At 40.1% G+C, this 72089-nt stretch overlaps 1 protein-coding gene, 2 long non-coding RNA genes and 1 pseudogene across 3 annotated transcripts; 2 read left to right on the forward strand and 2 right to left on the reverse strand.

Moving 5' to 3' along the window:
- Window positions 1-6820: 6820 nt before the first annotated feature.
- On the reverse strand, window positions 6821-7232 carry LOC112429526 (large ribosomal subunit protein eL27-like; annotated as a pseudogene).
- A 5711-nt stretch (window positions 7233-12943) lies between these two features.
- LOC105498147 (uncharacterized) lies at window positions 12944-27256 on the forward strand. Its single transcript, XR_011615688.1, has 3 exons — window positions 12944-13082; window positions 13189-13312; window positions 22941-27256. It is a non-coding gene; the product is annotated as an uncharacterized lncRNA (long non-coding RNA).
- LOC139359594 (uncharacterized) lies at window positions 26556-41325 on the reverse strand. The gene is made up of 3 exons (XR_011615689.1): window positions 41194-41325; window positions 39932-40151; window positions 26556-26665 (listed from the first exon to the last, which is right to left on the reverse strand). It is a non-coding gene; the product is annotated as an uncharacterized lncRNA (long non-coding RNA).
- A 10088-nt stretch (window positions 41326-51413) lies between these two features.
- CR (C-reactive protein) lies at window positions 51414-53677 on the forward strand. The gene is made up of 2 exons (XM_011770020.3): window positions 51414-51577; window positions 51838-53677. The coding sequence occupies exons 1-2, from the start codon at window positions 51517-51519 to the stop codon at window positions 52449-52451; spliced, it is 675 nt and encodes a 224-aa protein (XP_011768322.2). The 5' UTR covers window positions 51414-51516; the 3' UTR covers window positions 52452-53677.
- The last annotated feature ends 18412 nt before the right edge of the window (window positions 53678-72089 follow it).

Below are 72089 nucleotides of genomic sequence, written 5' to 3' on the forward strand. Positions count from 1 at the left end.
ACATTTGTACTGGACTCAGCATTGCACTTGCCTTGGCTAATGTGATATAAACAAATGTGGGCTGGGTGCGGTGGCTCACGCCTGTAATCTCAGCACTTTGGGAGGCCAAGGCAGGTGGATCACTTGAGATCAGGAGTTTGAGACCAGCCTGACCAACATGGTGAGACCCCGTCTCTACTAAAAATACAAAATTAGCCGGGCGTGGTGGCACATGCCTGTAATCCCAGCTACTTGGGAGGCTGAGGCAGGAGAATTGCTTGAACCCGGGAGGCAGAGGTTGCAGTGAGCCAAGATGGTACCACTGCACTCCAGCCTGGGTAACAAGAGTGAAACTCTGTCTCAAAAAATAAAATAAAATAAAATAAAACAAAACAAAACAAATCTGATAGAAGCAGAGGTTTGATAAGCATTTGCATGTTGGGTCTTGTCATCTTGGAACCCTAAGACCTTTATGCTATAAAGAAGCCCTGGATTATATACCATATAGTAGGAGAGACCAGTTGAGCCCAGTCCCCAAGCTAGATGCAGCTGCATGAATGATCCTAGGTATGACCAGCAGAAGTGTGACCCAGCTAATTCACAGAATCATGAGAAATAGAAATTGCTGTTAAGCCACTAAATTTTGGGGTCATTTACTTCCTAGGAATGGAAAACTGATATATATATATATATATTTTATTTTTATTTTTATTTTTTGAGATGGAGTCTTGCTCTGCGGCCCAGGCTGGAATACAGTGGCATGATCTCAGATCACTGCAACCTCCACCCTCCAGGTTCATGTGATTATCCTGCCTCAGCCTCCCAAGTAGCTGGGATTACAGGCGTCTGCCACCATGACTGGCTAATTTTTGTATTTTTATTAGAGACGGGGTTTTGCTATGTTGGCCAGGCTGGTCTCGAACTCCTGATCTTAGGTGATCCGCCTGCCTCGGCCTCCCAAAGTTCTGGGATTATGGTCTTGAGCCACCACGCCTGGCCCAATATAAAAATTTATACCCAGAAATGGTATGTTGCTGTAACAAAAAGCTAAACTATGCGGCATTGGCTTTGGGGTTGAGTGGTTAGCAGAGGCAATAGGTACAGCAAGTAGATTATTAGTGGAGCCTGAGGACCTGAGAGGAAACCACTACTGGAGGCTGATAAAGGGCAAATCACGTTATATAGTAGTAGGATAACTGGCAACACTGTCATCTCCAGAAACTTGGAAGATAAAAAAATGTACTTAATGAACTTGTAGATTTGGCTTAAGGAAGTTTCCATTTAGAATGCTGAAGGGGCCAATTAGCTTTTTAAAAGTGATACATACTAGGATATAGGAAGAGAGAGATGAACCAAAAAAAAAAAAAAAAAAAAAAAAAAAAAAGATTTGCTCCATTTGCAATCAGACTTTAAAGCAAATATGGAGTGCCCAGGATATGCTAGGTGGGAAATAAAACTGTCTGACATTTCCAGTCTCTCCTACTGACAAAAGATTCTCAAAGTTAGAAATGGTCTCAGGGTACAAATCAAATCAAGGGTGTGGCTACAAGACTTTCTTAAGACCACAGAATGATTTAAAATAGTGACTACTAGATTCTCTCAGCTAGGCAAAATGGCTTTTAAGAATTTTAAGGGCATTTTTTCCACAGCACCTTGACATACTGAACCAAAGTAGAGTCCTATCTCAAAAATAGTTGTGGGTACCGCTTTTGTCTAATCAAGTGGACTATCACCTGGCATATAGAAAGCCCACATAGAAAGGTATTGGATTAGTTTAGACTAACTGATGTATAGGGAGTTCAAAATAAATAGAAACAGGAGGTAAGCTGAGAAAATTACTCAGCTGCACACACAGGCTATTTTTATTGAAAACATAGGTCATCTTGGAGAAAGCAGAGGCAACCACTTCCAGAGAATAGAAGTAGGTAAACCAGGCTGTATTCAAGTAGCATTTTCTATACCTAGAATAGAAGGTCCTGCAATATACTCATGACTGGATCTCAGAATTGCTATGGACCAGATGGCTTTGTGGCTTTCTGTTCCTCCCTCTTTTAAATGGGAGTATCTATTGAGTGTACCAGTCTCACAATTGTGTGATGAGTATGCATGGAGGCAATAACTTTTTTTTTTTTTATTTAAATTCATGGGTTCCTGAATGATGAGAAGCCACACCTGTGGAGCTGCATGAGGAACTGCACCCAAGTAGCCTCAGCTGCACCTGGACCTGAGACAGATAAGGAGTCTAGACTTGTAGTTCGATGCCATGATTGGATGAGATCTTTGGTGGTTTTGGGATGAGTGATGCATTTTGCAGATGGGAGGGATGTCAGTCATTGGGATCAGAGGGCCAGCTGTGGTACATTGTTACAATAATGATCCTCAGTGAATTGTGCCTCATGGTATTCATGCCCCTAGCTCCCTCCCATAATGATTTGGGGTTTGGCCAAAGGCTTGGGACATAAGCTTGTAAAATGCGTGCACTTTGAGGCTTGTTATCTTGGAAGCTGCCCTGAGATCACCATGTTGTAAAAAAACTTGTTATGAAAGACCATGTGTAGAGACCCTGTTGCCTCAAGCTCTACCTATCCCCAGGTGACCTACCAGCTAAATGCAGCTTTGTGAGTAGGCTTATGTAAGACCAGTGGAAGAATGGCCCAAATGACTGACAGAATCATGATATATAATAAATTGTTGTTGTAAGCAACTAGCTTTGTATTGGTTTATTATGCAATGACAGACAACTGATACAGGTGTTCATTGTCAAGCACCCAGTTACATGTAGAAAATAGTAGAGTGGGGGATACTGTACATTTGGGTTATCTGGATTTCTAGAAGTCATTGACACTTTTGGCAACTTTGTGTAAAAGATGAAGAGCCTATGCCAGAATAAACAGAATGTGTTACAGGGTTTCATAGCTACATGTAAAGATGCTGAGCAATGGATGACGTCCTTGATGAATGTGTGGCAGAATGAAATGAGAATGGGCTACGAAACAGGAAGATCTGGTGCAAATTATTGTTCTACAAGTTAATTTTAAGTAAGTTACCTAACTTCTCAGAGTCTTTTCATTTTTACCTGTGAAATGGGGATTACACTGTCTATTTGATGGGGTTACTGTCAGGATTGACTGAGATAACATGTAAAAAGTGCTGTGCAATGCCTGGCACATAGTAGGAGTTTGCTACATGTTGATCCCTTTTATTTGAGTTCCTTCTGTTCACCATGGCATATTTTATTGAGGAGTCTACTAGGAAGTTCGTCGTGAGGATCCACGGAACACCAATCCCAGAATCAGGAAAACTCGGGGAACTGGGCCTACGTTTGCAAGGTCTGTAAACCAACTCCAGGGAGGGGATGGAATTTCTGAATTGATTTGTCTTCAAGGTTCTCTCACATGTGCTTTCATGGGACTTTCCAACACACTGTGAAGTGTCTTAGTTTTTGGAACACTCTTCCTCTCTCCTATGTCTAAATACTTTGTTCTCACTCCCACTTCCTTAAGGTCCTGCTGAAGAATCTTTATATCTTAGAGATTGCTGTTAAAATATGAATTCTAGGGTCAGTCATGAGTCTCTGGCATAACACAAAGAATAGAATGGAAGGAAAAAGCATTCCCTTTTGTGAGGAAATGACGATCTTACTTCTGGGTCCTGGGTGTGGCCCACCCACCCAAAGGCAATGTTTAGTCACTCAGATGGGATGATCTCAAAGGACTGAGCAGAGGACCTGGCTGGGCACTGTACTCAGGGCACTTCTGGAACAAAGTGCCGGAAAACTTTCCAGTCAGCTGGAAGGGCAACCACTTGCCAACGGTGTGCCTACTTCAGTCCAGTACCCATTTGAACCGTGCCGGCCTCTAGGATAGTTTGTGATAGCAAGAAATGATCAGTATGTACATTGGGGAAAGTGTTAATTAACCTGAAACATAAAGTGCAAGAAAAAGAAGGAAAGCTGGAGATCTTCCAGGACAGAGAATGAGAAAATTCTCTTGGGTGATTATTTCTTACAGAAGGGAATTTGAGAAAGGATTTCATCCACTATAGAGGTCCTCGAAATGTACATGACCCACAGAAGCCTGGCTGAGACACTTTGTCAACTATTCCTTCATATATGTTTCTAATCTACTTGCTGATCTTCAGGCTGGTCTCACAATGTAAGTCTTTGGTTTCCTTCTGTTGGATTTCCTTTTGAATTTCCATTTCTTAATGACTTGAACAAATCAGGCCCTGTGCTAGGTATTTCATATGTATTTTTCTATTTAATCCTTACAACTATTCTACATTGGAAATATTATTTCCTTCACTTTCACTTTATAAGTGGTTTTTTTTTTTTTTAGACAGAATCTCGCTCTGTCGCCCAGGCTGGAGTGCAGTGGCCGGATCTCAGCTCACTGCAAGCTCCGCCTGCTGGGTTTACACCATCCTCCTGCCTCAGCTTCCCGAGTAGCTGCGACTACAGGCGCCCGCCACCTCGCCTGGCTAGTGTTTTGTATTTTTTAGTAGAGACGGGGTTTCACCGTGTTAGCCAGGATGGTCTCGATCTCCTGACCTCGTGATCCACCCGCCTCGGCCTCCCACAGTGCTGGGCCTACTTTGAAAGCAGATTTGCCTGAGTTGAAGAATTTTGTTCATTCACTGCACCGTAGAGGTAGCGGGCAGGGTAGCTTCAGGGACTTAACTCCAGGACAACTTCACCTATCTTTGGGATAACAAGTCTATTTGTTGATTGCGTCCTGATATTACTTCCTCATACAGTGCTGTTGATTACAAAGACTTCTTACCACCCGAACTGCTCAAGTTCTGCTCTAATTGAGGGCTAATTTGCTTACTCTTATTAATTTTTTCTGGTTAAACTTTCCTGCCCCCTGTTTTTTTTAAAAGGACAATATTGCTGTGTGAAATCATAGAGTCATTATTTTGGCAGACTTTTCATTTAAATGTTTTTCATAAATTATAGTTCTCATTTTTTTCCGTTGATATTTCCTGAGGAACAGGTTGGATTTAGGTACAATATTCCATTATTAATCATGTTATACTCTTTTTGATGTGCTGGAAAAACCTTTCAGGAATAACTTTAAGATTGCTTATATATTTAATTGATCTTTCTTTGATCTCTGGGCATTAAAAACTAGTAATGAATTCGTGTATCATCAGGGCTTATAAGGAAACAGTGCACACGATTCGAGTAACTAAGGAGACTTTAATGAAAGGAACTGTATACAGGCCAGGTGCAGTGGCTCATGCTTATAATCCCAGCACTTTGGGATGCTGAGACAGGCGGATCACTTGAGGTCAGGGGTTCGAGACCCACCTGGTCAACACGGTGAAATTCCATCCCCACTAAAAATATTAACACAAAAATTAGCCACGTATGGTGGTGCATGCCTGTAATCCCAGCTCCTCGGGAGGCTGAGGCATGAGAATCAGTTGAACCTGGGAGGTGGAGGTTGCAGTGAGTCAATATTGTGCCACTGCACTCCAGCCTGGGTGACAGAGCAAGACTCCTTCTCAAAAAAAAAAAAAAAAAAAAAAAAGGAAAGAAAAGAAAAAGGAACTAGATACAAAGGTGCAGGCAGAGTTGAGGAAAACCTACGAGAGGTGGGTATAGTTCCTTAGGCCAACAATAATAGCAGGGAGCCACTGCAACTCATAGGTGAAAAATCAAAGGAAGTGAGGGGTTACGGGGGTTTGGAGAGTGGAGCCATATGAAGAGGACTGCTTGACATCAGCATTTGGGTGAGGAATGCAGCCAACCTACGGTGGCCCAGTAGGGAGGAAGCTGGGGGATTAAATTCTCTAACTTCCTATTCTCCCAGTCTCTAATCTCTTGTGGGTACCTCCCATTGACCGAACTCCTTTAGAAGGGGTATGGAGAGGGAGCCCATTGATGCAGCCCATACAAGTCAGCCTCCTGAGACACAGAGCAGGGTAAAGGGTGGAGAGAGGGTGGGGAGGGTGAAGGAGAAGATATGTAATGCAGCTGGGCTGTAAGATCTGATAACTGATGCTTATATGCAGTCTGAGCTTTATACCACAATAAGTGTTCCTGAGAATGGTTTCCTAACAGATCAGATAATTCTGGTCTTTAAAAAATGAAACTGTGTTCTGCCTCTGCTTCCTCCAACTCTTCTTTTTAATTTGTATCTTAATGATTTGAAACAATTTGTGTGTGATCTAACTGCATGTACCCTTATTATAAAAAGTACAAAAATAACTACTGTCTATGCTAGTGATGTAATTTTATTGTCACTAACAAGAAATGGCCTCTTTATCTTACTGGAAAATAGAGTGGCTTGAATTCAACTTTTCTATATTCAAAATCATCGTTTTTGGCAGATAGTATTTGCAATTTAATTGGCTTATATCTAATGATTATATATAGCTGGCCGACTCTTTCAGCTATTTAGGGGTACGTTTTGCAACCATTTTTCTCTGGTGGTTTCAGTAGAAAATGATGCTACTTAAAAGTGGATATTGCTTGGGCATGTTATTGACATTTGTTTGTTTATTTCTGAGACTTGGGAGATTAGTAAAATCTATTTCAATCTTTTTTTTCAGATGCAAATCATAGCATCCTTGCCTACTCAGTAAATGTTGAATTAAAGAGTGAGGGAATGAACTTTGTAGCTTTGATTTTATTTTTCTTTCCTCCAAATGTTTTGAGAAAACAGCGTGTGAAAGTCTGGAGGAAAATCTTGCCCTTACTGACAGGTCCTTCACTGAAAACCTCCACATGGAGGCAAGGTGGCCAGCGATTTGGGTCTTGGTTAGGAGCCTTCATTTTTTTTTCTTCCTTTTTTTATTTTTATTTTAAAAATTTTTAATGACCCCCCCAAAAAATCTAAAACCACAGCTTTTGGAAGAGCCACTTGTTCTTTTACCTCTCTTTGAATTTGACTTTGGCTTCCCTTTGGGCCTTGTATTTAAGAGGAGGGTCTCTGAAGACATCCTTGTTGATGACAGTTTTGTCCAAGGGTGTATCCACAGAGTGCCTTGTGGGCATGAGGTGACCGTAGTTATAAACTTTCACAAAAGACTTGATCTTTGACCTCTGGGTGCTCTTCTTGCCCATGGCAGCTGTCACGTTTCAAGGATAACAGTCAATTCCAGCCACCAGAGAACAGCTGTAGGGGCATTCTAAGGTGCCATCATCAATGTTCTTCACGATGATGGTTTTTGCATCCAGAGTAGCATCCGGTGTAGTGTCTGGCCCAGACCAACACTACTTTCCCAGGTTTTATGAACTTGCCCATTTTGACAGCAATCACCCAGGCCTACCTTCATTTTCTTTAAAGGAAGTGAATCTACCTTCTACTTGGTTGATTTTAAAGGCATATGGACTGTCTTATTTTAGCAACACAGATTTCATGCGGTTCATAGTCTTGTCAAATGTTACAATTTGGACATCTCTTTTGCCCAATGCCTACCAAAAGCTTAATTAGAAGACTTAGCAGCTCTAATTGACAGCTGGATATATAGTTTGTTTTTTTTTTCCTTTTAGAGACAAGGTCTTGCTCCGTCACCAGGCTGGAGTGCAGTGACATGATCGTAGCTCACTGGAACCCTGAATTTGTGGGCTCAAGTAATGCTCCCTACACCTCAGCCTCCATTAAGGATATATTGTTCTTTCATCATCCTAGATAAGTGTTTCTCGATAGAACTTTCTGCAGTGATGGAAATGTTCTGTAACTGTGTATCCATCATTAATAGTCACTAGCCATGTGTAGCTATTGAGCATTTGGAATGTGGCTATTAAAACAAAATAATGGTACTGAAAATGTTTAATTTTATTTTAGTGAAGTTTAAATAGCCACTCATGCCAGTGGCTTCCATATTGAACAGCACAACTCCGTAATTCTAAATTTTATCCCTGAATCAAGCTGAAGTATTTCTTCTTTGGCTTTCCAAAGAATAGTGTTTATTGAATAGCAAATTTCTATGTTTTCCTTAATCATGGTTTTAAGACATATTCTCACATTCTTGGACACTCCCCCATCAAAAGATGGAGACTAAAATACCCTTCCCTTGAATACAGGTTGGTCTTAGTGATTTGATTCTAGCAAATGGGTGTGTTAGAAGTGATACTATGTGATTTTTGAGGCTAACCCATAAAAAGTGCGAAAGTTGGCTTGGCTGTCTTCCTCTCAGCACTTGAGCTTCTATGTAAGAGTTCTAGCTGCTCTAACACTGCCATGCTGGAGTCACATGGAGAGACCACCGAGAGATATCTGACGAGGACCAACTGTTCTAGCCTCCAGTTGTTTGAATCTTCCTAGCTTAGGCTCTAGGTTACTTCAGACCCAGTCACTTTGTGACTACAGTTCTGTAAGAGACTCTAAGTGAGAATTGCTTAGCTTAACCCCTTATCTTAGAGATAATAATACACAATGTTGTCACTTTAAGCCACTATTTTGGTGTTGTACAGTGATAGATATCTGGAACACTCTTGTAAAAGGATGCTGCAGGAAATAGTTCTATGAAACTTTTTGGCATATTCATTGTTGGGATTTTTGAGTACAAAGTTTACTACATCAATTTCTCTTGAATTTTAACAACAGGAAAATCTGTATTTTCTTGAGCAAACAATAGACTCTTACTTTAATACATTTTTCCTTTGGTTGGTAGGAATCTAAAAGCTAAATTTATGTCCCACTTTGTAAGTAAATAGGACCATCAATAATTTATTTCTGTGTGTTTGCTTTTTGTTTAGCCTTATCTTACTGTTTTTTACATTTACCTTTTTTCTTTTTAAAGACCTTAATACAGTATATATTTTGTCAAGCTATTTCCAAAAGTGAATGCAAATAATGTTGGGCTTTTGCTGAACCAGTATGAACTGTAAGATCATCCAGTAGATTAGCAATGATGGCTGAGAGGGCTCTGGAATTTGTAACTCTTCAGTGACCTTATTTTATAGTAAGAAAATAAGGCTCTGAAGTGACTGCTGAAGTATACAGAGTTAGTGAGCAGCAAAATCTCAGCCCAGGAAAAGCTGTGTCTTACTCCTCATTCAGCCATATAGCACCCATTGGTCAGATACTGATTCTTTATTAAGTGTCAGCTCTGGGCCTGGTTGCTTGAGGATGGGATGGTGATACAAAGATAAATAAGACTCAGCTGAGGAATTGAAACTCCAGATTATACCTGGTGGGATATAGTACATGTGTTTAAATATAAAGTAATATATCACATAAAAGAGGCACAAGTGAAGCTTTTTGAATGTTCAGAGGAATGAGAGATCACTTCCAACTGGGCGATCATGAAAGCTTCAGGAAAAAGTGTTATTGAGCTAGGCCTGGAAGGATGGACATGCTTCACACATGCAGGTGTTAGGAGAGATGATGGGGTGAAGGAAGAGAAGACTAGTTGCCATGAGTTGAATACTGGGAATTTTAGGCCCTGTGGCATTTGGTGGGGAAGACATTTTGAGCAGGGGGATTGTGATACATCTCAAATTACACCAGGCAAGTAGTTGCTTACTATTCTGTTTACAGGTTCAACCCTGCCAAGGGCATGCGACCTGCAAATGAAATGTGGATGGGAAGGATGAGAGAGAGAGAGAGAGAGAGAAAAAGAGAGAGAGAAAGAGAGAGAGAGAGGATATTAACTAAAGTTTCTACATAGCTGACTGCTCAGAAAACCCAACACATGGGACTATGTCCTGAAGTAACTGCCTAAAACCTTTATCAACAAATAGTTTTTAGGCTTTGGTATGGAGGAAAAAATTCTGGAAGAGACTCTACAACATTTCACAACACTGCAAACAGGGGGCATTTCAGGACGTCCCTGAGGAACACAGCAGCATGCTCAGCTTCCTCTTAGACGGCCTTGAATTTCTTACAGCCTCCTTATGACCACAGGAGCCTGGTCATCCATGGAACAGTAAGCCCAGCAAAGCCCAAGAGTGGGGCTCTGGAGGGAAAGGTCTGTTGTTCTTTGTAGAGATTGATGGATTTGTTACAATTAGTAATAGGTGGCTTTCCTGGAATTCTGCAATTACCTCTTGAAATAGGGAAAACTCGGATCACATGGATAGGATATTGCTAAAGAGGTGAAAACTTACTTGGGCCATTTAAACAGGTTCCTACCAGTTTCCTGTAAGTGAAAGTTTAAATAATCCTCCTTTCTCAGTTAGGAAGAGAATCAATATCTGATTACAGCAGAATTCAATGCCATTCTGCCTGATTCTTCTAGGCTCACAAAAACCACAGAAGGCAAGAGCTCAGGTGGATGAACCATGGTGTCCTGACACAGAATGCAACTTCTATTCTGTTTTCCATAGAGTGTTTCCAGCAGTGTAAATCAACAATAATCATAGTTGCTATGTTAGTGTTGTACAATGCTATACAGGTGATAACTCACTTTCACAAGCATGTCTTATCTAATCTTCATAAAAACTCAATGAGGTGAATATTGCTCTCCTACTTTTACAGAGGAGAAAACTAAGGCACAAGTAACTAAAGCAAATTATCCTAAATCTTTGGATGACCATGTATTAGTGATTAGGGTTTAGGTCTGGTCTTAGGAGTAGAAATTCATTTGTGCTCTTGAGCAAGGTCCAAATATGAGAGGCAGGATTGGGAGCTGTAGGTTTAAGGGTGAGTTCAGAGCTGCATTGGGCAAACATCTGATCACCTAGGGATAGGCTGTCCCCAGACAGGGACAATCTTTTACCAGTCTTCTCTCTGCTTGGGAAGGTAATCAGTGGCAGAGACCCTCACATCTGGGAGTAACCAAAGTTATATGTTCAAATCTTTCATTTTTTCAAATGAGGAAGCTGAGGTTCAGTGAAGTTAGGTGGCTTTCAAAGACTCACACAACTAACTGATGATGAAAATGGGATCATTACCTAGTTTTCTAGTCTTTACTGGAATTTCTGCCACTGCACCTCGATGCTCTTCCTGCTTTTCTCTCTCTTCTTTCCATTAGATAGAAGTGTGTTTACAGTGTAAAGTGATTGGACATTTGTTAGGTAAGTAGAATAAAAGTAGCAATTGCTACTATTCATTGAACACCTATGGTGTGCTACAATGTGCGCTATATACTTCTCATGCATAATTTTTCATCTTCACAAGAACTCTGCAAAGTCTCTCTTCTCTCTCTCTCTCTCTCTCTCTCTGTGTGTGTGTGTGTGTGTATATATATATATATATATATATATATTCGAGATGGAGTCTCACTGGAGTGCAGTGGCATGATCTTAGCTCACTGTAACCTCCACCTCCTGGGTTCAAGCTATTCTCCTGCTTCTGCCTCCTGAGTAGCTGAGATTACAGGTGCCTGCCACCATGCCCAGCTAATATTTTTTTTTGTACTTTTAATAGAGATGGGATTTCACCATGTTGGTCAGGCTGGTTTTGCACTCCTGACCTCAAGTGATCTGCCCACCTTGGCTTCCCAAAGTGTTGGGATTATAGGCGTGAGCCACCTTGCCTGGCCCTGCAAAGTCTATACTTTTATCTCTGTGAGAATACGGGACCAGCGATGGGGAGGGACTTGCCAAGACAATTTCAAGCCCCTGCTTTTTTTTTTGTGCAGCATGGCCTCTGCAATAATTTATCTTTTGTCCTAGAAAACAGAAATATTTGAATTTTTTATGTGGTCAAATATCACTTGTTGGAAATCATTAAAATTCAAATTGTCTGTGTTTATTCCTAGAACTATACCTGATTAAAAAGGGAGATAAGGGAGATGAATCAGTTATCGCCTTTAAACAGAGTCTTTAGAAGTCTTGATTAATAAGTATTTTTCAACGTGAAGGAAAACCAACATTTTTTTTACAACTATAATTCAAGTTGTATGTTTAAGTAATTTTTTTAAAATAGAGATGTTTTGTTTTTAACCCTTATTCCTCTAGCATGCTGGTGCAGAGTTCTAGAGGCACTTTTGTATTAATTATTTCTTTCCTTCAAATTGAAATACCTTCAGGAGAGCTAAGGATATTTATCATTTAAACTCACAGTTTGATACACTTGCTTCCTCTTAGCATCTGTGATATGCCTTCCAAATTGAAAAAAAAAAGAAGCATTTTTTTTTCTTTCACTTGGAAGACTTTAGGAAATGGGAAAGTCTGAGCACTGTGCCTCCCAGGAAGAATTTGGATCACTGATGGGCAGTATGAAATTTCCTGGGCCTGGGAATCAGAAGGGAAAGGGTGCCAGGAGGTAGAAAAATGGTACTGACAGGGATGTGGCTGTTCCTGGCCAGCGTGCCCTGAAATCCTGATGTGACATAGGTGGTTAATTACTGCACTGTCTAGAGGTGTCATGATGCATCCTTCAGCATGATTCCAGACACAGCGCCTCTGTCATTTGACTCCACTCTTTTAACATGGATCCTCGGCTTCCATCTGCACAACCTCGCATGGTTGTATCTCCCACAGAAATGAAGGAAGAGTCTTCTTCCCTGAAACAGCAGGGACTTTGGTGAAGTTCATCATGATGGTGCTTTTTAATTGACTGTCTTGGCCTTTTACTTGTTTTCTGGCCCTTGGACTTGCATTGCTCCTTTTCTGACCCTTGGACTTGCCTGTGGGTTTCCTGGTTTCTGACTGCTGGCTTGGTTTTTAACCTACGCACTTAATCTGAACTCCTGATATGCATGTGATTTCTGACTGCTCATTTGGCTTGAAGCCTTATTGACTTTTCCTGTTCCCAGCTCTGCCTGTAATTCTTAAACTCGTTGTATTTTTCTATCTGGCTTCCCATCTTGGCTCTAGGACTCTTTGTCAACACCAGTCTTGATCCAATAGAGAGACTCAATCTCATTGGGCAACCAGGTAAACAAGAGGACTGGTGAAGGGGTTGACAAACTTACATCTTTATCTAGCACTTGGCACAATTCTCATGGCCTTTCTGATCATGGAGTTGACTTCATGTAATAAAAGTTCAAAGAAGGCTTGAACAGAAAAAAATTTTGTAATCAAGAGACAGTAATTGTTATCCTTTCCAGTTGTTGAGTTAGCTACTCCTCTGTAAATTGTAACATAGAATTCCAAATTTATATTGAATTCCTGCGGTGTCCTGAAATTGGGGTCAGTCTACCTTTCCAAAGAAGACCAGACGTATTTCTGTGACACAGGATCTTTTACATAGGATTCATGGGTAATAATTTCTGCTGCTCCTTCCTTATTCCAAAAGTGAGCAAAAGTCAGTTTTTCACACAGGTAAAGTTACTAAAGTTGTGTGCAATCCTAATTTATCTCATTAGGATATTATTAAAGGAAGAAGAATGTCCACATTCAAGATAACTAATCCAAATCAAGATCTTCAGTTGGGAAAATCAGACTCAATAATATCAGATCCTGGCATAGCTCCAGCACGTTGTCTTGCAGGTGTGTTGAGAGTATACAACTATGGGTAACCTCTTGGGCAAAGCAGCTCAAGATTAATTTCTTGTCATTTTCCACAAATGTATCAATGCATCTACAAAGTAAAATGGGATGGGTTCTCAACTGTCAGTTCTTTCGAACCATTGTTCTTAAGAATTCACATTGAGTTTATTTCTAGAATTTTAACTGATCATGACAGATAAATCTATGAGTCATTGTCATCTCTTAGACACTCATGATGGTTTTAAGGGCATGTTGCAACCACTTCTCTGTCCAAAATAAAGCAATTTCAGGTGTGGCCCATAAGTAGTTAATTCCACAATGTTGCATTTTTTATGCTCCACTTGCAGCTGATTTGTGAACTGTAGGGTTTGGTGGGGTTGGGAATGTTGACCTCAGGAAGGATTTGGGAGAGTGCTTGGCAATCAGGTGACACACCAGCAGTTCCTTCCCATCATTAACTTGGCATTGACTGGACAAGCAACAGGGCACCATTCCAGGTGTGTGTCTTTTGAACTCCTAAGCAACAATTTCCTCCCATTGTGCAACTCAAGAAGTCTGATAAACAGTGTGTTTGGCATTCTGTTCCTGGAAATGTCTCTTATAGAGGCCACCTATAGGTGTTGTAGAGTTGACTGAGGGATAGTCAGTGTTGGATGATGCCACAGTGGCTACCAACTAAGTCTGTGTGGCAATAAAACACATCCTATATAAGCAGAGACAGAGATGAGCAGGGGAAAAATCCAAGCAGGATGTAGAAACAAATCAAAGGATGTATCACTCAGGCAACCAAGGTCATGGAGAGCAGAATAGAGCACCAAGAAAAGAGTTCCTGATAAACCAGTGCACTAATTGGAAGTGTTTGTGGTGATGGGAAGAAGGCCTCTGGAGGCCTCCAGGGTGAGTTAAGGCAAGCAATCAACATGTCAAGGTAATTTGTTAGCAGTACTGGCTTTGGGTTAAGGTGTATAAACCTGCCTGCTGTGATGTATGAAGCCTGCTAACCGGAGGAAACTTGGTCATAGAAGGACAGCAGCAAAGTGGCACCTGCTTGGAACTGACAAGAGGAATCACCTGCACCTGTATCTGTACCTGTATCAACTGCCCCATGAAGGCAGGCCCTAATTACAAACCACTTATCTAGATGGAGGGGTGGGCATGGCCTCTCTATATGACCACAGGATATTTCCAAGTTTCTCTGATCTTGCTGAGTAGTTCTTATGAAAGGATGCTCTCAAAGAGCTGCAAAAGAGAAATAAAGGCTTTAATGAAGGTGCATTTCTACAGGCCAACCAGACGCTAATTTGCCCTCTGAATTCACACCAGTTGTGCACACCCCTCACCAACTCATTCAGAGCATATGGGTTGTGCGCATTGACCCTGCAGTGACTCTGCTTTACATTTGAATGATCCCACGAGCCCAGACTGACTGTGCACAGCCTCACCTTCCCAATGAACCCCCATAGGTTATACACCACACACTACATTGTCACTCTCACAGTTGGCTCTGTACATTTCTTACTCTTCTGCTAAGCTCGCACCCTTCACCATCTTAGTGATTTCTTATCCACTCTGCTCAGCTGAGATCACATGGCCCACCACATTGACTTCACACAGATTATACAATACTATGACAGCACCCACTCTTTGGTCACCCAATATCTGTTTTTCTATTCTTCCTAGAAATAAACCCTGGTTTAACCTTATGCACAGCTAAGAGACAACATTTCCTAGCCTCCCTTGCATTCTTATAACATTTTGTTATGTGATTAAGTTCTAGCTAACGAGATTTGAACAGACAAGTTTGGGTGGGACTTCTGAGAGTGTTCCTTGAAGTGAGACGAAATTCTGGGGTCTCATCTTTTGACCTTAGTCTTTCCATTTTCCCTCCCCCACCAGCCCCTTTAGTTTTGAAAACAGATGGATTGGCCAGATTTCATCAGTCATCTTGTGACTTTGAAAATGGAAGCCACCTAATAAGAATGGTAGGTCCATAAGTTGGAGGGGACCTGAGATCTTGATAACTTTATGGGGCAACAAAACCACTTCCTGGGCCTTCTATCTTGACTTCTTTTATGGAAGAAGATGAGCCCCTAGTTCTGCTTAAGCCACTGTATTTGGGTCTCTGATACTACAGGTGAATGCATTTTTTTTTTTTTTTTTTTTTGAGATGGAGTTTCACACTTGTTGCCCAGGCTGGAGTGCAATGGCTTGATCTTGGCTCACCACAACCTCCGCCTCCCACGTTCAAGTGATTCTCCTGCCTCAGCCTCCCAAGTAGCTGGGATTACAGGCATGCACCACCACACGCGACTGATTTTGTATTTTTAGTAGAGACGGGCTTTCTCTGTGTTGGTCAGGCTGGTCTTGAACTCTTGACCTCAGGTGATCCACTGGCCTTGGCCTCCCAAAGTGCTGGGATTACAGGCGTGAGCCACTGTGCCCGGCCAGGTGAATGCAATTCTTACTGATGCAACCCCTCACCATTCTACTGAGCTCACCCTGAGTATGCATGTGCTTGTCATCCCCTCAGTCTATGTGTACTCTATATATTGTCATTTGACTGGGATGGTGCATATGTGGAACAGCTGTCTTTTACTTTTTTGAATGCTAAGAATAGTCTCTGCACTTTTCTTTTGACTTAGTCATATAAAATAAGATGGATCAGACTCTCTGAGGTACATAAATCACATTCTGTAAATGTTAATGGGGAGAGGCTAACACAGTACAACACAAGTTGTACACAGGAATCAATACTCAGGTGGTGCAGAGAGATGTTGGGATCAATGGTTCTTCCTTCCCTGAGTCAGCACCAAACCATGTCATGGTGATTACTTGTGCATCATGGAGGCTGGGATAGGGTCTTCAATGGCAGATGTTGCCATTCCTTAGTGTAAATCTGAGTCTCACCCACTACACTTCCCAAAAGACTATATTTGAAAAAAATTTGCACATTAATGTATTTTCCTTACCTTACACTTTTCCCTATAAAAATCAAAGGGAACAAAACTCAAGGTAGGGAGATAGCAACTGGAAAGCAGGAAGTAGAAAGATGGGCTCACACGAGGGCTGCCCAGTACAGGAATATGGTGTGAATGGTGCCCCCTGAGGGTGCAAAGCAGTGTTTCAGCTTATTCCCACCTCCACCTCATCTTCCATCCCAGCTGCTGTCAGAGTCTTTGGACATGGCCATGGTGACTCTGGTTCCAGCGCCTCCTTATCCTTTTGGGAAAAGCCCATTCCCCAGGTGTTAGCATGGTGGAACAGAGGGAAGGGTCCTATCGAAGGACAAGTTTTCAGATAAATGGTTACCACAGCAAGGACTCTTCAGGATGCAAAAAACAAACTTGAGAAGAGCGTGCTTGAAATCTTTAGATAGGAAGCTGATACCTGGGCATAAAAATCACCTTTTCTTGTTTCATCACAACTAAGAGGCATGACTTAAAACCTTTAAGAGTAGATTTAGTATAAAAATGAAATGACATTATGTGAAACAAGGCATTCTTAGGTTCCTGGACTCTGCACTTCTAGGCCCTTCTTTACTAGTTGAGGTACCAGAGGAACCATAGGATGTAACTCAATGACTCCTTTTGTAAGACTCTTAATGACTGGCTATGACTGGCAGGTGGGGGCCTGTGACTATTTGGCAGCCTCAAGGTGGTTTGTCATACTTGGGGCTCAGAGGAAGTCACATATGTGAGTCACAGTCACCCCCTATTTTGCTCTTTATGGATTCTACTTGGATTGGGCATTCATACAGCTATCATTTCTCTAATAAATAACCCATGCTAATTTTTCAGTGATGGACTTCACATCTCCTTAACCTCGCTAGGCCTACTTTCTGCCCACTTTGCCTATTGCAGGCTTTGTGTATTATTTTTATCTTTTTTATTTTCATGCCGTCCTGTATAATAAAGAAGTTGCTGCTTCAGTCTTCGTTCTTTCCAGTCTGGCCCATATTGTCACCTGTGGGTAAGAACAAGTTACTTAGCCCTTGGAGCTTCAGTTTCCTCATCTGTAAAATGAAGGTAAAGTGTGGCCTGAGGACAAGTAGCTCAAGTAAGTCACCAGCTGATAAGTGATTAAGTCCAGGCCTGCATCCAGGTTTCCTGGTCCCCTCTCCAGTCTTTCCTGTGACACCAATAACTCACAGCTTGTTGTGAAATCAGATTAGCTAATGTGCTGAAAGGCATTTATGCTCTGAAAAGTGACATGAAGATCTTTGCAATTATTGCTAGGGATTTATGCTCCTTAACAATCCTAGTGACAGTGTGAGGCCTCTGCTCTTAGAGAAAATTACTTTCTTTCACTGTTCTGTTTCTCCCACAAACCTAGGGGAGTGGCTTTCATCTTTGTAAAGAGTCAACTAAGACTTAAGAGGCTGTAAACTACAATTGAAGAAGCTGCTGTTGGCCTTTCCCAGTGTCTGAATCTTCTCCGATCTCACAGTGAGCTGGAGTTTGTTCTCCTTTGCCACCAGGGACCACAGTAATAATGGCATCCCCTTTAGATGTTTCTCTCTCTCTCCCCCTGTCAAGAGTCACAAGGCTTGCATGCTCCTATTTTATATCTGTATGGCTCAGAGCCAAGCTCAGATATTGTTGATTTCTGATGAATGAAAGCCCCCCAGGGAGGAAGATCCTGAAGAAAGAATAGTTTGGGCTGGGCATAGTGGTTCACGCCTGTAATCCCAGCACTTCAGGGGGCTGAGGCAGGCGGATTACTTGAGGTCAGGAGTTCAAGACTAGCCTGGCCAACATGGCGAAATCCCATCTCTACTAAAAGTACAAAAATTTGCCAAGTGTGGTAGCAGGCACCTGTAATCCCAGCTACTTAGGAGGCTGAGGCAGGAGAATGGCTTGAACCCAGGAGGCGAAGGTTGCAGCGAGCCGAGATCGTGCCACTGCATTCCAACCTGAGTGACAGAGAGAGACTCCATCTCAAAAAAAAAAAAAAAAAAAAAAAAAAAAAAAGGAAGAGACAGAGGCAAAGATGATCTTAGAGCACAGGGCAGGAACAGCACTCCTTCAGTGGCGACTTCATGAAGAACTAGTTTATGGAAGGAGATAATGGAGATACTAGCAGGAGAGGCATTGTGTTGTCACAGAGGGATTAATGCTATCCATGTTGTGAGGCCTTCAGTTCTAGTGTCCTAGGCTGGTGGGTGCTGATGAAGTATTTCCCAAACCCCAGATGTGGCACTGGGGTCCAGAGCAGGGTCCCCATGGTGCCTCCTGGGGATGCCCCTCCTATTTGTCTCAGGTTCTGGTACCATACCAGTGCTGTCTTCAGGGAGGCGCTGGCTCTTTCTGCTCTCTTTCTATCGGACCCAGGAACACTTCAGGGGATCTAAGCAAGTTCTTGAGAGGAATGAGCTTTGTTAAGAGGGTTTGGCCAGTAGAAATAAGAAAATTGTAGGATTTTTAAAACCAAAGAAGTCCTCAGAAACCTTATAATTGAAAGCTCTTGTTTTATAGAAGACAATAGAGGCTCAGAGAGGTTGAGTGACTTGTTGAGGCTTTTGCAGCAAAATAGTACCTGTATGAGGATGATAATGCAGGTTTCTTGATTTCTAATTAAATGCTCTTTCCTACTGAATCTTTTTGTGATCGGGAGGAAGACAGGCTTTTGATGAATATAAGAGGGTTAGGGCAAATTCAAGAATTACCTGATTTAATATTTGGCAGTAGTAGCCATTTTAAAAGAAAATGACTCTCAGATAGTTTTCAGAAATGATCAGGGTCACAAAAATGCACATATAAATTGTAATGTCCCTGTCTACCTCTCCCAGTGCTCTTCATTTCTCTTCCTGTTTATGATCTCATCTTCTTAATAAACCGAAGAGCACAAGGAAATACCCACAGCAACCTCCCTCGCATGATGACCTTTCTTCTTCTCCTTTTATTTTGGTTCACAGACATGGGTTCTAATGAAAGCTCATAAAGGAAGAGAATAGTAAGGCACATTTTCTTCATCTTAATCTCTGCTGCCTGATTTCCTTTGTGGCCAGGGAATATGGGCCTGGGCTTATTTCCAAGGCTATGTGTAACCAAGAACTAGAAATGGAAATCTTAGCATGTGTTCAACAGTTTTCTTCTTTTATTTTTAAGTATAATCTATTTAAAAGTATAATTGAAATAAATTCAACTAGCATATGAAGTTATAATATTAATGCGCATTTTCACCCAGTAGTGTATTGAAGGTGACCCATATGGGCTCACGAGAATGAATTGTTATTCGGTAATTATTAGGAGCCTGTTAAATTCTCTGTGGGTTGAAATCAGACATAGTGCTATAGAGCATTTACACCACAGAAATCAGCAAATGCTATAAATCAGGGCCTTTTTTTTTTTTAAATCAGTGAGCCAGCTTGCCAGCAGAAAACGTTTGGCATGAGAGAATTTCCACTGCTTAGAAGTAATCACTGTTAATTTTAGATGTAAACATCTAGAAAAATGATTATTTACATACTAGCGGACATGCATGTATTATTATAATTCATTTATACAAAAGATTCATGTTTTAGAAAGTGTTTTGAGATCTTTCCATGTCAACACATGTAGATCTAATTCACTGTTTAAAATTATTGTATAGTAAGCAATTATATGTTATGCCATAGTTTATTTAACCAATTTCTTGATGATGAATGTCCTTCTTTGAGTTTCTACAAAAGTAGACTGAGACATGGGCTTGGTTACAAACAGTTTATTTGTTTGTTTATTTATTTATTTATTTATTTAGAGACGGAGTTTCACTCTTGTTGCCAGGTTGGAGTGCAATGGTATGATCTTGGCTCACTGCAATCTCTGCCTCCCGGGTTCAAGCAATTCTCCTGTCTCAGCCTCCTGAGTAGCTGGGATTACAGGTGCATGCCACCACTCCCAGCTAACTTTTGTATTTTTAGTAGAGATAGGGTTTCATCATATTGGTCAGGCTGGTCTTGAACTCCTGACCTCAGGTGATCTACCCGCCTCGGCCTCAGAAAGTGCTGGGATTACAGGCATAAGCCACCGTGCCCTGCCAGACAGTTTATTTGGACTGTGAACCTGGGAAGCACAAGTGAGACATTGAGTAAAGTGAGACAGGGAATTTTGCTTCTCTAAATCAGGGTCCAAACAAGGTCCTCACATTTCATAGGTTTATATGTCTCCTAAATCACCTTTAATTTACTCACCATATGTCACTTATTTCCTTGAAATTTATGGAAGAAACTGGGTCATTTTACTGATTGGATCTCCATGACATCATTTAACATGCTCCCATAAATTATTCTTGAATCTCAAGGTAAAATTTTTCCCAGTTCAATAATCGTAATAAAATAATGATATTGATTGTTAAGTTCCATTTATTTTTATTCACACTATTTTTATAATAGATTTTATGTTTTAGAATAGTTTTAGATTTACACAAAAATTGAGAACTTAGTACAGAGAGTTCCCATATACCACCTCAGCCCCTCCTTCTGACAATTTCACCTCTCCTGAACATTTTACTTTAGTGTGGTACATTTTTTATAGTGAGTGAATTAAAACTGATAAAATGTTATGAACTAAAGTCTGTAGTTTATTCAGATTTCCTTAGTTTTTACCTAATATCCCTTTTGTGTTCCAAAATGATATTCAGGATGCCACATTACATTTAGTTGTCAAGTTTCCTTAAGCCTCTCTTGGCTGTGACTGCTTCTCAGGCTTTCCCTGATTACCTTGGCATTTTTTTTTTTTTTTTTTTTTTTTGAGACAGAGTCTTGCTCTGTCACCCAGGCTGGAGTGCAGTGGCAAAATCTCAGCTCACCGCAACTTCCGCCTCCCGGATTCAAGCGGTTCTTCTGCCTCAGCCTCCCGAGTAGCTGGGACTACAGGCAGGCGCCACCATGCCCAGCTAATTTGGTAGAGACAGGGTTTCACCATATTGGCCAGTCTGGTCTCAAACTCCTGACCTTGAGATCCACACGCCTCAGCTTCCCAAAGTGCTGGGATTACAGGTGTAAGCCACAGTGCCCAGCCAACCTTGGTGGTTTTAAAGAATATTGGTTAGGTAGGTTGTAGGACATCCTCCTATTATGATTTACCTTATGTTTTTCTTATGATTAGACTTGGGTAAGGGTTTCTAGTAGGAAGGTACAGAGGTAAGTGTCATTTTCATCACATGACACCAAAAGGACAACCTATCAGCATGGTTTATGACTGTTGATATTGACCCTGACCACCTGGTTGAGATGATGTTTGTCAGGTCTCTTTACTCTAAAGTTCCTCTTCCCGCCCCTCTTCTCCTTACTTCTGCACTCCTTGGAAGAATGTCCGTGTGTGCAGCTCACACCTAAGGAGTGGGAGTTTCCCCTCCTTGCTAACTGACCCTCCTTGGAGATTAGGTGTGTACATAAATTATTTGGAGCTCTGTAATGGGTATTTGTCTCTTCTCTCCATTTGTTTATTCAATCCTGTATTTATATCAATACTGATCATGGATATTTATCTTATATGTTGGATTATAATTAAATAGTAATTTATTTCATTGCTTGGTTTTGGTCAGTGGGAGATCTTTTAGTTGGCTTATCCCTTTGATAAACCCTATCAATGCAGGTTTTTTAAAAAATATTTCCTTAATTTCTGGGCTCTGTTGGTTTTAAGGAATAGAAACTTACTCTATCTCATGTGAGTGAGGGGGGAATATTAACTTTTATGGTAGGAAGTACATATTTACTTCTCTTTTGTGATGGCTATTGTTGCTTGACTTCTTAAAATCACTGGAGTCAACAACATCCCACTCTCCCTTTTAGAAATGCTTCTTCCTCAACAATTGTTAATTGAGGCATCTAGTTTTTACGTTGGTCTTATTTTTCTAACCAAGGCTAAATTTTAAAAAACGCATGACTTATACTTTTATGTTTCCATACTATTTCAGTGATGATGTAGCACTCTGATGGTCTTGGCTTTGTGTGTGTGTGTGTGTGTGTGTGTGTGTATGTGTGTCTGTGTGTGTAGGCAGTTAGGTCTCAGTTCCCACTCCACACAAGGTCTTGTCTCCTGCCCCTGAAGCCAAGACCTGGGCAAGTAAGATAACCCCATGCTCTTATTATCTTTCACTGTGGCTTTCCTACTCATTTTTGTATTGTCTCTTGGGGCTTTCCTTTGCCATTTTGTAGATTAACAATGCATTTAAAATTATGTTTGTTATTTTTTACCAGTACTTGTAAACCTTCTATAGTTTGAATTTTTCCAGTGTATTATATTGATAGAAATGCAAGTCCTATTCTTTGCTTCCATTTTTAAAATCCAATTTTTTTATTTTGAGAAATAAAAAATAAAAACTACAAAATATTATTTCAAATACATTTTATCCTACACCCAGAACTGGAAACACTTTGATTTATTCCATGAATATTTATGTGCCATACACTGTTCTAGAAACTTGGGATAAATCAGCGAAGAAAACAAAAATCTCTCTTTCCATAAAGCTTATATTCTATCAGAAGAAAAACACAATGAATAATAAACATAATATACAATTATATTATGTGGTCTGTAAAAGGGGATAAATACTCTGGAGAAATAAAAACAAAATGACTAGAGCAGGATTTGGGAATGAAGAGTGTGAAAAAAACGACTGACTTTTTTTTTCCTTTTAAAATAAGGTGATCCCCAACAGTAGACAAGCAGAGAGCCAAATCATGAGTCAGCTCCCATTCACAATTGCTACAAAGAGAATAAAATACCTAGGAATACAACTTACAATGGATGTGAAGAACCTCTTCAAAGAGAACTACAAACCACTGCTCAAGGGAATAAGAGAGGACACAAACAAATGGAAGAACATTCCATGCTCATGGATAGGAGGAATCAATATTGTGAAAATGGCCATACTGTTCAAAGTAATTTATAGATTCAATGCTGTTCCCATCAAGCTACCAGTGACTTTCTTCACAGAATTAGAAAAAACTACTTTAAATTTCATATGGAACCAAAAAAGAGCCCGTGTAGCCAAGACAGTCCTATGTAAAAAGAGCAAAGCTGGAGGCATCATGCTACCTGACTTCAAACTATACTACAAGGCTACAGTAACCAAAACAGCATGGTACGGCTAAAAACAAAAACAAAAACAAACAAAAACAAAAACAAAAAAAAAAACCAGACATATAGACCAAGTTCCTCAAAGAACAGAGACCTCAGAAATAATACCACACATCTACAACTATCTGATCCTTGATAAATATGACAAAAACAAGCAATGGGGAAAGGATTCCCTATTTAATAAATAGTACTGGGAAAACTGGCTAGCCATATGCAGAAAACTGAAACTGGATCCCTTCCTTACACCTTATACAAAAATTAACTCAAGATGGATTAACGACTTAAATGTAAAGCTCAAAACCATAAAAATCTAGAAGAAAACGTAGGCAATACCATTCAGGACACAGGGATGGGCAAAGTCTTCATGACTAAAACACCAAAAGCAATTGCAACAAAAGCCAAAATTGACAAATGGGGTCTAATCAAACTAAAGGGCTTCTGCATGGCAAAATAAACTATCATCAGAGTAAACAGGCAACCTACAGAATGGAAGAAAATGTTTGCAAGTTACCCATCTGACAAAGGTCTAATATCCAGAATCTAAAAGGAACTTAAACAAATTTACAAGAAAAAATTGAATGACCCCATCAAAAAGTGGGCAAAGGATATGAACAGACACTTCTCAAAATAAGACATTTATGCTGCCAACAAACATGAATAAAAGCTCATCATCACTGGACATTAGAGAAATGCACATCAAAACCACAATGAGGTACCATCTCGTGCCAGTTAGAATGGCGATTATTAAAAAGTCAGGAAACAACAGATGCTGGTGAGGCTGTGGAGAAATAGGAAGGTTTTTATACTGTTGGTGGGACTGTAAATCAGTTCAACCATTGTGGAAGACAGTGTGGTGATTCCTCAAGGATCTAGAACCAGAAATACCATTTGACCCAGCAATCTCATTTCTGGGTATATACCTGAAGGATTATAAATCATTCTACTATAAGGATACATGCACATGTGTGTTTACTGCAGCACTATTTACAATAGCAAAGACTTGGAGCCAACCCAGATGCTCATCAATGATAGACTGCATAAAGAAAATGTGACACATATACACCATGGAATACTATACAGCCATAAAAAAGAATGAGCTCATGTCCTTTGCAGGGACATGGATGAAGCTGGAAGTCATCATTCTCATCAAACTAACACAGGAGCAGAAAACCAAACACCACATTTTCTCACTCATAAGTGGGAACTGAACAATGAGAACACATGGACACAGCGAGGGAAATATCATACACTGGGGCCTGTCAGAGGCTGGGGGGCAAGGGGAGGGAGAGTATTAGAACAAATGCCTAGTGCACGTGGGTCTTAAAACCTAGATGATGGGTTGACAGGTGCAGCAAACCACCATGGCACATGTAAACCTATGTAACAAACCTGCACATTCTGTACATGTATCCCAGAACTTAAAGTAAAAAAAAAAAAAAAAAAAAAAAAAAAAAAAAAAAAAAAAGATGGTCCTTGCAGGCCCCATTGAAACAATGACATTTGGGTAAACTTGATGGAGATGAAGGAGATGACCAGGTAGATTTCTTGGGGAAGAACATTCCAGGCAGAGGGAATAGCTAGTGCAAAGGCCTTAAGGTGGGAGTGTGCCTGATGGGTTTGAGGAAAAGCAAGAAAACCTGTGTCACTAGAGCAGATTAAGGGTAAAAATCCAGAGAAATGGGGCACAATAGAGGAAAATCATGGAGGGAATTGAAGGCCACTATAGAAGATTTTGGCCGAGTGACATGGAAGTCATTGAAGGTAATTATTTTTTTCCCTTAAGAATAATAGAAAGAACTTTCTGTTTTATGAAGCATTTAAGGATAAGTTGCTGATGTGATACCCTATTACCTGTGCTATGGTTTGAATGTATGTGTCCCCCCCAAATTCGTATGTTGGAATGTAAGACCCTGCGTGATGGTATTAAGAGGTTGGGCTTTTAGGAGGTGATTAAGTCATCAGGGCTCCATCCTCAAGAATGAGATTACTGACCTTATAAAAGGGGTCAAGAGAATTAGCTAGGCCTGTTCCCTTTTCCATTTCTCCTGCCATGTGATGACGCCATGTTTGGGGCACCATCTTGGAAGTAGAGACTGGGCCCTCACCAGATACTAAACCTTCTGCCACCTTGATCTGGTACTTCCCTCCCAGCCTCTAGAGCTGAGATAAATACATTTCTATTATTTATAAATTACCTAGTTTTTGGTATTTCCATTTCAACAGGAATGGAAACTCAGACTGCTCATGGCACTGCGTGTCTAAGACAACCCTCAAACACTTTAATGTATAATTTCTACAAGCAAGGATATTTTCCTTTACAACTACATAACAACAATCAAAATTAAAAAAATTAGCACCAATATATTAGTACCATCTTATCCCCAGACCCTCTGCAAATTCACTAATTGTTCCAAATATGTCCTTTTTAAAGCAAAAGTACCCAATATAGATCACACATTGCATTTAGTTAACCATGTCTCTTTAGACTCCTTCATTCTGAAAGAGTTCTTCAAATTGTCTTGACGTTCATGACATTGGCACTTCGGCAGATTACAGGCCAATTGCTTTGGAGAATGTTCCTCTTTTGGGGTTTGTTGGGGTGCTCCCTTGTGATTAGAATCAGGTCAGGTATTTTTTGGCAGTAATATCACAGAATAGTTGCATTTTTATCCTCATTACATCTAGTCAGTGGTACACAATTTGAATTTGTCCTATTATTACAAACGAATGCACATCTGGACGCTTGCTGCTTGCAGAATCCAATTAACAAGAGTATGGTCTGGAAGAAAGAAAGTGGTTTTATTAACCAAAACTAGTACTGGGGAGGTGGCCAGATTTCCAACCAAAGCAACCACTTTGAACTTCTGGGGAGAAGGCAGGGTTTCAAAATGAAGGGACTTGACAGGGGAGACATACAGGAGTTGTGCTGAGCTCAGGTCCTGTGTGTCTTGTTTCAATGGCTATCTTTGCTCTCAGTCTACCTAGAGCGTGGGCTGGCATCATCTCAACAATGGCCATGTTGTTGACTAGCTGCCTTGAGTTAATCGCTGGAATTCCGCAGCTGGATTTCTAGGCTTTGTCTGTCTCAAGATTAGCCCCTGGAACTTCTAAGTAAGCATATAATTAGACACAAGCATACAGTTAGATAAATGTGCATGGTGTAAGAGTGTATGGTGAGAAAGGGAGCAACCTGGTGTTTTAAAGAAAGTACACTTCAAGGCTGTGTGTTAAGACTAAGGAGAAGAAAAGCAAGGTTTCTACTGTAAGCTTCAAGGTTGCATCTTGTGACCTAAGAGAAAGAAAAAGAAAAGTTTTTAAAATCCATTTTGAAGTTAAGCTGCCTGGTTATGTTATTGACAATACTAAATTTGATCACTTAACTAATGTGGTATCTGCTAGGTTTCACCACTATAAAGTTACACATTTTCTCTTTGTAATTAACAAGGATTTTGGGGGAGATACCTTAAGAGTATGTAAATCTTTTCCTCGTCAGACTTTCACTGACTAGTTTTATTCATTTTCCAACTACAGGTGACCCTTGAACAATGTGGGAGTTAGGTCCCCACCCCATACCCCTATAGTCAAAAATTTGCATATAACTTTTTACTTCCCAGACACTTAACTATTGACAGCCTACTATTGACCAGAAGGCTTTCAATAATGTAAATAATTGCTTAACATGTATCTTGTATGTTATATGTATTATATACTGTATCCCTACAATAAAGTAAGTTCGAGAAAAGAAAATGTTATTAAGAAATTAATAAAGAGGGCTGGGCACGGTGGCTCACGCCTGTAATCCCAGCACTTTGGGAGGCCGAGGCGGGCGGATCACGAGGTCAGGAGATCGAGACCATCCTGGCTAACACGGTGAAACCCCGTCTCTACAAAAAACACAAAAATTAGCTGGGTGTGGTGGCGGGCGCCTGTAGTCCCAGCTACTCCGGAGGCTGAGGCAGGAGAATGGATGAACCATGGAGGTGGAGGTTGCAGTGAGCTGAGATCACGCCATTGCACTTCAACCTGGGTGACAGAGCAAGACTCCATCTCAAAAAAAAAAAAGGGGGAAAAAAAAAGAGAAAATGTATTTACTATTCATTAAGTGGAGATGGATCATTGCAAAGGTCTTCATCCTCACTATCTTCATGTTGAATAGACTGAGGAAGAGGAGGAAGGGGAGGGATTGGTTTTGTCTCAGGGGTGACAGAGGTAGAAGAAAATCTGTGTATAATTGTACCTACACAGTACAACCCCCTGCTATTCAAGGGTGAACCATAGTTTATATGTCTGTACATGGATATTGCTTATAGCAGTGATGAGCTGCATTCAACATCAGTTTTATTTTCTTCTCCTCTCTAAAAAATGTAATTGCTGAGAAATCTTGTTCATGTGAAGAAGTAGATGGCATCAGAACAATTATGCTAGTTCCTTTGCTTAATTCTTTGAAATCCTTCCAGGTTATATGCCCCAAATTATAAATTCTCTATCATAAAAGTTACATATAATATTCTATCAGGGACAGATTCTCTACATTTGCTGAAAACAAAGAAATAAAAAGCCACGTGACTTGCAAAAAGATGTTTTCCAAATTTTGATTTTTTGGAATTATGTTGATAACAGTTTACCAAGACTTAGCAAATGACCCTTAAACTTATTAAAATCTATTAGATGGCCTTTCATTTTTGTTTACTGCCTTTTAGAGGTAACTGTTTAACCTTGAAGGTTTAACAAAATTTAGATACAAATTTTAATATACCTTTGCTAATATAATATTTTGATAATATACATTTATTATGTACTTTTTTGGGGAGGAGTGAAAAATCTTAGATCTAGGGATTTAACTCAATGTTTGGAAATTATCTACTATTTAATTTAGTGATGGTGGGTTACTAATTATGCCAGGACAACAGACAAACCTCGACTGCCCTGGGAAAACTGAGACATATGTTTACCTTATTTAATGAGCAAAGCCACTATTCATTGTCAAAGTAGTCAGCCAAATCAACTTCTTTTCTGTCAGAAAAAGTCTGACTCTGACTTCATATTCAATCCAAATAAACATGCTATTATGCATCCCCATGACAACCATCTTATTTCTGAATGCAGCAACTAGCTGGAGATCAGATGATCCCACTTCCTCACATATCAATTTAAAAAGATGCAAGTTTAACTCCCTTGATTTTGTAATATTTACAATTTAAATGGCAACATCCAATACTCCCTACAAGTCAAAACTCTACTTTTTGCAACCAAAGCTTGTTTATCAATAAAATCATGTTCTCAAGCTAAAACAAGTTTTCAAGCATGGGCAAAAGACATAAAACTTCATCCTTGCAGTCATTGTAACAATCAGGACCAATTACAGAATTCGTGGGGCCCAGTATGAAATGAAAATGTAACAGTTTTTTGTTAAAAAATTTAAGTCTTTCAAGATGGTGACAACTGAGTATTAAAGTCAGCATGGAATCTTTTAAGCACAAGGACCTTCTAAGAGCAGGGCTGGGTGTGTAACTGTATTGCTCTCATAGCCACAACGCTGGCCTGGGCAACTATTTTGTTTATAGAGACCGTTAGTCCCATTTCTAGTGTAAGCCAAATAAATGTGAATAAAGGTTTTAAAAATTTAAAAATAATATCATGAAGTACTCTTTGCATGCAGTTTCTTCTCTATAAATATAAATACAATTAACTGGGAATGTTTGGAAACATCTGTGGATTTTCCTACTGGTAAGGCATACTTTGTCTACCACAATCTTTATTATAATCTGGTGAGCAATTTCTCAGTGCCACAGTTTCCTCATCTGTAAAATGGAGATAATGTTGTACTTACTTCCAGTTGGAAGGATTATTTGGGTTAATATGAGAATGCATGTAGAACAATGTCTGGCATGTGGTTAGTGCTATAGAACTGTTTGCTGTTGTCATTATTATCATCATTATAATTATTATTTGGTTATTTCATTCATTATTTAAACTACAATAATGTCAGGAAAGGGAATGTATATAAGGACAATGTAAAATTGCAAGTGGCATGTAAAATCTTTCCCCCTATCAACAGTGTAGTAGGTATTATCACAGTTTCCACATTTATGTAAAATTTTGTTTTTCAGTAGGAAAATAGTGAAACTAGTTAGCAATGCTAATCTTTATGAGGCTAAGCCAACCCCAATAATCGAATTTAAATGTTAAGCTTACTGATAATTTTTCTAGTGCCCTTAGCTTTCCTCACAAAGAATTAATTGATTTAATTTTAGAATCTGAACGTTCTGTAAATAAATTACTGTATGTTACATTAGAGATATTTCTCATAGTATTGTTTGACAATATTTTGTGTGAAGAACACAAGTAGAATGGTGATTATTAGAAAGAATAACATGTTCTATGTAATATTCGCTGTGTTTAGTATTGGTGTTTTGCTTTCAGTTCTACTTTGGTAGTCCTTGGAACTTTGACTGAAAAACTTTCCTTGTGTTTTTATTAGAACTTGATGCTTGTTTTTGTCTTGAGAAAAATTTAATAATTGAATAATTAAATTAGTAAATCAAATCACCATTTTCCATAATGATTCTAATAACTAGTATATATTTTATACAAAATAAGTCAATTGTTTTCTCCAGCATTACTGAGGTATAATTGACAAATACAAAATGAATATATTTAAGGTATACAAGGTGATTTTTTAAAATTATACTTTAAGTTCTAGGGTACATGTGCACAACGTGCAGGTTTGTTTCCTATGTATACATGTGCCATATGGTGTGCTGCACCCACTAACTCGTCATTTACATTAGGTATATCTCCTAATGCTATCCCTCCCCGTTTCCCCCACCCCATGACAGGCCCCAGTGTGTGATGTTCCCCACCCTGTGTCCAAGTGTTCTCATTGTTCAATTCCCACCTATGATTGAGAACATGCAGTGTTTGGTTTTCTGTCCTTGCGATAGTTTGCTCAGAATGATAGTTTCCAGCTTCATCCATGTCCCTACAAAGGACATGAACTCATCCTTTTTTATGGCTGCATAGTTTTCCATGGTGTATATGTGCCACATTTTCTTAATCCAGTCTATTACTGATGGACATTTGGGTTGGTTCCAAGTCTTTGCTATTGTGAACAGCACCGCAGTAAACATATGTGTGCATGTGTCTTTAGAGCAGCATGATTTATAATCCTTTGGGTATATGCCCAGTAATGGGATCACTGGGTCAAATGGTATTTCTAGTTCTAGATCCTTGAGGAATTGCTACACTGTCTTCCCCAATGAATGAACTAATTTACACTCCCACCAACAGTGTAAAAGTGTTCCTATTTCTCCACATCCTCTCCAGCACCTGTTGTTTCCTGACCTTTTAATGATCGCCATTCTAACTAGCATGAGATGGTATCTCATTGTCATTTTGATTTGCATTTCTCTGATGGCCAGTGATGATGAGCATTTTTCCATGTGTCTGTTGGCTGCATAAATGTCTTCTTTCGAGAAGTGTCTGTTCATATCCTTTGCCCACTTTTTGATGGGATTGTTTGATTTTTTTCTTGTAAATTTGTTTAAGTTCTTTGTAGATTCTGGATGTTAGCCCTTTGTCAGATGGGTAGATTGTAAAAATTTTCTCCCATTCTGTAGGTTGCCCATTCACTCTGATGGTAGTTTCTTTTGCTGTGCCAAAGCTCTTTAGTTTAATTAGATCCCATTTGTCAATTTTGGCTTTTGTTGCCATTGCTTTTGGTGTTTTAGTCATAAAGTCCTTGCCCATGCCTATGTCCTGAATGGTATTGCCTAGGTTTTCTTCTAGGGTTTTTATGGTTTTAGGTCTAACATTTAAGTCTTTAATCCACCTTGAATTAAGTTTTGTATAAGGTTTAAGGAAGGGATCCAGTTTCAACTTTCTACATATGGCTAGCCAATTTTCCCAGCACCATTTATTAAATAGGAAATCCTTTCCACATTTCTTGTTTTCGTCAGGTTTGTCAAAGATCAGATGGTTGTGGATGTGTGGTATTATTTCTGAGGGCTCTGTTCTGTTCCATGGGTCTGTATCTCTGTTTTGGTACCAGTACCATGCTGTTTTGGTTACTGTAGCCTTGTAGTATAGTTTGAAATCAGGTAGCAGGATGCCTCCAGCTTTGTTCTTTTGGCTTAGGATTGTCTTGGAAATGCGGGCTTTTTTTTGGTTTCATATGAACTTTAAAGTAGTTTTTTCCAATTCTGTGAAGAAAGTCATTGGTAGCTTGATGGGGATTGGCGTTGAACCTATAAATTACATTGAGCAGTATGGCCATTTTCACGATATTGATTCTTCCTATCCATGAGCATGGAATGCTCTTCCACTTCTTTGTGTCCTCTTTTGTTTTGTTGAGCAGTGGTTTGTAGTTCTCCTTGAAGAGGTCCTTCACATCCCTTGTAAGTTGGATTCCTAGGTATTTTATTCTCTTTGAAGCTATTGTGAATGGGAGTTCACTCATGATTTGGCACTCTGTTTGTCTGTTACTGGTGTATAGGAATGCTTGTGATTTTTTCGCATTGATTTTGTATCCTGAGACTTTGCTAAGTTGCTTATCAGCTTAAGGAGATTTTGGGCTGAGATGAAAGGGTTTTCTAAATATACAATGATGTCATCTGCAAACAGGGACAATTTGACTTCCTCTTTTCCTACTTGAATACCCTTTATTTCTTTCTCCTGCCTGATTGCCCTGGCCAGAACTTCCCACATTATGTTGATTAGGAGTGGTGAGAGAGGGCATCCCTGTCTTATGCCCATTTTCAAAGGGAATGCTTCCGGTTTTTGCCCATTCAGTATGATATTGGCTGTGGGTTTGTCATAAATAGCTCTTATTATTTTGAAATACGTCCCATCAATACCTAGTTTATTGAGAGTTTTTAGCATGAAGCGCTGTTGAATTTTGTCGAAGGCCTTCTCTGTATCTATTGAGATAGTCATGTGGTTTTTGTCTTTGGTTCTGTTTATATGATGGATTATGCTTACTGATTTGTGTATGTTGAACCAGCCTTGCATCCCAGAGATGAAGCCAGCTTGATTGTGATGGATAAGCTTTTTGATGTGCTGCTGGATTCAGTTTGCCAGTATTTTATTGAGGATTTTTGCATCAATGCTCATCAGGGATATTGGTCTAAAATTCTCTTTTTTTGTTGTGTCTCTGTCAGGCTTTGGTATCAGGATGATGTTGGCCTCATAAAATGAGTTAGGGAGGATTCCCTCTTTTCCTATTGATTGGAATAGTTTCAGAAGGAATGGTACCAGATCCTGGTTGTACCTCTGGTAGAATTCGGCTGTGAATCTATCTGGTCCTGGACTTTTTTTGGTTGACAGGCTATTAATTATTGCCTCAATTTCAGAGCCTGTTATTAGTCTCTTCAGATGTTCAACTTCTTCCTGGTTTAGTCTTGGGAGGCTGTATGTGTCCAGGAATTTATCCATTTTTTCTAGATTTTCTAGCTTATTTGCGTAGAGGTGTTTATAGTATTCTCTGATGGTGTTTTGTATTTCTGTGGGATCAGTAGTGATATTCCCTTTATCATTTTTTATTGCGTCTATTTGATTCTTCTCTCTTTTCTTCTGTATTCGTCTTGCTAGTGGTTTATCAATTTTGTTGATCTTTTCAAAAAACCAGCTCCTGGATTCATTGATTTTTTGAAGGGTTTTTTGTGTCTCTGTCTTCTTCAGTTCTGCTCTGATCTTAGTTATTTCTTGCCTTCTGCTGGCTTTTGAATGTGTTTGCTCTTTCTTCTCTAGTTCTTTTAATTGTGATGTTAAGGTGTCAATTTTAGATCTTTCCTGCTTTCTCTTGTGGGCATTTAGTGCTCTAAATTTCCCTCTACACCCAGAGATTCTGGTACGTTGTATCTTTGTTCTCATTGGTTTCAAAGAACATCTTTATTTCTGCCTTCATTTCGTCATGTACCCGGTAGTCATTCAGGAGCAGGTTGTTCAGTTTCCATGTAGTTGGGTGGTTTTGAGTGAGTTTCTTAATCCAGAGTTCTAGTTTGATTGCACTGTGGTCTGAAAGACAGTTGGTTATAATTTCTGTTCTTTTACATTTGCTGAGGAGTGCTTTACTTCCAACTATGTGGTCAATTTTGGAACAAGTGTGATATGGTGCTGAGAAGAATGTATATTCTGTTGATTTGGGGTGGAGAGTTCTGTAGACAACTATTAGGTCCACTTGGTGCAGAGCTGAGTTCAATTCCTGGATATCCTTGTTAACTTTCTGTCTCTTTGATCGTCTAATGTTGACAGTGGGGTGTTAAAGTCTCCCATTATTATTTTGTGGGAGTCTAAGTCTCTTTGTAGGTCTCTAAGGACTTGCTTTATGAATCTGGGTGCTACTGTGTTGGGTGCATATATATTTAGGATAGTTAGCTCTTCTTATTGAGTTGATCCCTTTACCTTTATGTAATGGCCTTGTCTTTTTTGATCTTTGTTGGTTTAAAGTCTGTTTTATCAAAGACTAGCATTGCAACCCCTGCTTTTTTTTGTTTTCCATTTGCTTGGTAGATCTTCCTCCATCCCTTTATTTTGAGCCTATGTGTGTCTCTGCACATGAGATGGATCTCCTGAATATAGCACACTGATGGGTCTTGACTCTTTATCCAATTTGCCAGTCTGTATCTTTTAATTGGATCATTTAGCCCATGTACATTTAAGGTTAATATTGTTATGTGCGAATATGATCCTGTCATTATGATGTTAGCTGGTTATTTTGCTCATTAGTTGATGCATTTCTTCCTAGCATCGATGGTCTTTACAATTTGGCATGTTTTTGCAGTGGCTGGTACCGGTTATTACTTTCCATGTTTAGTGCTTCCTTCAGGAGTTCTTTTAAGGGAGTCCTGGGGGTGACAAAATCTCTCAGCATTTGCTTGTCTTGTAAAGGATTTTATTTCTCCTTCACTTATGAAGCTTAGTTTGGCTGGTTATGAAATTCTGGCTTGAAAATGCTTTTCTTTAAGAATGTTGAATATTGGCCCTGCTCTCTTCTGGCTTGTAGAGTTTCTGCCAAGAGATCTGCTGTTAGTCTGATGGACTTCCCTTTGTGGGTAATCCAACCTTTCTCTCTGGCTGCTCTTAATATTTTTTGCTTCATTTGAACTTTGGTGAATCTGAGCAACTCTTGGAGTTGCTCTTCTCAAGGAATATCTTTGTGGCATTCTCTGTGTTTCCTGAATTTGAATGTTGGCCTGCCCTACTAGGTTGGGGAAGTTCTCCTGGATAATATCCTGAAAAATATTTTCCAACTTGGTTCCATTCTCCCCGTCACTTTCAGGTACATCAATCAGACATATATTTGGTCTTTTCACATCGTCCCATATTTCTTGGAGGCTTTGTTCATTTCTTTTTACTCTTTTTTCTCTAAACTTCTCTTCTCACTTCATTTCATTCATTTGATTTTCAATCACTGATACCCTTTCTTCCACTTGATCAAATCAGCTACTGAAGCTTGTGCATGCATCACGTAGTTCTCGTGCCATGGTTTTCGGCTCCATCAGATCATTTAAAGTCTTCTCTACACTGTTTATTCTAGTTAGCCATTTGTCTAATCTTTTTTCAAGGTTTTTAGCTTCTTTGTGATGGATTCAAACATCCTCCTTTAGCTCAGAGAAGTTTGTTATTATCGATTGTTTGAAACTTTCTTCTCTCAACTCGTCAAAGTTGTTCTCCATCCAGCTTTGTTCCATTGCTGGCAAGGAGCTGCTTTCCTTTGGAGAAGAGGTGCTCTGATTTTCAGAATTTTCAGCTTTTCTGCTCTGGTTTCTCCCTATCTTTGTGGTTTTATCTACCTTTGGTCTTTGATGATAGTGACATACAGATGGGGTTTTGGTGTCGATGCCCTTTCTGTTTGTTAGTTTTCCTTCTAACAGTTAGGACTGTCAGCTGCAGGTCTGTTGGAGTTTGCTGGAAGTCCACTCCAGACCCTGTTTGTGTGGGTATCACCAGGAGAGGCTGCAGAACAGCAAATATTGCAGAATGGAAAATGTTGCTGCCTGATCCTTCCTCTGGAAGCTTCATCTCAGAGGGGCACTGGGCTGTATGAGGTGTCAGTTGGCCCCTACTGGGAGGTGCCTCCCAGTTAGTCCACTTGGGGGTCAGGGACCACTTGAGGAGGCAGTCCATCCGTTTTCAGATCTCAAACTCCATGCTGGGAGAACCATTACTCTCTTCAAAGCTGTCAGACAGGGACGTTTAAGTCTGCAGAAGTTTCTGCTGCCTTTGGTTCAGCTATGCCTTGCCTCCAGAGGTGAAGTCTACAGAGGCAGGCAGGTCTCCTTGAGCTGCGGTGGGCTCCACCCAGTTTGAGCTTCCCAGCAGCTTTGTTTACCTACTCAAACCTCAGCAATGGCGGACACCCCTCCCCCAGCCTCGCTGCCACCTTGCAGTTGGATCTTAGACTCCTGTGCTGGCAGTAAGCAAGGCTCCATGGGGGTGGGATCCTCTGAGCCAGGCACGGAATATAATATCCTGGTGTGCTGTTTGCTAAGACTGTTGGAAAAGTGCAGTATTAGGGTGGGAGTGTCCCGATTTTCCAGGTACCATCAGTCACAGCTTCCCTTGGCTAGGAAAGAGAATTCCCGGACCCCTTCCACTTCCTGGGTGAAGTGATGCCCCACCCTGCTTCGTCTCATGCTCCGTGGGCTGCACCCACTGTCTGACAAGCCCCAGTGAGATGAACCTGCTACCTCAGTTGGAAATGCAGAAATCACCCGTCTTCTGCATTGCTCACACTGGGAGCTGTAGACTGGAGCTCTTCCTATTCAGCCATCTTGGAACCTCCCTACCAGAACTTGACTCTTTTATAAAACCCCAAACTGCTGCTTTTGGTCATGTCCAGGAGAATCCTCATGTCTGTATTCTTCAACACCTTGGTTTTTTCTTGTTGGGATCTTAGCTACAGATTGGCACATTTTAAAACATTTAAATCTTATATAATGTAAACTCCTCTGACTAGAAAATGACAGTGCACTTCAAATTTGCAATCAAATTTGTGTGAAATGTATCTGTATTAGAAGACAAAGTACCACAAACAGTGGCTTAAAACAACAGAAATTAATTTTCTCACAGGCTAGAAATCTGAAATCAAGATGTGAGCAGGGCCATGCCTTCTCTGAAGGCTTTAGGGAAATCCTTCCTTGTGTTTTTCTAGCTTTTAGTGGCTTGCTGGCAATCTTTGGCATTCCAGCAGCCTTGCTCCAATTGCTGCCTTTGTTGTCACATGGTGTTCTCCCTGTGTCCTTGTGTCTTCCTGTCACCATCTTCCTATGAGAACACGAGTCATATTGGATTGGGGCCCACTCTACTTCAGTATGACCTCATCTTAACTAATTACATTGGTAACAATTCTATATCCAGATAGGCTCACATTCTGAAGTACTGGAGGTTAGAATTTTAATATCTATTTTTAAAGGACCATAGTTCAACCCATCAAAACTCCTAATTCAATTTTTTTTGATGTGGAGTCTCACTCTTGTTGCCCAGGCTAGAATGCGTTGGTGTGATCTCAGCTCACTGCAACCTTCTCCTCCCAGGTTCAAGCGATTCTCCAGTCTCAGTCTCCTGAGTACCTGGGATTACAGGGACCCACCATCATGCCCGGCTAATTTTTTTATTTTTAGTAGAGATGAGATTTCACCGTGTTGGCCTGGCTGGTCTCGAACTCCTGACCTCAGGTGATCCACCTGCTTCAGCCTCCCAAAGTGCTGGGATTACAGGTGTGAGCCACTGCATCTGGCTGCAAAAATTTGTATATCAAAAAATAAATTTTGCTACAGAATGTTAGTAGCATTAAATTATTCAAATATTGGAGATACATCACAATATTTTTCATTATAACTAAATATACAAAAGAATTTTGTTGATGAATACTTAGTTTTATATTTTCAAAGAATACATCTTAGTAATTAGATTTGCACTTCCAAAGACTACTATGAAAACCACTAAATTATAAATTATGGAAAGAATCTTGTGCATAGGTTATTAAAATCAGCAAAGTCCAAATTAAAATGATACAGGTAGAAATTTATAAAATTATTAAAAATGACATACAAATTTTGCTCTTTCTTGTTACTTAATTTATGTGATGTGAGGCTAAAACTTTAGGAAGCAAGATGTACCATAAAAAGCATGATATTTCTTCAGAAAATGTATGTGAACACATATATCTAATTCTGGAGTTTGGCTTTTGAGTGTAAGTAAATCGGAATTATGTATTAATATCAGAAATCGTCCCACTAACTTTATTAGACATTGTGTTTGAGCTTTATCCATTTGAAGAGAAAGGCATATGCTCTTAAGGCTAAGTAATCTGAAAGCTACCATTGGTTGTGTTTTGTTTTTTTTAATAGTAGAGTGAGAGAAAGGTCATCAAGAAACAGGAGCAAGGGAAGAACAGCTTCTGAGAAGGCTTAGGAACAGATGTGTGCTCAGATGGCTCAGTTCTGGAAACAAGTTACATGGAATCCAAGGATCTAGAAATGGATTTCCAACTGGATTTGGAAATTCTTTGTGCATCCAAATATCATTTGAGTGTCTTTGCTTAGCTAAACCTATGTCACATGTGGAGCCTTAGCAGCAAAAGTTCTGGGCAATGTAGTTTTTAACTTTGCAAGTATGACAGATTAGGAAGGTAAGCTAGAGGAGAATGTGGTCTTGAGTGAACCAAATTAGTTTACAGAATTTGCCACCTTGGACTTCCAGGGGAATTACCAACAAAGTTGCCCTGTGCTTCATGCTGTACAGGCTCAACACTAAGTCTGTGGTGTGTATCTGATACAGAACACTGTGCTTTATAAATCTCCTGGAATTGGAGTAGCTTGGCCATGGGTATATAGTCTAAGTTCCCCTTCCTGTGAAGGATGTAAGATGACTCTTGAATCCTATAGCCAGAGGTGATGAAATGACCCTGATATGGTTTGGCTTTGTGTCCCCACCCAAATCTCATCTCGAATTGTAATCTTCACATGTTGGGGGAGTGACCTGGTGGGGGTGACTGAATCATGGGGGCAGATTTCCACCTTGTTGTTCTCATGATAGAACTCTGATGAGATCTGGTTGTTTGATAAGTGTGTGGCCCTCTTCCTTTGCTCTTCATGTAAGATGTGCCTTGCTTTCCTTTCATTTTTTGTCTTGATTGTGTTTCCTGAGGCCTCCCCAGCCATGTGGAACTGTGGGCCAATTAAACCCCTTTTCTTTATAAATTACCCAGTCTCAGCTAGTTCTTTATAGCAGTGTGAAAATGAACCAATACAGACCTTATTGGTGAGTATAAGACTAAATCATAAAACTAGTAAAGAATGATGCCTGCAAATGACATTTGAAAAAATCCAGACAACTCTTTCTATGAGGGCTTTATCAGATTTCACGACACTTCTCAGGTTAGTTATTTTTATTTTCTTATGTCTATTTCACTGGAACTTATTGCAGAAACCAAAACCAAAAACAACATTTAAAGTGAAAATGTCTATGAATTTACTTGGAGGAGCAACAGCAAATAAGTGGAGTGGAACTAACGAGACACAGTGATTCTGTAGCTGATCGAGTGAGAAGCCCAGGAGACTGAGTAGGTCTTTGAAGAAGAGAGAGAACAGCTCAATCCAGAGTCTGCAAGGGGAATGTCAGGATTGTTGGTGTCTTAGGTCATCAATTATAAATAAGAGCATTGGGCAGGATGGTTGCAAAGCAGGCTTTCATCTGCTATTTATTAGTGAGCGTTCCCTCATCATCACTGTTCTGGCAGATCTTCTGATCCCCACTATAGTGGATGTATTTCAGGTGTCTTTTTGGAGCTTTTTTTCTGATAACAGATCCCCTACGCAACATCCAAGGGTGGTTTCTGGCAGCCGTGTTTCTATGATGTGTTCTTAAATCCTGATGACAGCTGATTAGATCAACGGTGATCTCCTGACCTAATCTGGATGGGGTGGATTATTCCTCTATTTATAATTTTGAATTAAAACTGAGAGGTTCTCCTTCAGTTTCAGCAGGATTGAAAGATGGAGAGAGAATTTCTTGTATTCCCAGTTCTAGTTCCTCATAAGAAATATCCTTTCAGTAAACCCTTTCAGATTTATGTAATCTGCTACTCAAATTTCTACTATACAATATTTCTACCATGGCAGTCTACCACTAAGAGACTTACATTAGCAGTTTCAGGTGAAACAGCTGTTTGTTGAGGATTTCCAGGAATCCAACCTTTTTTCTGTAGATAGTTTCATGTCAGAATCTGGCATATGTTTTTCACCAGATCTTAAAGACAGAAAACCACTTGTAAGTGATCTCATAAGATTTGGAGTCTCTTTGGGAAAATTTCTCAATGCCAACGTTTCTGCTATAACATAGCATGTTATGAAGTAACCTCTTGTTCTCCAAAGTTATGTAAAAGATAGCAGGTGTTATGGTTTGGAACGTATCATTCAAAACTTATGCAACGATGTAACTGGAGCAATTTCAAAAATAGTAATTATCTTGATAAAGCTATTATCATAAATAAGTTAAGACATAATACACCAAATATTGAACTTTATCTTAAAAAAGAACAGGTAAATCTCACCTGATAGGCATGTAAAGAAAGATTGAGTGATGGAGACATAAGGCCAGATATATCATGGTCAGAGGGTACAGCATGGTAGTTACTTCTAAGATGGAGCTCACGGCCAGATGGTCGGAGACGAAGAATATTCAGTTCCGTATTTCTCCAGCTGTCTGTGTTCCCCAGTGTTAGTGTATTTTGTGATCATTGCTGGTACTTGGTTGTGGAAAATAGAAACTGGCTGAGAAAACAAAGATGCAATGTCTGTGTCACACTGCTGTCATCCCCCCACCTACCAGTCATAACTGACTTGTTTCATGTTACACAGAAACAAGTGCTATGGCCGAATAGAATGTAGTGAAGACCAACAGGAGGTACTGGGGGTCTTATCTTGAAGCTACAATTGAGTAGTAAGCACATTTTATTTATTTATTTTTTATTTAAATGGAGTCATCCCTTCCAGAACTGGCTCTGGCTCTGTTAATAATATAAGAAAATGATGTAGAAGAAATGCTGCTCTAGAGAGTTCCCAGATGCCCTTCACCAAACTTTCCCTAATATTAACATCTGATCTTACCGTGGTACATTTGTCAAAACTGAAAAACAGCATTGGTACATTACTATGAACCAAACTCCAGTCTTTTTCCAGTTTTTACACTCACTTCCTTTTCCTGTTTTAGGATTCAATCCAGGATACCGCATTACGTTTAGTCATTATGTGACTTCTGGTGTGTGACAGTTTCTCAGTCTTTCCTTGTTTTTTCATAACCTTGATAATTTTGAGGAGTACTGGTCAGGTATTTTGTAGAAAGTCAATTTGGGTTTCTCTGATGTTTGTCTTCTTATTAGACTGAAGTTGTGTTTTGGGGGATGAATTATCTGTTGTTTTAAATACCCATAAATGTAATAGATACATAGATAGATATTTATGTATGCTATATAATCTTGTTTTGAATTTTAAAAGCCAACTATGAGATACCATTTAAATAACTTTTTATAACTTATATTTTAAATTCAATATTGTTTTTGAGATATATCCTTTTGGAATTTTTTTGCTATAATGTGATACATGTGTTCCTGAAAATTCTCATCTTCTGCATAATCATGCACTAAAAATAACAGAGCTTGTGGGATAATTAGACCCATAGATAATTAGGTCTATAGATAACTAGGGACAGACCACTGAAAACCTATTCATTAACACACCAGAGGGCCAACATGAACAGTAAAAATCCCACTGAAATTATTAGCATTATGAAGACTTCTCAGATATGTTCACCAACCTCACAACGAGTCACACTTTTGCAGCCTTCAGCCCAGGGCTCCCACAACCTCTTTTGAAGTGTATGCGTTTTGAGGGATATCACTTCTAATAGAGGCTGGCTTCACCAAAATTTAAAATCTGATAATGAGTGTAGCTTTAGTCATCAATAAAACAAAATTTTAACACAGAGAGAAATGTCATGGCAACTCTTTCATCAGCACTTGCAGCATCACAATAAAGCTTAACACCGTGTAATGCATAATAATTTCTGAAGCCATCAAACTATCTACTGTATGAACTAACAGTACTAGGTAGAATTTTCAGCCTTTATATTAAAATACTTACATATTACTAAGGATTTTTCTTTAATTGTGAGAAAGTGTGAACTTTATTTCTTTACTACATTACCTGTTAGGGAAGATGGTATATGAATAAATATAACTTATATGTTATACTGGCACTATTGTTTTATTTATGTAAGTTTTTATTTTCATATTTTAATTATGCATGGACTAATTTGCATCCAAACCCTTGTATTTGTTGGAGGGCAGGATATATACATATCTTTTCTATCCTTTTTAACTGTGGTACACCATTCCTTCATATGAATATGCATTTCCCAACTGAACAACATTTGAATTCCTTCTATTTGTTTTCCCAGTAACAAGCAGTGCTGCAAAGAATTTCCTTGTATATGTCTCTGAGGGAATTTTTATAGGTTATATTCCTAGAAGTAGAATTACTGGATCATAGGGTATGAATATATTTAAGGGAACATATACATTAATTTGGGGAACATTAACACTATTATGTTGCTGGGTCACTCAATGGATGTGGTCTAGGTCTCCGTTTATTCATTTTTATGTTCTTTAGTAATATAATATAATATTTTATAAAAGTGTTGCACATTTCTGTAAGACCTACTTCCAGGTGCTCTATGAGTTTTATTGATAACGTGACTGGGATCTCTTATATGTTTTATTTTCTAGTTGGTTTCTGCTATAAGAAATGAGTATCTTAGTGTGTTTTATGATTACCTTATACCAACACAAATGGTGAATTCCTGTTGATTCTAATAGTTTATGTGTAGATTTTCTAGGATTTTTTTTTTTTTTTTTTTTTTTTTTTTTTTTTTTTTGAGACGGAGTCTCGCTCTGTCTCCCGGGCTGGAGTTGCAGTGGCCGGATCTCAGCTCACTGCAAGCTCCGCCTCCCGGGTTCACGCCATTCTCCTGCCTCAGCCTCCCGAGTAGCTGGGACTACAGGCGCCGCCACCTCGCCCGGCTAGTTTTTTATATTTTTTAGTAGAGACGGGGTTTCACCATGTTCACCAGGATGGTCTCGATCTCCTGACCTCGTGATCCACCCGTCTCGGCCTCCCAAAGTGCTGGGATTACAGGCTTGAGCCACCGCGCCCGGCCTAGGATTTTTAATATAGACCATCATATGTGTAAATTATTGTACACTTTTCTTCTTTTCTGATCATCAGACCACTTTTTTTTTTCTCATATTGCTGCATTGGATTGGACAATGCAGTAGATTGATAGTAGGCATCTTGCCATACCCTTAACTCTAAAGGGAAGTTTCTAAAATTTCATTTTAAGTATGATATTTGCTGTAGGTTTTTAGTAGACATTCTTTTTACTCTTAATTTAGTAAGAATGGAGAAATGATAAATTTAAAAACTTTGGCATCTATTGGAATGGTCTTATGATGTTGCTATTTAAGTCTGTCAAAGAAATACAAATTACATTGGTAGGTTTTTCTTATCTGAAACTATCCCTACATTTCTGAGGAAAACCCTTGAAATGTAAGTGCTAATTATTTTACTTTTTCCAAGATGACCCTCTGTAGCTGGCTACACAGAAAAGGTGCTGGAATACTGTAAATCACAATGTAAACGGCTCAGGCAAACAATCCTTGTCAATCACAACACTTAGACACTTAGCCCTCAGTCACATCAGGGGATGGCTGTTGACTCTTGCTATGAATGTTTTTGTGCTTCATCCTTTCTAAGCTTGCCGAGTCATTTAGCTGCAACTGCAAGGTTTGGATCTCAGCCCCAGCCACACCAGGGAAGGGCAGATGCCCCCTCAAACTATGAATGCTAGGTTGTCACACCGTATTGCTATGGTTTCATGGACTATGGTCACGCCAGGGAAGAAGCCAGTACTTCTCTAATCTTGCAGCTTCATAGCTCAAGGATAGGGATCCCTCTCCTAGAGTCTGATATTCTGTGTTACCAGATCCCTGAGCGTGGCCCTAGAATGTGATGGTTTTTGAGGGCCTCTCACAGCTCTAGCTGTGAGTGTCCCCAGTAACTGCTGCTCCAGTGGGCATGTGAGTGTTGCCTGGACATTTTCTCTTGTTTGCTTAACAACTCTACTTAGTTATAACGTTTCAAAATTTTTACACATAGATTTGACTTGCTTATACTTTATGTAGGATTTTTGCATCTATGTTTATCTATGAGAATGGCTTCTCATTTTCTTTTTTTTGTACCATTTTTGTTTGGGTTTTGTGTTAACTTGTTACTGGATTCTTAAAATAAGTCAGGTAGTTTTATCTTCTTTGCTCGTTTTTAATTATCTATCTTTTTCTTGATACTTTTCTAACACCTGTTAATTCTCATTCCTTTCTAGTATACATATACATGCTACCTGGAGATTTTTCCAATTTTTCGCTGTACCCTAATTATCAAAGTCCTTGCCATTGTTTAGACACGGATCTTTTTAATACCTGCTTGGTGCTCTGTAGCTCTTTTGATCTGATCACTTACTTTTGTTAGCTACTCTAAGATGTTTTTGTATTATTTCTTTGATTATTTTCCTACCTCCAATCTCAATGTTTTCTTTCTCTGAAATCCTTTTTCTGAGTATCATAGTTTTGATTCTCAAGATTTTTGTCTTATTTATTTTTTGTCTAAACTTTGTATACTCTGATTATATTGATTATACTTCTCAACAAAAACTTCTCTATTTGCTCTTATACTCTGTTTCCTATTGTATTTGTTGAATGAGGTGCCCACTTTTCATGGTATTAATTATCTCAGCATTTCTATGGATGCCATTCCTGTTTTCTGTAGCCTATCTCTAGGGATTATGAGGAATGAGCCAGAAGTGCTGGCAGGGTATACCACTAATTTGTCTTTTGGATGTGGGAGCATGAGGTTTCCTCCTGGGTGTCTTTGGACTCCTTGGGCAAGGCCCCACCTGTCAGGCCAAAGGACTCTGATTGCTTCAGACTAAGAGCAAATGCCTCTGCTGCTTAATGCTTGGCCCAGAGGCATGGTAGCAGCGACCCCTTAATCAATCTCTCCAATACTTTGTGCCACTTGTTTCCATTGTCCCTTTCTTTCAAGATTCCCTGAAACACTTCAAATTTTTATAGTGGACCTTCCTCTGCATATGTTCTGGGTTATGGTTTCTTCTATTAATATAATTTATCTGCTTTCTGACTTCCAGAGATTCTTCTATTTATTTCTGTTGAATGAAACTTTTTTTTTTCTGGCCCTACATTAACTTATATTAAAAAATGCTTTTTTTGTTATTCATAGGAATTGAAGTGGGAAGATGATATTAGTGTTAGTGCTCAGTCCACCGTTGATGAAATTTGTCTTCCATGCTTCTTCTGCCATTCCTTCAGTTATTCCTTTATCTATTCACCCCACAGCACTACTGAGCACCAACTCTGTGCCAGGCTTTGCAATAGGCTGGCTTTCAAGAAAGAAATGCTATTATCCATAAATAAAAGAGTCTGACTTTCCTCTCATTTTTTTCTAATAGAGATGATGATGCTGTATTTGCATAAATCTATCTGTACAGTTATTCTTGACCTTAGATTATCTTTCTTAGTTGCCTAGCCAAGGTTAGAGTTGTAATGTTTGACCACCAAATAAGTAAAATCAACTGGTCTTTGTACCAATAATCAAACCTTCTTGGCCTCATTCACATAGTGTTTGACATAGGAGTACTAGCTACATAACTTTGAACACTGCTCTGTATAGCTCCATATTTGATCAGTTTTTGATTCCTATGAATTTTCTTACTGACATACCTTTTACATTCATCCTCTTCTCTACATTCCTACTGCTTCTGTGCTAGTTTTGAGTCCTATTATCTTTTTTGTTTGTTTGTTTCCTTGAGACAGAGTCTCTGTCACCTGGACTGGAGTGCAGTGGCACGATCTCGGCTCACTGCAACTCTGCCTTCCAGGTTCAAGTGTTAAATCACATTATCTTTAACATAATTTGTCTAGTTAACTGGCTTATTGCCTGATCCCTAGAAAATGTTCCTAAGATATGTCTTGGTTGAATTAATGAACTAAGACCCACAAAGTGGTCTCCCAATTTATAATCTCTCTCACACCAATATATTATTCATATTGCTGCCAATAAAAATTCTTTTTTTTTTTTTTTTTTTTTGAGACGGAGTCTTGCTCTGTAGCCCGGGCTGGAGTGCAGTGTCCGGATCTCAGCTCACTGCAAGCTCCGCCTCCCGGGTTTACGCCATTCTCCTGCCTCAGCCTCCGGAGTAGCTGGGACTACAGGCGCCCGCCACCTCGCCCGGCTAGTGTTTTTTTTTTTTTTTTTTTTTTTTTTTTTTTTTTGTATTTTTAGTAGAGACGGGGTTTCACCGTGTTAGCCAGGATGGTCTCGATCTCCTGACCTCGTGATCCGCCCGTCTCGGCCTCCCAAAGTGCTGGGATTATAGGCTTGAGCCACCGCGCCCAGCCTACTGCCAATAAAAATTCTAAAACACTGATCTGACTCTACTCTTTCTTTGTTCAAGAAATCTTCAAAGTCTCTCACTTGCTTCATGTGAAAGACCGTAGGCCCAAATTTTCTATAGATTATTTTAGTAATAAGTTTATAGAAATATCGGCAACAGAAACAAACAGCAATATGTTACAAGTACAAATGTAACTATTTTGCTGATAAAGCAGAACAGCAATTCTAATAGTGATTAGGAAGTAGTAAATACCAAGTAGAAGCTACACTAATAAATTAAGTAGGATAGAGTCTGAATAAAAGAATGACTTGGTACAATCTGTGGAGTAGGATATCTTAGAATTTTGTCTTGCAAATTCATACAATTTTAAACTGGAAAGATACTAATTTATTAACGTGGACAATCACAGTTATAGAGATTCAAATAAGTTTTTCAGAGTTTATGTACAAAACAATAGAAGATGAAATTTGGTGGTAACCATGCTCATATTATTCTCTTAGTTTTGAACCTCCCACTTCAATTTTTGTGACTCAGTTTAAATGCTTCCCCTTGCATAAAACCTGTGCTTCTGTGGAAGGATTCTGGTGGCAAGGATACCAGTGTATGTATTATTTCAGGGCAAGTGATGATTGGTTTGGACACACAATGTCCTGGATTCAGGGTGTTGTTAGGAAGGCATTTCTATTTGTCAAAAGTTAGTCAAATGTAAGTATCATAATACCTGCTGAAATGTGTACAGTAAGTAAAAAGGGAGTTTATTGACTAATGAAACTCAGAAGACGTGAGGTGAAGCTGGCATCAGGTGAGACTGGATTCAGAGACTCAAACAATGTTATTGAGGCATGGTCTATCTCTCAGCTCTACTTGTGAGTCAAGGATGGTGTATTAATTGTTTTTCACACTACTGTAAATAACTACCTGAGTATGGGTAATTTATACACAAAAGAAAATTTTAATGAACTCACAGTTCCACATGTTTGAAGGAGGACTCAGGAAACTTACTATCATGGTGGAAGGTAAAGGGGAAGCAGGCATTTTCTTCACAAGGCAGCGAGAGAGAGAGAGAGTGAGGGGGGAACTGCCAAGCACTTTCATTTAAATCATCGGACCTCATGAGAACTCATTCACTACCATGAGAACAGCATGGGCAAAACTACCTCCATGATCCAATCTTCTCCCACCATATCCCTCCCTCGACTCATGGGGATTACAATTTGAGATGACATTTGGGTGGGAACACAGAACCAAGCCATATCATTCCACCTCTGGCTCCTCCAAAATCTCATGTTCTTTTCACATTACAAAACCAATCATGCCTTCCCAACAGTCACCCAAACTTAACTCATTTCAGCATTAACTCAAAAGTCCAAGTCTAAAGTTTCATCTGAGACAAGGCAAGTCACTTATGCCTATTAGCCTAGTAAAATAAAAAACAAGTTAGTTACTTCCAAGATACAGAGGGGGTATAGGCATTGGGTAAATGTTCCTGTTCCAAACGGGGGAAATTGGCCAAAACAAAGGGGCCACAGGCCCCATGTAAGTCTCAAATTTGGCACAGCACTCATGAAATCTTAAAGCTCCAAAATAATCTCTTTTGATTCCATGTCTCACATCCAGGGCATGTTGATGCCAGTGGTAGGCTTCCATGGCCTTGGGCAGCTCCATACTTGTGGCTCTGCAGGGTACAGCCCCTGTGGCTGCTTTCACGGGCTGGCATTGAACACTTGCAGCTTTTCTAAGCACAGGTGTAAGCTGTCAGTGGATCTAACATTCTGGGGTCTGGAGGACAGTGGTCCTCTTCTCACAGCTCCACTAGGCAGTGCCCCAGTGGGGACTCTGTGTGGGCACTCCAACCCCACATTTCCCTGCAGCATTGCCCTAGTAGAGGTTTTCCATGAGGGCTCCATGCCTGTAGAAGACTTCTGCCTGAACATCCAGGTGTTTCTATGTATCTTCTGAAATCTAGACAGAAGCTCTCAAAGCTCAACTCTTGTCTTCTGTGCACCTGCATCCTCAACACCACTTGGAAGCCACAAAGGCTTGGGGTTTGCACCTTCTGAAGCAATGGCCTGAGCTATATACATTGCCCCCTTTTAGGCATGGCTGGAGCTGGAGCAGCTGGCACACAAGATGCCATGTTCCTAGGCTGCACAGAGCAGCGGGGGTCTGGGCCTGGCCCACGAAACCATTATTTCCTCCTAGGCTTTTGGACCTGTGATGGGAGGGAGTGCTATGAAGATCTCTGGAATGACCTGAAGACATTTTCCTCATTATTTAGGCTATCAACATTCAACTCCTCATTACTTATGCGAAGTTCTGCAGCCAGCTTGAATTCTTCCCCAGAAAATGGGTTTTTCTTTTCTACCACATGGTCAGGCTGCACATTTTCCAAACTTTTATGCTCTTTTTCCCTTTTAAATGTAAGTTCCAATTTCAGATCATCTTTTTGTGAACACATATGATTGTATGTTTTCAGAAAAAGCCAGGTCACTTCTTGAATGCTGTGGTGCTTAGAAATTTCTTCTGCCAGATACTATAAATCATGTCTCTTAAAAGTTCCACAGATCTCTAGGGCATGGGCAAAGTGCCACCAGTGTCTTTGTTAAAGCATAGCAAGAGTGACTTTTACTCCCGTTCCCAATAAGTTCCTCATCTCCATCTGAGGACACCTCTGCATGAACTTCATTGTCCATATCATTATCAGCATTTTGGTCAAAACTGTTCAACAAAACTCAGGAAGTTCCAAGCTTTTCCACATCTTCCTGTCTTCTTCTGAGCCCCCCAAACTGTTCCAGCCTCTGCCCATAGCTAGTTCCAAAGTTGCTTCCACATTTTTAGGAATCTTTATAGCAGTATTCCACTATCCTGGTACCAATTTTCTGTATTAGTTTGTTTTTACACTGCTATAAAGAGCTACCTGAGACTGAGTAATTTATAAACAAAAGAGGTTTAACTGACTCACAGTTCTGCATGGCTGGGGAGGCCTCAAGAAACTTACAATTATGGCAGAAGGCAAAGGGGAAGCAGGTACCTTCTTCACAAGGTGGCAGGAGAGACAGAGGGTGGGGAGGAACTGCCAAACACTTTTAAACCATCAGATCTTGTGAGAACCCACTCACTAACATGAGAACAGCATAGGGGAAACTGCTTTTATGATCCATCCACCTCCCACCAGGTCCCTCCCTTGACATGTGGGGATTGCAATTCAAGATGAGATCTGGGTGAGGACACAGAGCCAAACCATATCAGATAGAGAGTGGTGGGACAGAAGACCACTTCTTTTAGGCATAAAGCCTTGAAATTATTTCTCTTTTAAACTAGGAGCAAGAATTCAGGAGGAAGTTGGTCAGGCATGATGGCTAATGTCTGTAATCCCAGCACTTTGTGAGGCTGAGATGGGCAGATCGCGAGGTCAGGAGATTGAGACCATCCTGGCTAACATGATGAAACCCTATCTCTACTAAAAATATAAAAAATTAGCTGGGCATGGTGGCATGTGCCTATAATCCCAGCTACTCGGGAGGCTGAGGCAGGAAAATCACTTGAATGCAGGAGGTGGAGGTTGCAGTGAGCTGAGATTGTGTCACTGCACTCCAGTCTGGGTGACAGAGAGAGACTCCATCTCACACACACACACAAATAAGAATTCAGGAGAAAGTTATAAACTGTGTTGAATGTTGCTGAGAAGCTGGGTAAAATAAGAACAGAAAATTCATTATTGAATTTAATGAGAGAGGTGTTTGTTTATGTTGGCTTCACTAGAGTGGTGAAGGCCAATGTCTGATTTCCATGGATTGAGGAGGGAACAGGAGATTGGAAAATAGAGGTTGTAAACACCCATAAACCTTTCCTTCCTTCCTCCCTCTCTCCCTCCCATCCTCCTTTTTTTCTCTTTTCTTTCTTCTTTCTCTAAAATATTAAATTTATTATAGTATGGTTTTATGGAAATGATCAAGTAAAGATGAATAAATTAATAATGCAGAAGATAGGATACCTATAGGAGCAAAATCCCTTGTGTGGTCGACAGAGTCTGGGATTCACTGAAGAAGTGCAAGTGTTGGCCTTAGATGTAATACAGGGAGAGCTCATCACTTTTAATAGAGGAAGACAGAAAGGCTGGTACACTGGGTTGTAGGAGGATGTATAAGGATATCAGTTAGGTGTTAAGAACAGAAAGACTGAGTTCAAAGTGATTTAACAAAAGAAGAGAATATTTCTCCTTTAAGTAAATGTTCAGGTAGGCAGTCTACAGCTGATACAGTGGCTCCATACTCAATTATCCAGGCTCCATCTATCTTGTTGCCATGCCAACCTCAACATGCAGCTTACACTTGCTGGCCTGCAAGTGAACTGTTCCATCTCCTGCTATCATGACTGAATACTAGCCAAAGGGAAAAAGGGGGAAGTGGGAGGGGAAGGCATATACCTTTCTTAAAGAGCACAACCTAGAGATTGTCCCTATTCTGTTCATATCTCATTGGCCTTAATTTAATCACATCATCACTGCAATCTACAGCGGGGGCTGGGAAATTTGGTGTTTGAGGGGATGACCAAGCGCCCAACTGAAAATGTTATTCTTATCTTATGAGAAGTAGAGAATGGATGTGAGGGAATGGCTAGAAACCTCTGCTACAAAGGATATGGTGGTTCTTTTCTGATTGCTTCTAACTTCTCAATGAAAGGTGAGTTCATCAGCTGAGTAAAAGAATGAATGAGATTTTGGGGACTTGAGGAGCAAGGAGAAGGAGTATAATAGTCATTTTGAAGAGTGAGTTAAGTAGGGAACTGTAGTAAGATGGACAGACAGTGTGGAGAGATTACTTGAATCTTGTGGACAGAGGAAAGAGTAGAATCAGATTATCCTGACTCCTGCCTGAAGCTTTACATATTCAGAGAAAAATGTTGGAAGAAACTCTGACATAATGCTATGTCTGTCATCAGCACACATTTCACAGGACTTTTACTGTCAGGGCTGTCATTTAGTGCCAAGATGTTTAGAGAGCTCTTAATAAGTATAATCAGTTGGCTAAGAAAATGTGTCCATGACTCACGGAAGGGCATATTTGTTTTCCTCATTTCCCAATCTGTAAATAAGCAAATTCTGAAAGAGGTTAGTGAAAATATCCATATCCAGAAGCTGTCAGCTTTCCTTCGTCAAACTCTATGACTTGGGCTGAAGTGGGTGTTGGAGAGGCAGCTACCATGTGCACCCAGATGACCATTCATTTAATATGTTACTATTTCCCATTATTTTCTCAGGATAGATAGCCAAAGTGGAACCCTGGGAGATTTCTTCATTTTTCCTGTCACAAAGAATTGGTAATTCAGTAGTCATAGGAGTTTGTAATAAATAACCCACATTGATTTCTCTGTTCTGGAATAATTTTGCTTCTCCTCTTCCCGAAGCTCTGACACTTGCCCCAACAGGCAATGATGGAAAATTATTTACAAAGTGGCACAAACTCCCTTACTGCTTTGGATATAAATCCAGGCAGGAGGGGATAGCTCTGAGGCAAGAGATCTAGGACTTCTAGCCCCTGAACTTTCAGCCGAATACATCTTTTCCAAAGGAGTGAATTCAGGTCCTTGTATCACTGGCAGCAGGGCGTGACCATGGAGAAGCTGTTGTGTTTCTTGGTCTTGACCAGCCTCTCTCATGCTTTTGGCCAGACAGGTAAGGGCCACCCCAGGCTATGGGAGAGATTTGATCTGAGGTATGGGGATGGGGTCTAAGACTGTATGAACAGAACAGTGGAGCACCCATCATGATGTGCGTGTGTGTGTGTGTGTGTGTGTGTGTGTGTGTGAGATGTGTGTGTGTAACTGCAGAAGGGGTCAGTCTGTTTCTCAACTTTAAACTCTATACGTAAGTGAGGGGATAGATCTTTGTGATCTGAGAAATCTCTCATATTTGCTTGTTTTTCTGGCTCACAGACATGTCGACGAAGGCTTTTGTGTTTCCCAAAGAGTCGGATAATTCCTATGTAACCCTCAAAGCACGGTTAACGAAGCCTCTCAAAGCCTTCACTGTGTGCCTCCACTTCTACACAGAACTGTCCTCAACCCGTGGATACAGTATTTTCTCTTATGCCACCAAGAGACAAAATAATGAGATTCTCATATTTTGGTCTAAGGATATAGGATACAGTTTTACAGTGGGTGGGTCTGAAATATTATTCGAAGTTCCTGAAGTCACAGTAGCTCCAGTACACATTTGTACAAGCTGGGAGTCCTCCTCGGGGATCGTGGAGTTCTGGGTGGATGGAAAGCCCAGGGCGAGGAAGAGTCTGAAGAGGGGATACACTGTGGGGGAAGATGCAAGCATCATCTTGGGGCAGGAGCAGGATTCCTTCGGTGGGAGCTTTGAAACACAGCAGTCCCTGGTGGGAGACATTGGAAATGTGAACATGTGGGACTTTGTGCTGTCACCAGATGAGATTAGCACCGTCTATCGTGGCGGGCCCTTCAGTCCTAGTGTCCTGTACTGGCGGGCACTGAAGTATGAAGTGCAAGGTGAAGTGTTCATCAAACCCCAGCTGTGGTCCTGATGGTACCTCCCGGTTTTTTACACCGCACGCGCCCCACGTCTCTGTCTCTAGTAGCTCCCGGTTTTTCACACTGCCTGGTTCCCATGTGGTTGTCTCTGGGCCTTTGTTCCCCTGTATGCATTGCAGGCCTGCTCCACCCTCCTCAGCACCTGAGAATGGAGGTAAAGTGTCTGGTCTGGGAGCTCGTTAACTATGCTGGGAAACTTTGTCCAAAAGAATCAGAATTTGAGGTGTTTTGTTTTCATTTTGATTTCTTTTTAAGTTGGACAGATCTTGGAGATAATGTCTTACCCTCACATAGATGAAAACACTGACACCCAGAAAGGAGAAATGATGTTTTAAAAAATGTCACAAGGCAAGAACTGAGAAGGAAGTGCTGGTCTTCTATTTAATTCCCCGCCCAGGACCCCCAGAGAGCAGGAGGGCATTGCCCACATTCACAGGGCTCTTCAGTCTCAGAATCAGGACATTGGTCAGGTCTCTGGTTTGGGTCCAGAGTGCTCATGATCATGCCATGGAACTGCTGGACCCAGGTCTCCTGAAATGGGAAGCCCAGCAATACTGCACAGTTCCTCCATTTTTCTCAAAGCACACTGGAAAGGCCGTTAGAATTGCCCTAGCAGAGAAGGTCTGCTTTTTTTCCAGAGCAAAATGAGGCACTAGGTATAAATATGTTGCTACTGCCAAGAACTTACATAACAATAGTTTTTGTTTGCTCGCAGTGCTTTCTTAATTTTATGGCTCTTCTGGGAAACTCCTCCCCTTTTGCACATGAACCTTGTGGGGCTGTGAATTCCTTCTTTAGCCCCTCATTCCCAATATACCCAGGCCACAAGAGTGGACATGAACCACAGGGTGTCCTGTCAGAGTAGCCCATCTCCCATCTCCCCAGCTCCCTATCTGGAGGATAGTTGGATAGTTATGTGTTCCCAGCAGGACCAATTATAGCCTTTCCAAGGATTGAGTTATGGCCTTTGGGAGTGAGATATCTTCTTGCTGCTGGATTTCCAAGCTGAGAAGACATGAACCTGGGACCACCAGTAGCCATCTTGTTTGCCACACGGAGAGAGACTGAGGACAGAAGCCAAACTGGAAGTGGAGGAGCCAAGGGATTGACAAACAACAGAGCCTTGACCACATGGAGTCTCTGAATCAGCCTTTTCCAGAACCAGATCTATACCTGGACTGCCCAGGTCCATAAGCCAATAAAGCCCGTGTTTACCTGAGCAAGTCCAAGCTGTTTTCTGATGGTTGCTGTAGAGGTTGTGACTAACTTCTCCAAGGGCCTTTGAAACCAAGTCCCTGTAACTTTACACTGCCCATTACACAACATATCCATGGCACTTCAACCTGTCCCCGAAAGTCCCCTGAAGGGATTCCCTCTGACAAGCACATCCCTCTTTTGAGACAGCTGGCCGTTCATGTATGGCCAGTTGTGGGGGTTTTAATACTCTCATTCTATCATTATTCCAATTTGGGAGCAAAAACTAAAGATCATTGAGATCCATGAATCTGATGCCAGGTTCCGTGACTAGAATGCACTTGCCCCAGTTGGTTCCGGTTCTTTGTAGAAACAGACCACTCAAAGATGACAGCGGCTGGCTTCCTCCAGAAGTGTCCTTCCTCCAGTACGGTCTTTCAGTACTAAGTGACCAGTAGAAGTTACTCCATAAAGACCACAGCCAGGAATGAATTATGGGGCTTCCTGCATATCAAATGGTTACCTAGGGAAGGCATATGGTAAACTAGTTAAGCCCAGAGGTTCTGGAATCAGACTGCCTAGGTTCAAATCCTGGCTTTACAACTTACTAGCTATGTGACCTTAGGTAATATAACCTCTTTATGTCTCAGTTTTCTTACCTACAAAGCAGGAGAAATAATAGTAAGTAGCTCAAAGGATTGCAATAAGAATCAAAGAAAATCATGCAAGCAAAGCACTTACTACAGTGCCTGGCACGTAGTAAGCTCTTATAACAGTTTTCTGCTCTTATTCTTATTAAGCCATTTTGTATTATATCCATAAACGTAGATTCATTATACGCCATAAAAATACAACTTGGTAGAATTTATCTCGGTTGGCAGCAGCTGAAGTTTCTCATTTGCTAAGAATTAAGTTTGGAATGTTAGAAGGATGAATAACAAATCTTTGAAGGCGTTATTTATATGAATATTGACTTCTCTAATTGACTTTTGATAACCGTTTGTAAGCACAGAAGTTAAGGATACATTCTCAGACAAAAAGGAGAGTGCAAATATTCTCTGTTGTCCAAGTAGGGCAGATCCATCCATCCTCACATTCAGCTAAGCAGAAGAGAGGATGGATACTCTTTTCTAGTTAAATAATCCAGATATGTCTTAATTATAAAAGGCCATCCCAACTCCCCAGGGATGTGGGTTGAGCTAATATTTTCTTCAGAATTCAATTGCTTGCATCTTACTATACATAGTGTAGTAGACAGCCTCTGGCCTTAATAATTTGAGCCAGGAAAATTTTAACACCTGGTATTTGCATTCACAGAACATTAACAAATCTTAACAAAGCATTCGTAGGATGTTTAAATTTAAGTAATTTAGCCTACTGGTGGATACATCAATGTAATCTTGTTGGAAAATGTATTTCCAGGTAACTGGTGAATTGTCGTACCATACAGAGCTATTAGATGTAATCCAATTAAATGTTAGATGACATCTGCCAAAGATGATTCTGATTTGGGCATGTTGGTTCTAAGCAATGCTTTTTTTTTGCAGTAAGTGGAGAGTAAGATCAAGCATCCACCGTGGCCACTTCTAGCTGATGCTAATAAAGCCATGTCATCAGCACTGGTTTTCTGATAGAATAGGGACCATGGATCTGATTTTTCCAGAAGTAGAATCAGGCCTCAGGGAATGAGTTAAAAAGACATAGGGACAAATGGTCTATAAAACTGATAATAGAAAGGAGGTGAAAGAGGGATGGTGGCCTAGTGCTTGAAGAGATATTGTGGTGCATTTACAGGCCAAATAAGAGAAAGTAGACCAATAGTATGAATCAGAGATGTTGGAGGCTGCTACTTGATAGAACACTTTCTTTTTGGAGCTGAAAATAGCCACGTTGGTATAAGGGTTAGGGCCAGGCCTGACCCTAATGTAAGCGACTTAGCGTGGGATGCAATATAGTGACGTGCAGATCAGAAACCTAAAATCTCCCTGTGTCAGAAAAAAATATTAGCTCACTGGACAGGCAACAAGCCTTGCACACTTTACAAAAAGAGATGGTCATGGAGAGAGCAGTCTTAAGAATGGGCTACATATCAGGCCAGGTGAGTGGATGAGAAGCCACCTCTGTGATAAGACCTGGTCTATCCAGGCCCCGGAGAAGAGACTACAGGCTGCCTCAAAAGTGAGATCAGGATCTGATGGAAATGGATTTGGAGTCCCAGCTGACAAAGTAAGTAGAATGTTAAATCTGTGATATTCTCCCCCATGCTTTCACTATCCTCAAGTTTGATGTGCCCCAGGGAAGCGAAGATTGACAAAGGAAGCAAATGGCTCTAGATGGTTAACCACCACCACCACCTAGATCAGATTTCCAAAGTATAGATTTCTGACCACTAGAATCCCAGGGTAAAGAGAAGCACTGCTTTGATTTCTAGGTAGTTTTACCCTAGGTCAACTGCCCACTAGTCTCAGATGGGTTGTCATACTTGCCTGGATTCATTCTCTTCGGCTCCCTGTCTCTATTTCATCTATGCATCTTTTCATTTCTTCTGTACTAGAACGTAGGTTAAGTGGGCTTGTTAGCCTTTTCCTTCAGAAAACGCAGACTCCTAGCTCAAATTTCCTGGATCACCTGGCCCAGTGATCACTTATAGTCTGCTGATTACAGGCATCATTTTCATCTGGGTGTTTGAGTATAGATTCATTGACCCCAGTCCTCCTAGAGTAGATCCTCTGGGGTTAGCGCTCAGGAATATGCAAGAGCACAAGCCCTTTTGTACCATGTGCTTTTAGAGCTATCACTGTAGTGTTTTCCTGACAGCTCAGATTTCTTACCTCAGGGACATGCCTGGCTCCCACTAAGCTTGCAGGCAGGTGGTCACCTTTAAAGAAGCATCTAGTGCATCTGTACCCAGGTCATCCCCTTGGCCTACTTCTGGTGCATTCTTTCAGGCCTCATTCAGTGTGGACCCTTCTGTCCTATGCCCTTCATACACACAGATAAGTGATCTCCAAAGTCTCATCACTGCCCCCAGGATGATAATTACTTAATCACACAGGGAAGATCACACACAATCTTAGAACAAAACAAAAACAAAAACAAAAACTTCTTACACTTACTGGGCTCTTACCATGCCAGGTACTGTTGTAAGTCTTTTAAATATATTCACTTGTTTAATGACAATACTATGAGTTATGTAATATTTTATAGTCCTCATTTTACAGATGAGAAAACTGAAGTTTGGAGAGGTTAATTAACTTTCTCAGAGCTATGATTTGAACCTAGGCAGTCTGGCTACTCAGCTCTATGCTTCTAACCACTGTATTCTACTGCCACATGCAACAGAAGCTTACACCCTACACTTATACCCCTAGCGCAAGAGGGAGGGTGTGGGGATGTGTGTTTTTTCTTATGGCGAAGTCATTCCAGGATGCCGTATATTCAGTGTTAGCTACCATTGCAGATCCACTGGCAATCACCCTACTTTTTATTTTGTTCTTATGTGCTTAGGAGAATGGCTTGCACATAGAATTCCTATTCAGCCTTAGCATGAATACAATTGTGCCATATTGTCAAAGTTCTTCTCTGACCTCCATCTCTTCTATAGTCATGCACACCCTTAGATGTAACTTCACATCCTACTGGCATTCACCGAACACATAGAGTCATACAAGGGACTCTCTAGGCCAGCAATTCTCAACTTTGGATACGAATATTGGAACCACCTGGAGAACTTTCAAAAATCCAGTTGCTTAGGCCATAACCAGATAATTATGTTGGATTATCTGGTGGTGAGACTCAGGCATCATTACTTTTAAACCTCCTTAATGATTACAGTGTACAGCCATGTCTCCAACAGCCACTCTTTTAGGTGCCACTCTTCTAGGGTGAGTGATGGTTTAGAAAAGATTGCAGAGTCACAGCTGTGGTCCCTGACTGTTCGTGTGGTTATTTCTGACGGGTATGCCCCTTGTTTCTTAATTTTCTTATGCTATAGTGGTTTCAGTTTGAGTCAGGAGAGCATACCAAACTCCATTTCAACACTGGAGTTTGGAGTCATAGCTCTAGGATTAAATAAAGCGACAGCCCTGTATTTAGTGTGTTCCTATTGATTCAGTAAAGCCTCACTGTGATGACAAATATTGTATTTGCATTTTCCTTTTTCCCCAGTTGATACTTTGTATCTCTGTAGTGTGGAGAAACCAAAGTGCCAAGATATTTGAAAAGCTGAAATCCTTAAGTATTTTTATCAGAGCATCACAGATGTAGGAGGAAGAGAGAAGAGGCTTCCCAAACAAACATAGCTGAGGGAAGGGTAAAGGTTGCATTGCAAGCTTGTTACACTTCTCTCCTGATAAAGTTCACTGAATGCTCTGTGATATGCTGCAAGCAGTTACAGAGCTGCGCTGGCAGGTTGCTAGAGCCAGGGGTGGGTTGTAAAATGGTTTGTGGGAAGGTCTTTCATTCTCTCTCGCGCACTTTTCTTTCTTTTGCTTTAGCTCTTGCTCTCTCCATCTCTATTTCTCTCTGCCTCTCTCTCTCTTTTTCAATTTTAGGCCTTCTTTACAGCATATCCATTTTAGAGGTAGTTCCTATAATGTAGTGGGCTCCATGAAATCAATGAAATTCCCAGTGTTCGCCTATTGCATTGGTAGCTGCATTCTTTTAACTCACCTAAGGAGCCCAGACACTAACAAGAAGGCAATTTGGTATCGGAAAAATGTCTTCTTCCTTCTTTGTACCAATCCTTTCACCTATACGATTTATTTTTGTTTAAATTATACATGTACCTTTTATTGGGCAAATGGTTAGAATGAGAGAACAAAAGCTTTTGGAGCAATTACTTTAAGCCAGTCTTATAATTAAAAAAATAGATGCAAAAAGTTTGTAAAAGGATATTAAAAATTTTTAAACTATACATCATTAAAAAAACTAGTCCAGAAATGTACCACCATTTGTAATAGTCCTTTTTTTCTTGCGTATTTAGAATATGCTACCCATATGTTAGTTGGTTCTCCTAGTCAATGGAGAAACAGCCTCTATTATCAATTTCTCATTGGATATCAATGGGAAAACTCATGATGAGATCATGATGAATAAGCTCCAGATTCTTTTTACATGAAATGATGTCTTATATGGGAATTAATATATTGTGAAATACTTTGGTACCTAAATGTATATATAGCTCAGGATGTCTAGCTGATATTGTTCTGTTTTAAGCATTCTGGGCATAAAGCCAAGTAACCACAGTGAGACTGGGTGTCTTATTCATAAAATGGGATCTTCATTCCCTCTTTCCTTGCTTCTTAATTACACACACACACACACACACACACACACAGACACACACACACTCACACACGCACACTTCATTTTAGAACGGATACAACCACATTATGAAAAGTTAGTAAGGAAAAAAAATCCTCCATAATTCCATTATTATAATAAGAACATATTGTCTGGAAGTATTCCTTATACTTTTTTTCTAAAATAGTCACTTCTTTTAAAAATAGTGTATATACAAGTCTGTTATTTTTTCTTTTATCAAAAGCATTTTTATTTACATGTTATATCATAAGATTCACCACTGACATTTAAATGGCTATCTATTCTATTTGGTGTATGTAGACATATACAGTTTACTTAAACATGCCCCAATTTTCTGTTTGCTATCCTAAGTAATGTTAAGTGGTTGTCTTTGTGAAAAAAGCTCCCCCTCCCAATATTTTACATCATTTCCCTGGAATGGATTCTCAAAATGTGACTGTCCTAATTCACCAGGCGATGCCACACAGAGTTGTTGGAGCACCAGCAGGCATCGCGCATTCTCTAATAAATAACCCATATTGATCTCTCATTTTGTGATTTATCTTGCTCTCTTTGCTCTTAGAGCTTTGATTCATGGCTCCAAGGGGGCAATTTTGGAAAATCATTTACCAGCTGAGACATCCTGACTGCTGCACATATGAGGTCAAGGTGGGGCAGACTTGAAACAGAGGGATCTCAGATGTCCAAACCCAGAATCTCAGCCACTGATACTTTTTTCAAGAAAATGATCAGAATTCCAGGCACACCAAAAGCAGGGAGGGAACATGGAGTTTCCTGGTCTCTAAACATGGAGTTTTCCATGTTTCCTGGTTTTCATCAGCCTCCCAGTGCTTTCCCTCAGACAGGGAGGCACTGCTTCCACTGGCGGCTAAGATCTTGTCCTGCAAATATGCCTGTGCAAAGCCAGGTTAGGGAAAAGGGCCAGCACGGGTGAGAGGCTGTGGTCTGGGGCAGAGTTCAGGCTGTGGTTTCTAAGTCCAATCTCTCTGTATGTTGCGAGGAATACATCTTTGTGGCCTGGCAAGCTTAACCGATGACCTTTTCTCTCTCTGCTTTCTATCCTACAGATGTGAACAAAAAGGGTTTTGTGTTTTGCCAGAGTCAGACAATTCCTTTGTGATCCTGAGTGCAGAGCTAAAGAAGGCACTCAAGACCTTTATTGTGGGTCTCCATGTATATATGCACCTGACCTGTGAACATAGCCTTTTTTGGTTATGCTGTGAGGACTAGATAATGAATCCTCCTCTCTAAGGAAAAGACTGGAGGCTACAGCACATCCGTGGGTGGAACTGGGATAATTTTAAAGTCTCCTAAGAATTCTGCACCGTGTACCTCTGTTTAAACTGGAGTCGGCCTCAGGGATCATGGAGTTCTGGGTGGATGGGAAGCCCATGGTGAGGAGTAGTCTGAAGAAGGGATACACTGTGGGGACAGAGGCAGGCATCATCCTGGGGCAGGAGCAGAATCCCTTCAGTGAGAGCTTTGACACAAACCAGTCCTTGGTGGGAGATATTGAAGATGTGAACATGTGGGACTTTGTGAGATTAGATATTAGGTTAGATTAGATGGCCAGATGACATTAATGCCATCTATGTTGGTGCGGCCTTCAGTCCTAATGTCCCTGACTGGCGGACGCTGACATACGAAGTGCACAGGGAAGAGTTCACCAAGCCCTACTGGTGACCCTGAGGCCCGACTGCAGGTACCAAAGGTTCCTCCTGGGATTACACCTGACATTTCCCTGACTTTGGTTCTGAGGTCTTTTTGTCCTGCATACCTGGCTCTCTCACCCCAAGGGTCCTGTATTTCCCTTCTTTCTTCACTCTGCTTTCATCAGCACAAGGGCCAGTGCAGAGCAGAGGGTCCCATTCATGGCTTAGAATCACCAGGCTACACCCCAGGCCTATTAAATCTGATTTCCTGGAGGTGAGACCCAACCATCCATGTTTTTAAAGCTCTTTAAGTGATTCCAGTGTTCTGCCAAAGCTGAGAGCTGCTGCCTTTATGTCTGTCTAAGAGCAAATGAGCCAGACTTTTTCTCCTAAAAAAGACAGCATGTGTCCAACTATAGTTCTGCCAATATTTTCATTTGCCTTTATCCATATACCTACCATGGTTTATTGTGCTTTATTGTATTAACTAAGGAATACAGGAGTATTTTCCAGCATTCTGCCCTCATCATTAGAATGTGGTCATTATAAATTAGAATTATCTGTAACTTTTTAAATCCTTTCTATTTGAAGATTCAAGAAATCTAAGACATGTTTTGTTGTGGTTGTTTAATTTGTTCCATTTTCTTTCTTAAGGCTGACCAATATTCATTAGGTGAAATTTCTATTGGTTTTTGATTTCTTATTTATCGTCCCTCAGGTCACTTTTCTCCATGTCCTGATCCTTATATTTTAAACTTTATTTTTTTCAAATCTCTCTTCCATATTACTGATTTATTTTCTGCTTTGCATATTGGGATCCTTACTTTTTCTAATGCCATTGAAAATTCTGTGATGCTTTTTGAGTTTCCTTAAATTCTTTCTTAGATTTAGTATGTTTTTTTCCCAATGATTTTTCATCAATTCTCTTTTCTTCAATATACTTAAAAGTTTAATATAGTTACTGTCCAAAGTTTTCTACATTTTCCTGTGGTTAATCTTTAAAGTTTTTGACATACACCTTTTGCATGCTTTAGATAATTTTCTTTTATATTTTAGTACTTTTCAGTCTCACTATTTATTCAAATACAGTATGAGGGGTACATTCTCTTTGTCTCCTTTCCGCCTACCTGGCCACAATTTCCCTAGGAATCTTTGCAAGCTGGCTGATGGACTTAGGTAATACTAAGAATTTCAAGTATTTCAGCCCCAGGATTAGCCTCTTTCAACTCCCCTTTGAAATGATCCCCTGAAACAGTTTGGATGTTTGTCCCTTCAAAATCTCATGTTGAAATATGGTTCCCAATGTTGGAGGTGGGGCCTGGTGGGAGATGTTTGGATAATGGGGGCAGATCCCTCATGAGTGATTTAGTGCCATCCCCTTAGTGATGAGTGAGTTCGCTCAGTTTGGTCATAAAAGATCTGGTTGTTTAAAAGACCCTGTGATCTCTCCCTTCCCTCTCTCGTCCCTGCTCTTGCCATGTGACACACTGGCACCCCTTCACCTTCCACCATGATTGTACGCTTTCTTAGGCCCTTGCTAGAGGCAGATGCCAGCACCATGCTTCCTGTACAGCCTGAAGAACTGAAGCCAATTAAGCCCCTTTTCTTTATAAATTACCCAGTCTCAGGTATTCCTTTATGGCAATGCAAAATGGACTAACACACTCCCCACCTCCACCAATTTCTGCTGATTGTCACAGACTCTCTCAGGTGCACTTTTTCGTAGTTGTGTCTTTATGTCTCTCTTAAAGGGATGACTCAGAATGCTGGGGAAGATACAGTTAACAATAGCAGCAGCATCAAACAAGATTAGGTCTTGGGTTCTTTTGGAGAGGGTGATAGTCTGGGAAGCTTTGCTTTCCTCTGTCTGGCTCCTCTCCTTGAGACTAGTGCCATGTCCCACGTCTGATATCCATCGGTTTCCAGCAAAGAGGTCCAAGGTCGCCTACGCATGACAGCTATCTCTGGGGCTCTGGGACATTTCACTCTTCACTAGGTATGAAGCAAGTGGAGATTCTCATTGCAGTTCTGTCCTGAAGCATAGATCTTCAGGGGAGAAAGTTTCAGGAAGGCCATGTTCACTTGAGATTTGAGCTGGGTCCTTCAAATCAAGCATTGCTAGCCACAAGGCTGATGTGATTTTTATTCAAGTATTTATTTCTCAGTTTATTCTAAACAGGCAAAGAGGTGATATTGTTTCCTCAAAACTCTAAGAGTACCATGAAGACAGAGGAAAGCTCCTCCATGGAGAGATTCTCACCTGCCAACAGCCAGAGTGGAGCCTGGGCAGGACTTCAGACTTCTAAGAGGAGTAACAGTGTAGTGGGCAGTCTCCCATAAATAGCACAAAGAGTCTTTCCTCATCAGGGGTGGGTTTCCTTTTAGAATCAGGGCAGACTTGTCAAAGTTCTCCAGGAGCTGGGGCAGGCTCATTTCAAAACAAACTGTGCCCTGATACATGGAATCTTTGGCCTTTGTATTGTTGATGCCTGGATCTGAAAGTCAGAAATAGATCCTATTCTTCTCTATGCTTTACTTATGTTTGGGGTCAAAGAGGGACTTCGAAGGCATAATCTGTACATTTATATGCTTCATTTGCAGTTTCTTAAAGTCTACCTTTCCTCTCCACCCTGTTACTCAACCGAACTTGGGTCTGCCCATTTGGTGCAGCAAAGTCAAATGCTGACAACAGGATTTGCAGTGGGAGAAAGTGAAGCCTTTATTGCAAGATGCCAGACAAGGAGAATCTAAGACCCAAACATCCTGATGACTTACATGGAAGGGTTTTTAAAGGCAGGGAGGCAGAGATTACAGGCAAAGTCATAAATCAACACATGGAGGCCATACGGTGGTTTGGCCTCCGTAAAGGGGGACATCTCAAGTTGGGAGGGCCACAGATCATAGGTGGATTAAAGAATTTTCTGATATGTGATTGGTTAAGGTTTGTCTAAAAACTTGGGGTCCACAGAAATATTGAGCTCTGGCCTGTGGGCATGAGTTTCTTCAGGCCTCTCAGGAAGAAATTTAGAACGAAGAACAGCAGTGAGTGTTCAGTCCTCAGTTCCCCACTATCTTTGGTCATCTGAGGAAGACAGCATTTTCCATCCACTGGCACAGAGATCTCAGATAATGGCATTTGGTGGGGGGTTGGGTTTCTGAAAAACAAATCAGGAACATATATTAGGATGTTATTTTTGGTTTCTATAGGGGAACCAAACATCCTGTGATTCTAATTTCCTTGGCTATTGCTTGAAGCTATTATTACCTTCTCGCTTATCAAGTGGCTTATTTACTTCTCCAGGCTAGATAGGTACCTGGAATTTCCCTTGAAGAAGCTCAAGATTTTCCTTTATTTCCATGCATGGGTGAGGGATGTGGGCTGGCAGGCTTCTAAGTGGGGTCCCTGCTCCATCTCACCCTCAAGGGTTAAGATAACCAGACTAACTGAGTTCAGGTCCTGGTTTCATCTTATAACGGCTGGGTGACCTTAGGTAAATGACTTATATGCTGCATTCTTCAGGTTTCCTCATCTTTTAAATGGGGGATAATATAGGGCCCATTTCACTGCACAAGCTAGTGCTCATTGCATGCTATCTATACTTTATGACTAATATGATTGTTAGTGATCATGATTTCAATTACCCAGGCTCTGGGTCAGAGCCTCAGTGTGGTGAAGGGATCCATCGATGGGTAGATAATGAAGAAGGGACACCCGATTGTATGGGGAGAATGTGTCAGCTTGGGCTGAAAAAAAAGTCGTAGAAATTATCACAAAGTTAAAGCATAAGGGGAGAATTTGAAAGGCCTATACCTAGAATGTTGTGGCTACAGGAAACAGGTTGATTCAGAGACTGACGGAAGAGTCAGCGAGAGGGTAAGGAAGCTTCAGAATTTCGCATGTACTCAGAAAAGTCTCATTCAGATTTTTAGGAGGACATCAGAAAGACATAGAGGATAAAAATCTACTTAAAAGGCCTTGTTCTACCTTAAAAGAACAGGAAATGGAAACGGAAAGGAAAATACTGTGATCCGACCACATTGGCCCTACAGGGGGTAAAAGGAGCAGGATCTGGCCGGGTGCGGTGGCTCATGCCTGTAATCCCAGGACTTTGGGAGGCCGAGGCAGGTGGATCACTTGAGGCCAGGAGTTCGAGACCAGCCTGGGCAATATGGCGAAACTCCATCTCTACTAAAAAAATAAAAAAATTAGCCACATGGTGGTGCACGCCTGTAATCCCAGCTCCTCAGGAGGCTGAGGCATGAGGATCACTTGAATCTGGGAGTTGGAGGCTGCGGGGAGCCGAGTTTGCACCATTGCACTCCAGTATGGGCGACAGAGTGAGACTCTATCTCAAAATATAAAAAAAAATAAATAAATAAAAAAAGAGGAACAGGATTTGTAGGGGCAGCTGGCTGTAGCTTTCAAAATCCAGCAACAGGGCTCCCTTCAATAGAACAGAGGAGGCGTGGAGAGAAAGGAGGTGGGGCACTAGAGGAAGCACATCAGATCACGCCTTTGAGGAAAAGAAGAGGAAGGAAAGGTTTTTGTATCATTGAATAGCCCAAGTTGCTTTGGGCCTGGAAACTCTCAATCTGAGGAACGGTGGTGGCCGGGGAGGAGCTGAGTCCAGGACACAAGGGTTGCTGCTGGACTCCTGAGAGTAAAGCCTGGAAGCACTAACCATGCAGCATTAAGTTGGAGTCTATAGGCCCTTTGCTGGGAAGCTGGGTTCAAAGGGGAAGGGTTTCCACTCAGGCTTCCCCATTTCCATTAAACAAGGAGAATGATCTTTTCAAATGTAAGTAAGATCAAGTCTCTTCCTGATGAAAAATCTGCAAAAGTTTCCCACTGCCCTTTGTATAAATTCCAAACCCTTTACCTGACCCTCATGGCCCTGTGTTTTCGGACCCGTGCTCCTTCTGTAACATCGTCACGCTTCTCTCTCACTCTCTGAATTCCAGCCCCCCTGCCATTTTGTCTGATCATTTCTTCCACAAATATATATTGAATGACTGTGATATGACAGGCACTAGCTTTTGATGCTTTGGATAAGCAGTAAAACCAGAAACATACCCACATCAGACAAAATCACGGTCACCTGGAACTTGTATAGCAGTGAGTTTCAATATGCTTGCTTTGCTTCCGTCTCAAAGCCTTTGCATACGTTCTCTGCGCCCGAAGCACTCTTTCTTCAGAGCCTCATGTGACTGGCTGGCTTCTACATCATTTTGTCTCAGATCAGAATCCTGTTATTGTTTTCTAACCAAATATTACTATCTAAAAAATATTGTTGTTTCTTTACAGTTTGGCTTCTCCACTAGACTGTAAATTCCATGAAAGTAGAGACATTGTTCCCGACTGTATTCTTAGTTTCTAGAATGGTATGGATTCGTAGTATGTTCTCAATAAATATTTGATGAATTAATTAATTCTACAGAAGGAAGCAGCGCTAAGAAATGCTTTGGATTCTGTTGAGGATGGAAAAATACTTAAAGAGCAAGGAGTTGTTAGACCATAAATCTGCTCACAGAATGGCCTGTTACAAATGTGAGATTGCTTGCTCCTTAGAGAAAGGAGGGAATGTCCAGAGACAGAGTCCACATTTATTTCAGCACTATGCTTCTGGGAATAAAGCAGGCAAGAAAATGGAAATTAAAAGATTATTAAGAATACTTGGGATAGATAGGGGATCAAGTAGCTTCAGGAGAGGTCTAACAATTGCATACCACTACAGATCTCTGAATTTTTCAACAAGATACAAGTAATTCAAATACTGTCTCCATAATAGGAAGCAGTACACATGTTGGTGAATTTTCCTCAAAGATGTTGAAAATGTTACAGCACAATCACTTCTTGATAGGGAGATTTCTGCTCTGTGTGTGTGTGTGTGTGTGTGTGTGTGGTTAACACGTGCTAATTGATTGATGTTTAGGAGGCAAGGACCTCTTTTGTTTTTAAACTGAAGTGTAACATACTTAAGAAAAATGCAGAAATCACAAGTATGTAGCCTGGTGAATTTTCCCAAGGCAAACATACTTGTGGAGCCATTACCCAGATTTAGTAATTCTAGTAATGAGAAGAATACAGCCCTAATTATGTGATATTTCTGCCCAAAATTCATAACTTGAATCTAATCATTAAAAGACATCAGATAAGCACCTCATCCACTTCCCAGTCACAATTTCTCCAGCTGAAGGTTAGCATTATTTTGACTTCTAATTCCATAGGTTAGCTGTGGCTATCTTGGAACTTTACATAAAATATTTTCTATGACTCATTTAAGAGTAAGTTGTTGACATGATGCCCCATCATCCCCAAATACTTTAGTGTGTAATGCAAGTGAACAAAGACCTTCTCCTACATGACCCCAATACAACCATCAAAATCAGGAAATTAACCCTGAAATATCGCCATTATCTAATTTGCATATCCCATTCAACTTTCACCAATTGTCCCAATCATGTCCTTTATAGCAAAAAGATACAAACCAGGATTACACACTGCATTTAGTTGTCATGTTTCTTCAGTCACCTTTGATTTCTAGAGCATTTCCTCATCCTTTTCAGTCTTTCTTTAACTCTCAAAACTTTAACACCAGAAGGCTGTAACCAGAATATTCCTCTGTTCAGATTTGTCTGATGTCTTCTAATGATTAGATTCAGGTTATGAATTTTTGGCAGAAATATCACAGATTTGGGACTGTTTTCTTCTCATTGTGTTCTATCAAGAAGGACACAATTTTGACTTTTCTCATTACTTGATCGTTTGATTAAAGTGATGTTATCTGCTTTTCTCCATTGAAACTTACTTCTTGTAATTAATATTTATGTAGTAAGGAGATACTTTAAGACTAGGTGAATATATCATTTCCCATCAGACTTTCACTCACTAGTTGTGGCATCTATCCATGTTTTTTGGATAGATTAATTATTACTATGATAGTTTATCAAATGGTCACTTTCTATTTCCATCATTACTTCTACTTTTAAGTGAAAAGTTTTATTTTCTCCTCATTTATTCATTCAGTTGTTTTTGTCACTATGGACTCCTAAATCATTTTTTGTTTCATTCTACTGTCTAGCATCTTCACTTAAAAGAAAATGGTAACTGTAGACATCCATTTCATGTTTCTAATGTCGAGAGGAATGATTTCAATAAGTTGAGATTAAGTATGATGCCTGCTCTGTGGCTTTTTTATTTTATATTTTATTTTATTTTTTTTAGAGCACCCTTGCATTTTCTTACAGCAAAAGGGAAAGTTTAGGCTTGCAGATAGGCGTTTCTAATGGTAGCAGCCTCAGGTCTGCTATATTAGCTCTTTTCTGTGTAAACACATACTCCTTTAGAATTATCAACTACCTTGACAGGTCATCTGTACCTTGATGGTCATATGTACTTTACTCCAGCTTGTTCTCCTCTAGGTGAGTTTGGGAGTGGGAACAGAGTATGACTCAGTGTGGAGAGCTTCTAGTGTTGTAACAAGGTCTCAATTATTTGTTTACTTCATTTCTGCCACCAGGCAGCCCTGTCCTTTGGGACCCCCTACCTACCTAACACCTCTGCCCCAAGAATTTCAGTTTTCCAGATAATGTCTTCCTCTGTTGTGACTGATTCTTATATGGGTGAGGTAAGAGAGGAAGGGAGGAGAAGAGGATGCTCAGTAATTGGCCAAACTCTGTGAACTTCTTGTTATGAGCATTTCACCCCAGCTAGTCTCCCTGATGTGACTCAGGCTGGTGCTAGTGCTGGGCTGGGATGCAGTTTTTCTCATCAACCCACTTTGATAGAATGAATAATAATCCTCCAGGGCAATGTGGGAAAGACAATAAAAGGCCCAGTTAGAAAGTGGTTTCCCAGTCCCTTCCCCAGTTGTAGGACCTGCTTTCCTTTTGCCCTAACCTTTTTTTCTATCACATTGGTGTTCTGTCACCTCTGTTCTTCCCAAGTATTTCTCCCTACTTTTTTTGTATTGGGATCCTTCTCACTTTGGTGGTTTTTGCAGAGTTCAGCTCAAGGAAAGGAGCCCTGAGCCCAGGCTAGCTTGTTATATTCTATAGAACTGTCAATCTCTCAAGGAAAAACTTAATAGAAGAGTCACATGCTTGTGACCATATGGTCTTGTGACCATATGAAGGAAAAGGGAGTGTTATTGAAGGACAAGACATGAATAAATTGGAGGGACATGACATCTTCCTGGATGAGAGACTTCATATTATAAGATCTCAATCATTCCAAGAATGTCAATCATTCCTAAATTAATGCATACATTTACTATTATTTGAATAAAATGTCTAGCTTATATTAATCAAAGAAAATAAGTCTGAAATTGATTTTGAACAATAAATATGTAATAAATGCCAGGAAATTTTTGAAAAGAAAAATAATAGTAGGGATTTTTTTTACTAGATACCAGAACTTAATATCTATAAGGCCACTAGAATCAAATCAATATGGCATTAAAACAGTAATTGACAATAAATCAGTGAAACAAATAAGAATTCAGCGACAGATTCAGGTACATACGTAGTATAGCAATCCATTTCAGTGGAGGAAAGAATGGCTCAGACAATAGTTAGGGCTGGAACTATTGTCTATCCACTTGAAATAAATTACATCTTAATTTTTAATCATCTACAAAACTAAACATTTGACGAGTTAGATCTTTATATACAAAACAACAAAACACCAAAAGTATTAAAACATTTAGGGAAATATTTGTAAAATCTCAAAGTCGTGGAGACTTTCTAAGCAACACAGTTATCCATAGCTACATAAAAATTTTGCAGTGGCAAAGTTAATATAAACAGAAACAAATACCACATGACAAACTGGAAGAATATTGCCTCTCCTCTTTCTCTCCACGTGTGTGTGCACATGTGTGTATGTGTGTGAATCAAAGGGCTAATATCTTTGATATACTTAAGGTGCTTACAAATAGATGGAAAAAAGAAATGGCAGAGTGTAGATGTGAAAGGACAATCATCGCAAATAAAATGCAGATGCCCAGTAAACATTGATTTTACTTGTAATCTAAGAAAAGCAATTTAGAGACAACAATGGTATACTACTTTTTTGTGTTGTTAGATTGGCAAAAAAAGTTTTTACTATCCAGTTATCACTAGTTTAATGGGGAAATAAGCCAGTTCATGCATTTGTGCTGGCAGTGTAAATTTGTAGAAGCTTGTTGGAATTCAATTTGACAGTATCTATTAAAATTTTGAAAGGCTCATATTCTTTGGCCCAGTAATTCTGCTTAAAGAAATTTATCTTACAACAATTAGATCAAAGTCCTTGCGGTGATATGTAAAAAGATATTCATTACAACATTCTGACAGCAAACATTTGGAAAACCCATGTGATCATCAACAGGGAAATTCTTGAATATGACTGAATAAATTGTACTATCACTACACTATGGAATATTGTGCAGCTATTTAAAAATAACAGACAGATCTACATGTACCATTCAAGAAAAATGCTCAGGGAAAAAAGCAAATTGCAGATTAGTATGTGCAGCGTAATTCAATTTTGCAACACAAGAACATTTTTGTTTGTATGGACATACAGTTGGTAGATAGACAAGCAGATAGATAGATAAGAGGTAGATCTGTTTAAATACAAAATAAATTGGAAAGGATTGTGTTTGTGTTACAATAAATAGGCAGAGGAGGAAACTCTATTATTTATTATAAAAATTTTAAAGTGATTGAATTGTGTCAGTATTCAGTGTAGAAAAGAGAAACTATTTTAAATATTTTAAGTGGGAAATAATTTCATATAGAGAATTAAGTGTTTTCAATTTTTACTTTTTTGAGATAAAGTCTCACTCTGTCATCCAGGTTGGAGTGCAGTGTTGTGATCACAGCTCATTGCAGCCTCGGACTCCTGGGCTCAAGAGATCCTCCTGCCTTGGCCTCCCAAAGCACTGGGATTGTAGGCATGAACCACTGTGTCCAGCCCAAATTAATAGAAGGACTAAATTAAGTAGGCTCTTGATTGGCCTCCGAGAATAAAAAGACTCCTAGAAGAATTGAGAAGTGACACACTGATGTCTCCTTTGAAGCCACCACAGAAATTCCAATTTCGTGAACATAATCCCATAGCTACCATCCCAGGCAGAGAGTTTGAATCAAGAAACAGTAGCGGCTATTTCTCAAGATCTAGGGTCCTGGAGAATGGGCACTGGTACATGGCAGCCAGGAAACCTCATGTTGCCATGGCCTTGTTAGCCAGCCAAAACCACCTGATAGAGGGGAGGAAAAGGGCCCCCACCACAGTTACATCTTCCACATTTCATGTAAGTTCACTGAATTGACAGAATCTGATTGACGTCCAGAATGTGAGCTACAAGGTAGCCCGGGGAATGTAATGTTTAGCTTATCATCATTCCAGCAGCGTGGGTGGGATGAGAATGAGTGAGGGGAGGAATCCACAGGACCCACCATGGTGATTACAATAAAGTTCACTTCATTGTGTCTTTGAATGTTTTGACATAGACATATACCTATACTATATTTCCATTAAAAAGAAAGTGTATTAATACTCGTATTTTCCCATTTTATAAGGAAAATGTGTGCATGTGTAGGCTTAGAAAAATACTAAAGAGTGTCAAACTAAAGTGTTAATGTGGTTTTCTTGAAAGGGAAGGGATCACAGGTAGTTTCAAAAATCACTGGCATTTTCTATGAAAATGTATCTTGCTTTAAAAAATTATAAATTTATTTTTTTAGAGAAGTTGTAGGTTCACAACAGAACTGAGCAGAAAATACAGAGTTCCCATATGCCCTAGTCCCTCCACATGTACAGTTTCCCCACTATCGACAACCTGCACCATGGTGGTACATTTGTTATAACCCGTGAACCTACACTGACACATCATTATCACCCTAATTTCATAGTTTATGTTAGGGTTTGCTCTTGGTATTGTGAAGTCTATGGGTCTGAACAAATGTATAATGACATGTATCTACTATTGTAGTATCTTATGGAATAGTTTCACTGCTCTAAAAATCTTCTGTGCTCTGCCTATTCATCTCTTCCGTCTTACTAACTTCTGGCAACCACGGATTTTCTCACTGTCTCCATAGTTTTGTCTTTTCCAGAGTGTCATAGAGTTATAATCATCTAGTATGTAGCCTTTTCATATTGGCTTATTTCTTTTAGTAATATGCATTTACGTTTTATTTCCCTTTTTAAAAGTGGAGTAAATATTAAACATTTTTAAAAAACATAGACTAAAGATTCAGTTCCTGGATCATATGGCCTTTGAGTTACTGCAATATTCTAACCCACTTCCTGAGCTTCTGTGGGAAACACCATGAAGGCAGTTTCTGTGACTGAGCAGGAACCTCACTGGCTCCAGACTGATGCACTGAAAAGTGGAAATGAGAGAGTGACCAGGACATCCCTGACATGGCTTTGATTGTCTTACTTGGGGGAGAATAGCCTTGGCTCCAATT

The sequence above is a fragment of the Macaca nemestrina genome, chromosome 1 (assembly GCF_043159975.1).
Source record: "Macaca nemestrina isolate mMacNem1 chromosome 1, mMacNem.hap1, whole genome shotgun sequence".
Lineage (NCBI taxonomy): Eukaryota > Metazoa > Chordata > Mammalia > Primates > Cercopithecidae > Macaca > Macaca nemestrina.

Excerpts from the sequence above, each read along its gene's own strand:
- CR (XM_011770020.3), top strand. The coding sequence starts at position 51,517 with ATGGAGAAGCTGTTGTGTTTCTTGGTCTTGACCAGCCTCTCTCATGCT. Across the intron at positions 51,578-51,837 it reads TCATGCTTTTGGCCAGACAG|ACATGTCGACGAAGGCTTTT; the intron begins GTAAGGGCCACC and ends TCTGGCTCACAG.